The 72,089-nt window shown below is 48.6% G+C and overlaps 1 protein-coding gene across 2 annotated transcripts; it reads left to right on the forward strand.

The window, feature by feature from the left end:
* The first annotated feature begins 8,992 nt into the window (after positions 1 to 8,992).
* LOC144505445 (protein NDNF-like) lies at positions 8,993 to 52,096 on the forward strand. 2 transcript variants are annotated; one of them, XM_078231548.1, is made up of 4 exons: positions 8,993 to 9,092; positions 39,649 to 39,880; positions 43,110 to 43,234; positions 50,227 to 52,096. In XM_078231548.1, exons 2-4 carry the CDS (start codon positions 39,666 to 39,668, stop codon positions 51,588 to 51,590), a joined length of 1,704 nt encoding a protein of 567 aa, XP_078087674.1. In that variant the 5' UTR covers positions 8,993 to 9,092; positions 39,649 to 39,665; the 3' UTR covers positions 51,591 to 52,096. The 2 variants fall into 2 exon arrangements, with proteins under 2 accessions (XP_078087674.1, XP_078087673.1); XM_078231547.1 differs by lacking the exon at positions 8,993 to 9,092 and adding an exon at positions 33,324 to 33,428.
* The last annotated feature ends 19,993 nt before the right edge of the window (positions 52,097 to 72,089 follow it).

Raw genomic sequence — 72,089 nt, forward strand, 5'->3', positions numbered from 1 at the left:
CAGCCGCTGGGGCAGACTGGGCATCTGAAAGACGGCACCTCTGACAGTGCAGCACTCCCTCAGCGCCGTCGACGCTCTTGTGCGAGTCTCCGGAGTGGGATTTGAACCCACAACCTCTGACTCAGTGGCAGCAGAGAGCTGCAGCTGGCAGTTACCAATGTGTTAGGCAGGAGGTTAGAGAAAGGGGGGATGTGGGAACAGCAGAGGCGGGAATGGGGGATAACTGGTCATGTGGAGGGCCATCACCAGCCTGGGCTGGATGGGCTGAATGGCCTCTTGTCATTTTGTAGTTAAACAAATCCAGGCAGCAGCTTTCACACCTGAGAATAATAAACCATAATTTATCATCATAACTGCTAATTTAATTTACATTTGGAGGCCAGTCCCCTGGATTATCTGGTTACCGGGGTAATGCTCAGCTTCCCTGCGATGCCCTGCTCCTCCTGTATCCCACAGTGCCTCACTGGGAGGGAGCTCCTCCTGTATCCCACAGTGCCTCACTGGGAGGGAGCTCCTCCTGTATCCCACAATGCCTCATTGAGAGGGAGCTCCTCTTGTATCCCACAATGCATCATTGGGAGGACTGGGAGGGCGAGCACCTCTATCTTCTTGCTGCCTCTCTGATCTTTGGTGTAGGAGGAGTGCCAGTTCCTCTAGCTGGAGCTGGGACTCCTCCGGCTCCTGTCATAGCCCTCGGCCACCCCTTCCCCATCTCCCCCTCCCCCACAACCCTCCACCTCCCCTCCCCCTCCCCCCCTTCCCCACCCCCGCCTACCCCTCCCCCCTCCTCCTCCCCCACCTCCCCTCCCCCTCTCCCCTCCCCCTCCCCCACCCCCGCCTCCCCCATCCCTCAATTCAGTAAAAGTCTACAGGTGACCATGAAACCATTGTCGATTGTTGGAAAAACCCATCTGGTTCACTAATGTCCTTTAGGGAAGGAAATCTGCCGTCCTTACCCGGTCCGGCCTACATGTGACTCCAGACCCACAGCAAGATGGCTGACTCTCAACTCCCCTCTGAAATGGCCGAGCGAGACACTCAGTTGTAAGAATCGCTACAAAGTCTCAACAAAGGAATGAAAGTGGACGGATCACCCGGCATCGACCTATTCACCGGAAAAGACAACAGCAAAACAAACAGCCTTATCGACCCTGCAAAGTCCTCCATAGTAACAACTGAGGGCTAGTGCCAAAATTGGGAGAGCTGTCTCACAGACTAGTCAGCAACAGCTTGACATAGTCATTCTCATAGAATCATACCTTACTGACATTGCCCCAGACACCACCATCACCATCCCTGGATGTGTCCTGTCCCACTGGCAGGACAGACTCAGCAGAGGTGGCAGCACAGTGGTATACAGTCGGGAGGGAGTTCCCCTGGGGGTCCTCAATATTGACTGGACCCCATGAAGCCTCATGGCTTCAGGTTAAACATGGGCAAGGAAACCTCTTACTGGTTACCACGTACCGTCCTCCTTTGGCTGATGAATCAATAGTCCTCCATATTGAACAACAGTTGGAGGAAGCACCGAAGGTGGCAAGGGTGCAAGATGTACCCTGGATGGGGAATTTCAATGTCCACCACCAAGAGTGGCTCAGCAGCAGCACGACTGATCGAGCTAGTCGTGTCCTAAAGGACATAACTGCTAGACTGGGTCTGCAGCAGGTGGTGAAGGAACCAACAAGAGGGAAAAACATACTTGACCTCATCCTCACCAACCTGCCAGTTGCAGGTGCATCTGTCCATGACAGTATCAGTAAGAGTGACCACCGCACAGTCCTTGTGGAGACAAAGTCCCGCCTTCACATTGAGAATAACCTCCATCGTGTTGTGTGGCACTATCACCGCGCTAAATGGGACAGACTTCGAACCGATCTAGCAACTCAAGACTGGGCATCCATGAGGCGCTGTGGGACCATCAACAGCAGCGGAATTGTACTCCAGCACAATCTGAAACCTCATGGCCCGGTATCCCCCACTCAACCATTACCATCAAGCCAGGGGATCAACCCTGGTTCAATGGAGAGTGCAGGAGGGCATGCCAGGAGCAGCACCAGGCACACCTAAAAATGAGGTGCCAACCTGGTGAAGCTACCAAACAGGGCTACTTGCATGTCAAACGGCAAAAACAGCAAGTGATAGACAGAGTTAAGCGATCCCACAGCCAGATCCTTAGACAGCACCTTCCAAACCCACAACTACGTCCATCTAGAAGGACAAGGGCAGCAGATAAATGGGAACACCACCACCTGCAAGTTCCCCTCCGAGCCATTCACTATCCTGACTTGGAAATATATCGCCGTTCCTTCGCAGTCGCTGGGTCAAAATCCTAGAATTCCCTCCCTAACGGCATTGTGGGTCAGCCCACAGAACGTGGACTGCAGTGATTCAAGAAGGCAGCTCACCGCCACCTTCTCAAGGGCAACTAGGGATGGACAATAAACGCTGGCCGAGCCAGCGACACCCATGTCCCACAAATGAATTTTTAAAAATCCCCCTTACCATCCCCCCCACCCTTCCCCCCCACCCAGCCGAAATAACTCCCATGAGGCCGGTGTCCCTTCACCAAATCCGGATTTATTTACAATAGTTACGAATACTTCCCAGTACAGAGTGTGCACCATGAGTGCCGGTAACCCCGACACTCCACATTATCTACCTCTGCAGGACACCCAGAATGGTCAGCATTGACAGCCTCAATCAGGGATCTCATACTCTAAGAGGGCCACCTCATGGAACTCATTAAAATCATTACACCCTCCCCTCCCCCTCCCTCTTTACCATCACCCTCCCCTGACTCTCTTTGTCACCCTCTCCCCTCTCACTACCCCTTCCCCAGACCGTCCCCACCCCTCCTTTACCCTAACTCCCAACTCCCATTCCACTTCTCCCTTTCAGTAGCCCTCCCCTTCTTACCATCACTCATTCCCTTTGCCCTACCCCTTCCTTTAGGATCACCCACTCCCCTCCCCTTCCCCTCCATTCCCCCTCCCTCACCTCCCGTCCACTCTTCTCTCCCACTCCACTTCCTCTCTCCTTCCCCCTTCCCCCATGCAGGACACACCCTCCTGACAGTTTCCTAAATTCTAGAACATGGCTCTTTAGGACTCATTTTATATCTTGGGCCTTGCTGTGAATTAGACTGTGTGAGGGGGTGGTGTTCAGGTTTGGAAACGGGGATATGTGAGAACACTGTCCCTCAGAATTCCATTGTTAAAATGTAAATATTTGTCCATCTCAGAATATCAATGTTAAAGATAGATAATGGAATTCTGATAGCAGCAAAGCAAATATCAAAACAGAACCTGTTCGCAGAGGGGTGGGTATTAGAGGGTGGGTATTATAACTAGCAGAGGGGTGGGTATTATCGCTGACAGAGAGGTGGGTATTATAGCTGGCAGAGGGGTGGGTATTATCGCTGGCAGAGAGGTGGGTATTATAGCTGGCAGAGGGGTGGGTATTATCGCTGACAGAGAGGTGGGTATTATAGCTGGCAGAGGGGTGGGTATTATCGCTGGCAGAGGGGTGGGTATTATCGCTGACAGAGAGGTGGGTATTATAGCTGGCAGAGGGGTGGGTATTATCGCTGGCAGAGGGGTGGGTATTATAGCTGACAGAGAGGTGGGTATTATAGCTGGCAGAGGGGTGGGTATTATCGCTGGCAGAGGGGTGGGTATTATAGCTGACAGTGGGGTGGGGATTATAGCTGACAGTGGGGTGGGGATTATAGCTGACAGAGTGGTGGATATTATAGCTGACAGTGGGGTGGGGATTATAGCTAGCAGAGGAGTGGGTATTATAGCTGACAGAGGAGTGGGTATTATAGCTGGCAGAGGGGTGGGTATTATCGCTGGCAGAGGAGTGGGTATTATAGCTGGCAGAGGGGTGGGTATTATCGCTGGCAGAGGGGTGGGTATTATCGCTGGCAGAGGAGTGGGTATTATCGCTGGCAGAGGGGTGGGTATTATAGCTGGCAGAGGGGTGGGTATTATAGCTGACAGAGGGGTGGGTATTATAGCTGGCAGAGGGGTGGGTATTATAGCTGACAGTGGGGTGGGTATTATAGCTGGCAGAGGGGTGGGTATTATAGCTGACAGAGGGGTGGGTATTATAGCTGACAGAGGGGTGGGTATTATCGCTGACAGAGGGGTGGGTATTATCGCTGACAGAGGGGTGGGTATTATCGCTGGCAGAGGGGTGGGTATTATCGCTGACAGAGGGGTGGGTATTATCGCTGGCAGAGGGGTGGGTATTATAGCTGACAGAGGGGTGGGTATTATAGCTGACAGAGGGGTGGGTATTATCGCTGACAGAGGGGTGGGTATTATCGCTGGCAGAGGGGTGGGTATTATAGCTGACAGAGGGGTGGGTATTATCGCTGACAGAGGGGTGGGTATTATCGCTGGCAGAGGGGTGGGTATTATAGCTGACAGAGGGGTGGGTATTATAGCTGACAGAGGGGTGGGTATTATCGCTGACAGAGGGGTGGGTATTATCGCTGGCAGAGGGGTGTTGTCATACCTGACTGGGGACAGTTGGCACCTTGTTAATTTTCTAACTCTGAGGCTGTCATGCAGCCTGAATATTTCTGTGTTTATTACTGTTCTGGGTATTTACTCAGTGAGGCCTTTAAACAGCTCCACTTTATTTATCTTTGCAGCTTCCTGGAAGGCCCAGGTTGCTGGGCAATGATCGCAGGGTGATGATCCTGTGTGTTAGCTCCAACTCAGAGCTGAGGGAAATTCGGTGCTTTGACAAGACTGCGCGCTCACTAACTCGGCACCTATGTGAGATATTAAAGAGGGTGCCCTGTACATTAAACCCATCCCCAAAGCAGGAAGGGTCGAGAGCTTCAGGTTTTTAGGTGTCCAGATCACCAACAACCTGTCCTGGTCCCCCCATGCCGACACTATAGTTAAGAAAACCCACCAATGCCCCGACCTTCTCAGAAGACTAAGGAAATTTGACATGTCAGCTACGACTCTCACCAACTTTTACAGATGCACCATAGAAAGCATTCTTTCTGGTTGTATCACAGCTTGGTCTGGCTCCTGCTCTGCCCAAGACCGCAAGGAACTACAAAAGGTCGTGACTGTAGCCCAATCCATCACGCAAACCAGCCTCCCATCCATTGACTCTGTCTACTCTTCCCGCTGTCTCGGCAAAGCAGCCAGCATAATTAAGGACCCCACGCACACTGGACATTCTCTCTTCCACCTTCTTCCGCCGGGAAAAAGATACAAAAGTCTGAGGTCATGTACTAACCAACTCAAGAACAGCTTTTTCCCTGTTGCTGTCAGGCTTTTGAATGGACCTACCTTGCATTAAGTTGATCTTTCTCTACACACTAGCTATGACTGTAACACTACATTCTGCACTCTCTTGTTTCCTTCTCTATGAACGGTATGCTTCGTCTGTATAGCGCGCAAGAAACAATACTTTTCACTGTATGTTAATACATGTGACAGTAATAAATCAAATCAAATTTTATTTATTATCTTACATTAACACTGCAATTAAGTTACTGTGAAAATCCCCTAGTCGCCACGCTCCGGCACCTGTTCGGGTACACTGAGGGAGAATTTAGCATGGCCAATGACCTAACCAGCACGTCTTTCAGAATGTGGGAGGAAACTGGAGCACCCGGAGGAAACCCACACAGGCACAGGGAGAACGTGCAAACTCCACACAGACAGTGACCCAAGTCAGGAATTGAACCCGGGTCCGTGGCACTGTGAGGCAGCAGTGCTACCCACTGTGCCATTGTGCCGCTCCAAAAGCAAAGTGGAGAATGTGGGCATTGATTCCAATGCCGCTCACATGCGAAGCGAGGGCTCGACCATTTGAGCTAATTCCCCATACTTTATATCTATTATATCCTTGTAATAACACTGCCTCGAAGCCGCAGTGTTGGAGAGCATTGAAAAGACAATGTGGTGACTGCTTTGAAGACACAGTATCACCCTAGTGCTCAAACAGCGAGCTGGTGAGCGCACAGATCCTTCAAGGTGAGATCGCAGCACACAGCCTGTAAGTTCGGGTGAATGAGACAGCGTGGTAAGAGGACCAGCACCGTGTTCACTCTGTCGGGAAGGGCAAGTGACCAGGGTGTGGGCCGGATGGATAAGGAGCGAGAGAGAGTCGAAATAAAACCATCATAACGATCGTGCCAGAGAAGGTTACGATTATACCCAGTGGCTCCGGGAGCTGCTGAGCAATAAGTTGAATAAAAGACAACGATGTTATTCTGGGTTGGAATCCAAAATAGGGCGGCATGGTGGCACAGTGGTTGGCACTGCTGCCTCACAGTGCCAGGACCCGGGTTCGATTCCTGACTTGGGTCACTGAGAGTGCGGAGTTTGCACGTTACCCCCTTTGTATCGTCCACCCCTCGCCCGCTACAATTCCTGTGGAATGGGAAAATTTGCCCCTTAGTGTCCAAAGCTATGCGGGTTAGGTTGACCGGCCGTGTTAAATTGCCCCTTCGTGTCAGGATAAATAGATGTTGTTGCAGGGCTAAGGCCTGGGCAGGATTGTTGTCAGTGCAGGGTGGATAGGCCGAATGGCTTCCTTCTGCACTGTAGAGTTTCTATGACTCTATGCAAATGTGTTGGATGTTGCTAAACAGTTTCTACAGGTGGGAGATAGAACCCTGGCTGGTTTACAGAAATGATGTGGAGATGCTGGCGTTGGACTGGGGTAAACACAGTAAGAAGTCTCACAACACCAGGTTAAAGTCCAACAGGTTTATTTGGGAGCAAAAGCCACTAGCTTTCGGAGTGCTGCTCCTTCATCAGGTGAGTGGGAGTTCTGTTCACAAACAGGGCATATAAAGACACAAACTCAATTTACAAAATAATGGTTGGAATGCGAGTCTTTACAGGTAATCAAGTCTTAAAGGTACAGACAATGTGAGTGAAGAGAGCATTAAGCACAGGTTAAAGAGATGTGTATTGTCTCCAGACAGGACAGTTAGTGAGATTTTGCAAGCCCAGGCAAGTCTTAGGGGTTACAGATAGTGTGACATGAACCCAAGATCCCAGTTGAGGCCGTCCTCATGTGTGCGGAACTTGGCTATCAGTTCCTGCTCAGTGACTCTGCGTTGTCATGTGTCGTGAAGGCCGTCTTGGAGGACGCTTACCCAAAGATCAGGGGCCGAATGCCCGTGACCACTGAAGTGTTCCCCAACAGGAAGAGAACACTCTTGCCTGGTGATTGTCGAACGGTGTTCATTCATCTGTTGTCGTAGCATCTGCATGGTCTCCCCAATGTACCATGCCTCGGGACATCTTTTCCTGCAGCGTATCAGGTAGACAATGTTGGCCGAGTTGCAAGAGTATGTACTGTGTACCTGGTGGATGGTGTTCTCACGTGAGATGATGGCATCTGTGTCGATGATCCGGCACATCTTGCAGAGGTTGCTGTGGCAGGGTTGTGTGGTGTTGTGGTCACTGTTCTCCTGAAGGCTGGGTAGTTTGCTGCGGACAATGGTCTGTTTGAGGTTGTGCGGTTGTTTGAAGGCAAGAAGTGGGGGTGTGGGGATGGCCTTGGTGAGATGTTTGTCTTCATCAATGACATGTTGAAGGCTCCAGAGAAGATGTCGTAACTTCTCCGCTCCGGGGAAGTACTGGATGATGAAGGGTACTCTGTCCGCCGTGTCCTGTGTTTGTCTTCTCCAAGGCTTGATCTCATTTGCATCTTAGCCAAAAGGCCGAGATGCTGCTTTAAATAATTGCTTCAAATGAAGCCTCAGTGTAACCTCATGACTTCAAACAAGTGCAGGATGTCAATACTACACTTGATCTTAGCCAAAAGGCCTTCTCTGGTCAGTCTACGGATGGTCAAGGTCACCTCCCTCGTCGAGTCTTTGTTGCTGGTGTGTCTGAGATGCGTACCTTTATCCCCCTCCCTCCCCACCTTTCCAGAAACTTCTCTGGCTTCTGGCCGGTGAGGTCCCGGGAGGGGGTCCCAATACCCAGTGGGTTTCTTGATGTCTGCCTGACAGGACACTGGGACCCTCGGACCCTCCCCCAGGTGTCCATCTCCATGCTGTCGCTTACATATAACCTGTTGTCAGATAAGGTAACTGCAGGAACTTTAGGTGACAGAAAGTCTGGCCTGATCTGGGCTTCTAACAATAGGCCGATGCATTTCAATGGAATGCAATGACCTCCTGCTGGGTCTCAGTAGGCGAGATCTTTGATGGGTGATTGATGGAACAGGCCCAGACATGTTCCTGTGTCTTTGTATATTTGGCCATAGTCAAGTCTGGCCTGCCCAAGGTTTGACTGTGTTTGATTTTAATATGCCCAATTCTTTAATTTAGGATATCCAATTTAATTGGCCTTAAAACTAGTCTCTGATTATATTATCACGATTTTTAACTTTTATGCAAGCTCTTCCAATGTTTGAGGAAAGGGATGTGGAGACATTCTTTATTTCATTTGAAAAGATTCCTAAGCAAATTAAATTATCAAAAGAAATCTGGACATTACTCTTACAGAGTAGGTTGGTAAGTCCCCTAGTCTCTCTCTCTCCCTCTTTCTCTCTCCTCCCCATTCTCTCTCTCTCTCTGTCTCCCACTCTCTCAATCTCTCTGTTCCCCAGTCTCTCTCTCTCTCTGTCCCACATTCTCTCTCTTACTCCCTCTGGTCCCCAGTCTCTTTCTCTCTGTCCCCCACTCTCTCTCTCTCAATCTCTCTGTTCCCCAATCTCACTCTGTCCCACATTCTCTCTCTCACTCCCTCAGTTCCTCAGTCTCTCTCTCTTTGTTTCACATTTATTCTCTCTCTTTTTGCCCCATTCTCTCACTCACTCTCTTTGTTCCCCAGTCTCTCTCTCTCCCTCTCTCTCTCAGAAATGTGGCAGCAATATACACACAGGAAGCTCCCACAATGAGGGAATGAACAGAGAATCTGTTTATTGATGTTAGCTGTGGAATAAACATTGGGCAGGAACCAAGAGGGAATTCCTCTGGATTTCTTCAAAGTCGTGGCCATCGAATCTTTGAGTTCCTCTTGAGAAGGAAGGCGGTGCCTTGGGTTAAGGTCTCCTTTATCAGGCAGCACCTCTGACAGTGTGACACTCTCTCAGTGAGTAGCAGTGTTTATTTACCAATGTCCAACAAGGACTTTCCAACCTCTCTATTAACATCATGGGACTCTTGTCATACGGAGGTCACTCTGAATAGCTGGCTGGTTGGTGTTGACATTCCTTCCTAGGACACTAGGTCTCCGCATGAACAGGTTACTAACAGAAACAGGCACAATTTATCTTGTTGGATTAATGGTCTGTACACAAACTTACACAGTCACGTTCGTTCTGCATGCTATCCAGATTTCAACATCTGTCTGTGTTCTCTGTAAGTATTTCTCTGTTAGGAGCCACTGTGTTTCCTGAAACCAAAAGAGAAAACACTGGAAAATCTCAGCAGGTCTGGCAGCATCTGTAAGGAGAGAAAAGAGCTGATGTTTCAGGTCCAGATGACCCTTTGTCAAAGCTAAAAGGCATAGAAAGTGGGAGATATTTATACTGCAGGGTGAGGGAATGAAAGATGAGTAATAGCCACAGAAACCAGGGGAAAGAGCTGTGTTTCCTGATCTGTTTTCATGGCCGAGACTTGGGTCTACACAGGGTCCAATTCCAAAAACTGTAAATGCCACAGAGTTTGAAAGTGTGACAATGAAGTGCACCACTCAAAATATATGAACCGCTGTAGAGGATACAAATAACATCCCAGAAATAAGTGTCAATCAGGAGATGAAGGAGAGGGAGGAATTTAAAAGAATTACAATCACCAGGGAAAAGGTACAGAGAAAATTATTTGAACTAAAAGCTGACAAGTCCCCAGGTCCAGATAGACTTCATCCCAGAATCTGAAATGAAGTGGCTGCTGAGATTGTGGATCTATCGGTTTTAATTTTCTAAAACTCCCTAGATTTTGGAAACGTCCCGTCAGATTGGAAAACGTAACTCCTCTATTAGATTCATAGAATCATACAGTGCAGAAAGAGGCCACTCAGCTCATCGAGTCCACACCGACTACAATCCCACCCAGGCCCTATCCCACAACCCAATGCATTTACCCTAGCTAGTCCCCCTGACACTAAGGGTCAATTTAGCATGGCCAATCATGAATATAGCTGAGGAGGACACTGGGTTGCAAGGGAGTAGAATAGACAGTATTACAGTTGATAAGGAGGATGTGCAGGATATTCTGGAGGGTCTGAAAATAGATAAATCCCCTGGTCCGGATGGGATTTATCCAAGGATTCTCTGGGAGGCAAGAGAAGTGATTGCAGAGCCTCTGGCTCTGATCTTCAGGTCGTCGTTGGCCTCTGGTATAGTACCAGAAGATTGGAGGTTAGCGAATGTTGTCCCATTGTTTAAGAAGGGGAACAGAGACTTCCCCGGGAATTATAGACCGGTGAGTCTCACTGTCGGCAAGATGTTGGAAAAAATTATAAGGGATAGGATTTATAGTTATTTGGAGAGTAATGAATTGATAGGTGATAGTCAGCATGGTTTTGTGGCAGGTAGGTCGTGCCTTACTAACCTTATTGAGTTTTTTGAGAAAGTGACCAAGGAGGTGGATGGGGGCAAGGCAGTGGACGTGGTATATATGGATTTTAGTAAGGCGTTTGATAAGGTTCACCATGGTAGGCTTCTGCAGAAAATGCAGATGTATGGGATTGGGGGTGATCTAGGAAATTGGATCAGGAATTGGCTAGCGGATAGGAAACAGAGGGTGGTGGTTGATAGTAAATATTCATCATGGAGTGCGGTTACAAGTGGTGTACCTCAGGGATCTGTTTTGGGGCCACTGCTGTTTGTAATATTTATTAATGATCTGGATGAGGGTATAGTTGGGTGGATTAGCAAATTTGCTGATGACACCAAAGTCGGTGGTGTGGTAGACAGTGAGGAAGGGTGTCGTAGTTTGCAGGAAGACTTAGACAGGTTGCAAAGTTGGGCCGAGAGGTGGCGGATGGAGTTTAATGCGGAGAAGTGTGAGGTAATTCACTTTGGTAGGAATAACAGATGTGTTGAGTATAGGGCTAACGGGAGGACTTTGAATAGTGTGGAGGAGCAGAGGGATCTAGGTGTATGTGTGCATAGATCCCTGAAAGTTGGGAATCAAGTGGATAAGGTTGTTAAGAAGGCATATGGTGTCTTGGCGTTTATTGGTAGGGGGATTGAATTTAGGAGTCGTAGCGTTATGTTGCAACTGTACACAACTCTGGTGCGGCCGCACTTGGAGTACTGTGTGCAGTTCTGGTCCCCACATTACAGGAAGGATGTGGAGGCTTTGGAGAGGGTGCAGAGGAGGTTTACCAGGATGTTGCCTGGTATGGAGGGGAGATCCTATGAGGAGAGGCTGAGGGATTTGGGATTGTTTTCGCTGGAAAGGCGGCGGCTAAGAGGGGATCTTATTGAAACATATAAGATGATTAGAGGTTTAGATAGGGTGGATAGTGATAGCCTTTTTCCTCTGATGGAGAAATCCAGCACGAGGGGGCATGGCTTTAAATTGAGGGGGGATAGTTATAGAACCGATGTCAGGGGTAGGTTCTTTACCCAGAGGGTGGTGAGGGATTGGAATGCCCTGCCAGCATCAGTAGTAAATGCGCCTAGTTTGGGGGCGTTTAAGACCATAAGACCATAAGACATAGGAGCGGAAGTAAGGCCATTCGGCCCATCGAGTCCACTCCACCATTCAATCATGGTTGATTTCAACTCCATTTACCCGCTCTCTCCCCATAGCCCTTAATTCCTCGAGAAATCAAGAATTTATCAATTTCTGTCTTGAAGACGCTCAACGTCTCGGCCTCCACAGCCCTCTGTGGCAATGAATTCCACAGACCCACCACTCTCTGGCTGAAGAAATTTCTCCTCATCTCTGTTCTAAAGTGACTCCCTTTTATTCTAAGGCTGTGCCCCCGCGTCCTAGTCTCCCCTGTTAATGGAAACAACTTCCCTACGTCCATCCTATCTAAGCCGTTCATTATCTTGTAAGTTTCTATCAGATCTCCCCTCAACCTCCTAAACTCCAATGAATATAATCCCACGATCCTCAGACGTTCATCGTATGTCAGGCCTACCATTCCTGGGATCATCCGTGTGAATCTCCGCTGGACCCGCTCCAGTGCCAGTATGTCCTTCCTGAGGTGTGGGGCCCAAAATTGCTCACAGTACTCCAAATGGGGCCTAACCAGTGCTTTATAAAGCCTCAGAAGTACATCCCTGCTTTTGTATTCCAAGCCTCTTGAGATAAATGACAACATTACATTTGCTTTCTTAATTACGGACTCAACCTGCAAGTTTACCTTTAGAGAATCCTGGACTAGGACTCCCAAGTCCCTTTGCACTTTAGCATTATGAATTTTGTCACCGTTTAGAAAATAGTCCATGCCTCTATTCTGTAGATAGGTTCATGGACGAAAAGAAATTGGTTTAGGTTGGAGGGTCACAGTTTTTTTTTTAACTGGTCGGTGCAACATCGTGGGCCGAAGGGCCTGTTCTGCGCTGTAATGTTCTATGTTCTATGTTCTAATCCACCTAACCCACACATCTTTGGTCTGTGGGAGGAAACCGGAGCACCCGGAGGAAACCCACGCAGACACGGGGAGAACGTGCAAACTCCACACAGACAGTGACCCAAGCCAGGAACCAAACCTGGGTCTCTGGCGCTGTGAGGCAGCAGTGCTAACCACTGTGCCACCGTGATGCTCCTATTCAGGAAAGGAGAGAGACAGAAAACAGGAAGCTTCTGGCCAGTTAACTCAACATCTGTTGTAGGGAAACCACTGGAATCTTTTTTTTAAGGATGTTGTAGCGGGGCACTTAGAAAATCTGAATTCAGTAAGACAGAGTCATCATGGTTTTGTGAAAGAGAAATTGTGCTTGACTAGCTTATTGGAATTCTTTGTGGAAGTAACAAGGAATGTGGATGAAGGGGAACCTGTGAATGTGCTGCACTTAGATTTCCAGAAGATATTTGATAAAGTGCCATGTCAAATGTAACTTCAAAAATAAGATCTCATGCTGTAGGGAGTGACACATTAGCATGGGTGGAGGATTGGTTAGCTAACAGGAAACAAAGAGTAGGCATAAATGGGTAATTTTTGAGTTGGCAAGATGTACTGAATGGAGTGCCACAGGGCCCTTTGCTGGGTCCCAAACAATTCACAATTTAGATCAATGTCAATGATGTGGACGAAGGGACTGAATGTACAGTCGCTAAATTTGCTGATGACACAAAGATAGGTTGGAAAGTAAGTTGTGAGGAGGACATAAGGAGTCTGCAAAGTATCTCAGTTAGGTGAGTGGGCAGATGATGGAGTATAATGTGGAGAAACTTGTCACCTTGGCAGGAAGAATAAAAAAAACAGCAAATTATTTAAATGGAGGGAGATTGCAGAGCTCTGAGGTACAGAGGGACCTGGGCGTTCTGGTAGATGAATCAGGAAAGGTTAGTATGCAGGTACAGCAAGTGATTAGGAAGGCGAATGGAAGGTTGTAATTTAGTGTGAGGGGGAATGAAATATAGAAGCAGGAACGTTTTGCTGTGGTTGTACAAATGAAGTAAGAAATCTCACAACACCAGGTTAAAGTCCAACAAGTTTATTTGGTAGCACAAGTCACTAGCTTTCGGAGCGCTGCCCCTTCATCAGGTGAGTGGCTCACCTGATGAAGGGGCCCACTCAACTGATGAAGGGGCAATGCTCCAAAAGCGAGTGGCTTGTGCTACCAAATAAACCTGTTGGACTTTAACCTGGTGTTGTGAGACTTCTTACTGTGTTTACCCCAGTCCAACGCCGGCATCTCCACATCATGTACAAATGAAGCCACATCTGGGGGCACCATGTCCAGTTTTGGTTCCCATTTTGAAGAAAGAATGTAACAATGTGTTAGAAAATGTTCAGAGAAGGTTCTCTCACTGATTGCTGAGATGAGGGGGTTATCCAATGAGGAAGGGTTGGACAGGCTGGGTCCAGAAGGAGTTTAGCAGACTGAGAGGTGATCTTATTGAAACATGAGGGGACTTGTCAGGGTGGATGCTGAGAGAACACGAGAGGATTGAACTACAGGGGGCATAGATTTCAAATAAGGGTGTCTCCTATTTGAGGTGGAGATGAGGAGAAATCCCCTCTCTTGGTGGGTCACGAATCTTTGGAATTCTCTCCCGCAGAGAGTGGTGGAGATGGGGGACAACGTATATTTTGAAGGCAGAGGTAGATAGATTTCTGACTAATGAAAGGATATCGGGGTAGGCGCAGTGTGGACTTCAGACCACAAACAGATCAGCCATCATCTTATTGAATGGTGAAGCAGGCTTGAGGGGCTGAATGGCTGATTCCGGCTCCTGATTGGTCTGTTCATATGTATGCTTGTCAAACATTGGTTCAGCCTCTCCTGGTGTATTGAGTCCATCCATTAGGAAGGGCGTGAAAGGTTTGGAGAGGGTGTCAGGGTCTGGACAGTGTGAACAGGGTGATGCACCTCAATGAGCACCCGGAAACAAGGCTTTAGTACTGAAGGCTTTAATACATTAACAATGAAACTACTAACACAAATTCACCCGTTCAGACTGAAGGGGTCCTGCCGGAGCAGGGGGTCTTATACCCTGCCACCGGAGGCGGGACCCCACTGGAGTGTGCCATGATAACACTTAGGACAGGTAAACACCCTATCCCAACAACATAGTACAACCCCCATAACAACAACACCCTAGCCCAACAGTAACACAATAACAACCCCAGTGGTGAACCAACGATGGTTCACCACATTCACCCCTCCTTTAGGAACCAAAGGTGGCGGGGTGGATGAAAACAGACAATGACAAAAAAAAATAACAGGATTCACAAGTCCAGACGGTCTGGAGGACCACACCGACGCTGCGATCTTCTCAACACCGGTTGCGAAACCGGAGCAGGTGCTTGCGGTGGCTCTCTCAAAGCAACATCTGGCTGTCCCCTCAAAGACTCCCGGGCCGGCCGGCCCTGATGAGGCGATGGTGCAGGGGATCCTGGAACGTTTGGTGGTGGTGGTGGTGGTGATGATGGTGGCGCCGATCTCCGAGTCTCAGGCAAGCTGTACATGGGAGTAAAAGTGTTATGCACTGGTCCCGGTGCTGACCGCGCCACGTCTAGGGAAGTAATGAGGAGTAGTGGATCTGTGACTGGGGGAATAGGAGCGACAGGAGTTGCTACGTCCCCTGCGGGCGCCAGGTCTCTAATGGAGACAGTGTCCTCTCGCCCGTCAGGATATGCCACATAGGCATACTGAGGGTTGGCGTGGAGGAGTTGGACCGGTTCGACCAAGGGGTCGGACTTGCGAGCCCTCACATGGCGCCGCAGAAGGACGGGTCCTGGGTACGTCAACCAGGCTGGCAATGAGGTCCCCGAGGACGACTTCCGAGGGAATGAGAACATCCTCTCGTGGGGAGTAGCATTGGTTGCCGTACACAGGAGGGAGCGGATAGAATGGAGCGCATTTGGAAGGACCTCCTGCCACCGGGAGACTGGAAGGCCCTTGGATTTCAGTGCCAGTAGGACAGCCTTCCAGACTGTAGCATTCTCCCTTTCCACCTGTCCGTTACCCCTAGGGTTGTAGCTCGTGGTTCTACTAGAGGCAATCCCGAATGAGAGCAGGAATTGCCTCAAGTCGTTGCTCATGAACGACGAGCCCCTGTCGCTATGAATATAGCAGGGGTACCCGAACAGGGTAAAAAGCTCACTGAATGCCTTGATGACGGTGGCAGTCGACGTGTCCGCACAGGGGAAAACAAACGGAAACCGGGAAAATTCGTCTATTATGTTAAGAAAATAGACATTCCGATCCGTTGAGGGAAGGGGGCCCTTAAAATCTACACTCAGCCTCTCAAAAGGGCGAGTGGCCTTGACCAAATGTGCCCGGTCTGGTCGATAAAAGTGTGGTTTGCATTCTGCGCAAATCCGACAACTTCTAGTAACTGACCTGACCTCCTCCACCGAGTAGGGTAGGTTGCGGGCTTTTATGAAGTGGTAGAGTCTGGTGACTCCAGGATGACACAGATCATTGTGGAGAGCCTTCAAGCGGTCCTCCTGCATGATGGCGCATGTTCCGCGCGAGAGGGCATCCGAGGGCTCATTGAGCTTCCCTGGACGATACATAATATCGTAATTATAGGTGGAGAGCTCAATTCTCCACCGCAAGATCTTATCGTTCTTGATCTTGCCCCTCTGCGTGTTACTAAACATAAACGCCACGGATCGTTGATCCGTGATCAGGGTGAACCGCTTACCTGCCAGGTAATGGCGCCAGTGTCTGACTGCCTCCACAATGGCCTGAGCCTCCTTCTCCACCGCTGAGTGCCGAATTTCGGGGCCTTGAAGGGTGCGGGAAAAAAACGCGACGGGCCTGCCTGCCTGGTTTAGTGTGGCGGCTAGGGCGAAATCAGATGCATCACTCTCCACCTGGAAGGGGATGGATTCATCCACCGCGTGCATCGTGGCTTTCGAAATGTCGCTTTTCAAAACCTTGAAGGCCAATTGGGCCTCCGGCGTAAGTGGGAAGGTCGTGGACTTAATGAGCGGACGAGCTTTGTCCGCATAGTTGGGGACCCACTGTGCATAGTACGAAAAGAACCCGAGGCATCTCCTGAGTGCTTTCGTGCTAGCGGGCAAGGGAAGTTCAGTGAGTGGTCGCATACGGTCAGGATCAGGGCCAATGACCCCGTTTTCCACCACGTATCCGAGGATGGCTAACTTACGCGTACGGAATACGCACTTCTCCCTGTTATAGGTCAGATTCAGGCGAGATGCAGTGCGCAGAAAGTGTTGGAGATTCGTGTCATGGTCCTGCTGGTCATGGCCGCAGATGGTGACGTTATCCAGGTACGGGAAGGTAGCCCGCAACCCGTTCTGGTCCACCATTCGGTCCATAGCACGCTGGAAGACCGAGACCCCATTGGTGACACCAAATGGAACCCTGAGGAATTGGTATAGACGACCATCCGCCTCAAAGGCCGTATATTGTCGGTCCTCTGGGCGGATGGGGAGTTGATGGTAGGCGGACTTAAGGTCTATGGTAGAAAACACTCGGTACTGCGCAATCTGATTGACCATATCAGAAATGCGCGGGAGAGGATACGCATCCAGCTGCGTGTATCTATTAATGGTCTGACTATAGTCGATGACCATCCGAGGTTTGTTCCCGCTTTTGACTACCACGACCTGCGCTCTCCACGGACTAGCACTGGCCTGTATGATCCCTTCCTTGAGGAGCCGCTGAACCTCAGATCTAATAAAGATCCGGTCCTCAGCGCTGTAACGCCTACTTTTAGTAGCGATGGGCTTGCAGCCAGGTACCAGATTTTTAAAAAGGGATGGTATCGTGATCTTCAGGGTGGATAGATTGCACGCGGGGCGTTTTGGGCAATTTGGAGGCTGCGGCTGGTTCCCTACGGCCAGTGAAGGGAGTGGCCCACCGTACTGTAGGATCACACTCTTCATGTGGACCATAAAATTTAGTCCGAGGAGAATTGGCGCGCAAAGGTGAGGTAACACAAGGAGCCTGTATTGCTCGTAGACTGTGCCCTGTACCTCAAGAGTTACCATACATCGTCCTTGGATCGGTACAGACCGGGACTGTGATGCCATGGAAATGGTCTGCTTGGCAGGGAGAACCCGGAGTCCACACCTTTTAGCAGTTTCAGGGTGTATGAAACTTTCGGTGCTCCCACTGTCAAACAGACAATTTACAGTTCTGCCACTAACCTTTACCTCCATCATAGAATGTTCCAGTCTGAAATGCCTGGTCTGATCCAGAGAGATCGACGCCACCGTTGGCCCCTGGGCGTCACTGCATGCTGCCGATGTGGATGCTGAGGACCCCTGCTGGTCGCTCCTAGTCGTCGTGGACCATGATGGCCGCCCCCATGAATCGCACATGGGCGAGGGCGCCAAGCGCAGCGACTCCTGGTGGTCTTCCTCCTCCTCTGTTTGCCACGATGGCGCCGTCCTGAGGTCGCACGTGGTCGGACCTCGTGGGTACTGCAGCGCCGAAGGAGATGGTCTCCGTTCTGGAGGGTTACAAGCTGCACTGCCGTTTTTAGGTTTGGACCTGCAGACTTTGCTGTAGTGGCCTTTTTTACCGCACTGGCTGCAGATTGCCGTTCTTGCCGGACACTGCTGCCGTGGATGCTTAGCCCCACCGCAAAAATAGCATCGCTGGCCCCCTGGAGCTGCCGCCGTCGTCGAATCGATCTGGGAGCGCGGGTTCGCGGGGCGAGGAGGGAGCAGAGCTTGCTCCAACCACGTTGACTGCACGTGGTCCTCGGGGTACAGCGCCAAGCTCTTCGACGCCGCCTCCAACCTCACGGCCATCCCCATTGCCTGGGTCAAGTTGAGTTTCCCCTTTTCTAGTAATTTAAGTCTGATATACGAGGACCCTACCCCTGCTACGAACGCGTCTCGGGCGAGGTCGTGCATGTACTGCTCGGCGGAGACGTCCTTACAGTCACAAGCCCTGGCAAGCTGCAGGAGTTCATTGGCGTAGTCTTCTATGGTCTCGCCCGACTGCCGACGTCGTGTAGCGAGGAGATAACGAGCGTGAATCTCGTTGGGTGGCGTAATGTACCTATTCTTTAGGAGCTCGACGGCACCCTGGTAAGTGGAAGCTGCACGAATGGCTAGGTAAATCGTGTCGCTTACCCTTGCGTGGAGGACCTGGAGTCTATCACTGTCCGTAGTGATAGCTACCGAGGCTGCCAGGTAGTCCTCGAAGCACTTCCACCAATGTTCGAACGTGTTAGCTGCACCGACCGCACGTGGGTCCAGTGTCAGACGATCCGGTTTTAGGATCTGCTCCATATTCTCAGTTAATGTATTAAATTGATGCACCTCAATGAGCACCCGGAAACAAGGCTTTCGTACTGAAGGCTTTAATACATTAACAATGAAACTACTAACACAAATTCACCCGTTCAGACTGAAGGGGTCCTGCCAGAGCAGGGGGTCTTATACCCTGCCACCGGAGGCGGGACCCCACTGGAGTGTGCCATGATAACACTTAGGACAGGTAAACACCCTATCCCAACAACATAGTACAACCCCCATAACAACAACACCCTAGCCCAACAGTAACACAATAACAACCCCAGTGGTGAACCAACGATGGTTCACCACACAGGGAGACACCGTACCCACTGGCAAAGGCATCGAGAAACAGAGAGCACAGATTTAAGGTGATTGGCACTCCCTCAGCATTACCCCTCCATCAATGCAGCACTCCCTCAGTACTGACCCTCTGACAGTGCAGCACTCCCTCAGCACTGACCCTCTGACAGTGCAGCACTCCCTCAGTACTGACCCTCTGACAGTGCAGCACTCCCTCAGCACTGACCCTCTGACAGTGCAGCACTCCCTCAGTACTGACCCTCTGACAGTGCGGCACTCCCTCAGTACTGCCCTCTGACAGTGCAGCACTCCCTCAGTACTGACCCTCTGACAGTGCAGCACTCCCTCAGTACTGACCCTCTGACAGTGCAGCACTCCCTCAGTACTGCCCCTCTGACAGTGCGGCACTCCCTCAGTACTGACCCTCTGACAGTGCAGCACTCCCTCAGTACTGACCCTCTGACAGTGCAGCACTCCCTCAGTACTGACCCTCTGACAGTGCAGCACTCCCTCAGCACTGACCCTCTGACAGTGCAGCACTCCCTCAGTACTGCCCTCTGACAGTGCAGCACTCCCTCAGTACTGACCCTCTGACAGTGCAGCACTCCCTCAGTACTGACCCTCTGACAGTGTAGCACTCCCTCAGTACTGACCCTCTGACAGTGCAGCACTCCTGCAGTACTGACCCTCTGACAGTGCAGCACTCTCTCAGTACTGACCCTCTGACAGTGCGGCACTCCCTCAGCACTGACCCTCTGACAGTGCGGCACTCCCTCAGTACTGACCCTCTGACAGTGCGGCACTCCCTCAGTACTAACCCTCTGACAATGCAGCACTCCCGCAGTACTGACCCTCTGACAGTGCTGCACTCCCTCAGTACTGACCCTCTGACAGTGCAGCACTCCCTCAGTACTGACCCTCTGACAGTGCAGCACTCCCTCAGTACTGACCCTCTGACAGTGCAGCACTCCCTCAGCACTGACCCTCTGACAGTGCAGCACTCCCTCAGTACTGACCCTCTGACAGTGCGGCACTCCCTCAGTACTGCACTTGGGAATGTCTGCTTGGATTTTATTCCCTGCTCTCTTTAGTAGGAGTTGAACGCAGAGCCCCCTGACTCCGGGATGAGGCAGTTTCCCAGGGCCCCGCTGCTGAGGCAGCTCGATGAAGCTTCTGTAAAACTGAGCGGTTTGATCTGTGTGTGGATGAAGGGAGTTTTCTGTGGAACAGAGGGATGTTTATCTCACCTGCACTGCACCGAGCAGCTTGGACACTAGATGGGGCCATCTGCCAACAAACCCTTTTCCCATTCCCAGAACAGGAATTGGATTTTCCACTGTGACCAAAGCCCAGAAGGAAGCGCCTGCCTCTCCACACTCCCCCTCCATCAACCCCTTTTCTCCTTCCTCACATTCCCACTGTCTCATCCTTCTCCTCTCACTGTCTTTCCATCCCTCCTCATTTCTCTGGATCCCTTTTACCATCTTTTCATTTCTAATTTTCACTCTATCTGCTTTTCTTGATATCTCTCTTTTTCAGTCTCTTCTTTTGATGTCTCCCCCTTGCTCTCGCTCTCTCTCTCTCTCTTTCCTCCTCTTTTTCCTTCCCTCTCTCTCCTGCCTGCTCTTTCCCTCTAAGCAGCCTCTCACTTTGTCTAACTCTTTTCTCTCTCTCTATTTTTCTTTCTCTTTCACCCATCCCTCTCCTGTTTTTTCGTCTCTCTATCCAAATCTGTCTCTTTTCGGATAGAACAAAGAAGAAAGAACAAAGAAAATTACAGCACAGGAACAGGCCCTTCGGCCCTCCAAGCCTGCACCGACCATGCTGCCCGACTGAACTAAAACCACCCCCCCTACCCTTCCGGGGACCATATCCCTCTATTCCCATCCCATTCATGTATTTGTCAAGACGCCACTTAAAAGTCATTATTGTATCCGCTTCCACTACCTCCCCCGGCAGCGAGTTCCAGGCACCCACCACCCTCTGTGTAAAAAACCTGCCTCGGACATCTCCTTTAAACCTTCCCCCTCGCATCTTAAACCTATGCCCCCTAGTAAATGTCTCTTCCACCCTGGAAAAAGCTTCAGGCTATCCATTCTGTACATGCCTCTCATAATCTTATAGACATTTTTATAAAGTTTAAACTGACAGACTCACTCATCAAGGGGTGTAGAATTTGTGAGTTTTGTTGATGTCCCAGTAAAAATAATTGGACAGAAACACTGGGGTCTGGAATGGTTAGAACATCATTCGTTTTTCCAAGGGTTGTGAGACTTGCTGGCTAGGTCCTTGAGAAGGGCAATTAAAGATGGGTAATAAGGGCTGGCCTAGCTGCGGGGGGGCGCGGGGAGGGGGGGGAGGGGGGCATTGTGGTCACTGAACTAGTAACCCAGGTACATAAACAGAAAGCACTGGAAAATCTCCGCAGGTCTGACAGCCTCTGTGGAGAGAGAATAGAGCCAACATTTCGAGTCTGGATGACCCCTCGTCGGAGCTATAATCCGGATACGCCCCAGGGTCTGGGGGCCAGTGTTCGAATCCCATCACGGCAGATGATGTAATTTCAATTCAGTAAAAGTCTACTGATGACCATGAAACCATTGTCGATTGTTGGAAAAACGCATCTGGTTCACTAATATCCTTTAGGGAAGGAAATCTGCTGTACTTACCCGGTCTGGCCTACATGTGACTCCAGAGCCACAGCAATGTGGTTGACACATAACTGCCTCCACAAGGGCAATTAAGGATGAGCAATAAATGCTGCCAAGCCGGCGATGCCCACATAGAATCATAGAATCCTACAGTGCAGAAGGAGGCCATTCGGCCTATCGAGTCTGCTCCAACCACAACCCCACCCAGATCTTATTCCCGTAACCCCACATATTTACCCTGCTAATCCCCTAACACTAGGGTCAATTTAGCATGACTAATCAAACTAACACACACATCTTTGGACTGTGGTAGGAAACCAGAGCACCCGGAGGAAACCCATGCAGACATGGGGAGAATGTGCAAACTCCACACAGACAGCGATCCAAGGCCGTTACTGAACCAGGGTCCCTGGCACTGTGAGGCAGCAGTGCTAACCGCTGTGCCACCGTGCTGTCCATACCTTGAGCAAATCAAAAAAAATGTGGTGGTGAGCTGCCTTCTTGAACCACTGCAGTCCATTCTTGGTAGGTACACCCACAGTGCTGTTAGGGTGGGAGTTCCAGGATTTCGACCCAATGGCAGCGAAGGAACAGCGATATATTTTCAAGTCAGGATGGTGAGTGACTTGGAGGGGAACTTGCTGGTGGTGGTGTTCCCATGTATCTGCTGCCCTTGTCCTTCTATATGGAAGTGGTCGTGGATTTGGAAGGTGCTGCCTAAGGAACCTTGGTGAGTTCCTGCAATGCAGCTTGTAGATAGTACACACTGCTGCTACTGAGCATTGGTGGTGGAAGGAGTGAATGTTTGTCAAAAGATCAAGCGGACTGTCTTGTCCTGGATGGTGTCAAGCTCCTTGAGGGTTGTTCTTGAGATATTTTATATCCATCTGGCAGGATTGATATGATTCCAGTTTGACGTCTCGCCTGGAGAATGGTACCTCTGACAGTGCAGCACTCCCCTCTCTCGGTTTCTGTCACCTTCAAAGAACAAAGAACAGTATAGCACAGGAACAGGCCCTTTGGCCCTCCAAGCCAATCATGATGCCCTAACTAAACTAAAACTGTATGCACTTACAGCGTCCGTATCCTTCCATTCCCATCCTATTCATGTATTTGTCTAGTTGCCCCTTAAATGCCGCTATCGTACCTGCTCCCACCACCTCCCCGGGCAGCACGTTCCAGACATTCACCACCCTCTGTGTAAAAAACTTGCCTCACGCATCTCCTCTAAACTTTTCCCCACGCACCTTAAACCTATGTCCCCTAATACTTGACTTTTCTACCCTAGGAAAGAGCATCTGACTATCCACTCTGTCCATGCCACTCGTAATCTTGTAAACCTCTATCAGGTCACCCCTCAACCTCCATCATTCCAGTGAGAACAAATTGAATTTATCCATCCTTTCCTCGTAGCTAATACCCTCCAGACCAGGCAACATCCTGGTAAACCTCTTCTGGATCCTCTCCAGAACATCCACATCCTTCTGGTAGTGTGGCGACCAGAATTGTACACAATATTCCAAATGTGGCCTAACTAAGGTTCTGTACAGCTGCAGCATGACCTGCCAATTTTTATACTCAATGCCCCGGCCAATGAAGGCAAGCATGCCGTATGCCTTCTTGACTACATTCTCCACCTGCGTTGCCACTTTGTCTGTATCTCTCTCTCTCCTCACTCACCTTTCTCTGTATGTCTAGATTTGCTATGCTGAGATTGTGGGTTTATGGCATTGATTTCTTCAAGAATTACATAAAGGAGGCAACACCAGAAAATGGTCAACTGCGAGACACACCCCATGCTGTCCCATCCAGCCTGGGTCTACGTGCGCCTCCAGTCCCATGCTGGACTTACTGAGAGTGGACACTTCATACAGAACTGAAAAGGTCACCAACATCCCAAATACCAGCTTAAAAAATACACTCGCAAAATCCCGCAGCAGCAGCGAATGTGAAATGAGAGCAGAATGGACTAGAATTGTCCAGCTCCGATCAGGGAATGTCTGTGAAGAGAAACTCCCCAAGATAGAAATACTGAGTGGAAAAGTGAAAACCAGGCGGCAGTGAAGAAGGAGAGACAAGTCCTGGCAAGGTTTCCTTTTGTTTATTCTTCTCTCTCTCTCTCTCTCTCACACACACTCACTCTTTCTCCCTCTTTTCTGTCCCTCTCTTTCCCTCCCTGTCTCTCTCTCTTCCTCCGTCTTTGCGTCTCTTGCTAATGACATGTTAATTAAATTGTTAAGATTTGCAGCTGAGGGCATTGGGTTAAATAAGTACCTCGAACACTTATAAAGAGAGACTCAACCAAGTGGGGGGAGGGGGGAGGGAGGAGGGAGGAGGGAGGAGGGGGGAGGGGGGAGGAGGGAGGAGGGGGGAGGAGGGAGGAGGGGGAAGGAGGGAGGAGGGGGGAGGAGGGAGGAGGGGGGAGGAGGGAGGAGGGAGGAAGGGGGAAGTGAGGAGGGGGCAGGGAAGAGGAGGGAGGGAGGAGGAAGGAGGGAGGATGGAAGAGGGCCTGGTTGAGGTGGCCATTAACAGCTCCAGACAATGGGCAGTCGAGGGGTCTGTCAGGCCTGTCTGTCTGCCCCGCTACCATGGCTACATTTGAGGCCAGGTGGCTCTGGAGAGGGAGCAGTCTGAGGTCACGTACCAACCGACTCAAGAACAGCTCCTTACCTGCTGCCATCAGATTTTGAATGGACCTACCTCGTACTAAGTTGATCTTTCTCTGCATCCTAGCTATGACTGTAACGCTACATTCTGCACCCTCTCCCTTCCTTCTCTATGAACGGTATGCTTTGTCTGTATAGCGTGCAAGAAACAATACTTTTCACTGTCTATGCTATACACTATTTCACTATTCACTGTATAGTGGTTGCCACACTACCGGGAGGATGTTGATGCATTGGAAAGGGTGCAGAAGAGATTTCTCAGGATGTTGCCTGGTTTGGAGGATTATGGACTATGAAGAAAGGTTGAACAAACTTGGACTGTTTTCATTGGAGTGTTGGAGGATGAGGGGGGACCTGATAGAGGTTTACAAGATTATGACAGGCTTGAATAGAGTGGATAGTCAGTCTTTTTCCCAGGGTCAGAGGGTCAATTACTTGGGGGCGTAGGTTGACAGTGAGAAGGGGAAGGTTTAAAAGAGGTGTAAGGTGGAAGTTTTTCACACAGAGGGTGGTGAATGCCTGGAATGAGCTGCCGGAGGAGGTGGTGGAAGCAGATTCTATAACAATGTTCAAGAGGCATCTGGTTAGATACATGAATAGGCAGAGAATAGAGGTATATGGACCATGTGCTACTAAATAAACCTGTTGGACTTTAACCTGGTGTTGTGGGACTTCTTACTGAGTTGGCCATCAACAGGTCCAGATAACAGCGGTCAAGCGAGGTCATCTGGCCCAACTGTCAGCCTCTCTTCCTGGATATGTTTGTGGTTGGGTGTCCCAGGAGAGGAAGCACGCAGTGTCCACTGGCAGTGTCCACTGGAGTTGTCCACTGGTAGTGTCCACTGGAGTTGTCCACTTGCAGTGTCCACTGGAGGTGTCCACTGGCAGTTCCTACTGGAAATCTCTTCACAGTGTCCAATGGAGGTGTCCACTGGCAGTGTCCACTGGAGTTGTCCACTGGCAGTGCCCACTGGAGGTGTCCACTGGCAGTGTCCACTGGCACACTCCAGGCCTTACACAGCCAATGCTTCATCAGTCACAGAATGATATCCTGATTTAATTTGGTGATGGTTCCTTTAATATTTGTCCTCTGTCACCGTGCCCCTGGGGGCTGTCACTTGCTTTATTGACTAAATTGTCTTTTTATAAAGGAGTTATTTGGTTGATGGTCCACTTGAGGCCTCCAGGTGAGCAGTGGGCACCGCAGAGGGTGCTGCCATGCATTATCAATCCCCACAATGATATTGGGGAGAATTTTCCCGTTCCACCCGCCATGGGAATCGGAGCGGGCGGGACAGAAAACCTGGTGGACCACGCAGAGATCCGATGAGCTTGGGCGGGAATTTCCTGTCTCGGGCAGGGTGCGGCTGGAAAATCCCACCTTTAGTTGCATTACCCCTTGTCACATGAATTAGTTTCTAATTATTTTAGTTTCTTTAACCAGTGCTCCAAAATAATAGAGAGAGGGACTGCCGGGATATTGGGCTCATAGGCAGAAGTCAGACATACGTAATTCTGTAAATGTAAATGAAGGAACTGTCAGGGTAAGCAATTGTCTCCAGTTCCATAATTTACCTTTCGGCTTGGGATCCATGTGTCATCTCTCAATCCTTCTTTCCATTCCTGACTCTCACTCTCTCTCTTTCTCTCTGTCTGTCTGTCTCTCACTCTCCCACCAGTGGGCAGCACGGTGGCACAATGGTTAGCACTGCTGCCTCACAGCGCCAAGGACCTGGGTTCGGTTCCCGACTTGGATCATTGTCTGTGTGGAGACTGCACATTCTCCCCATGTCTGCGTGGGTTTCCTCCAGGTGCTCTGATTTCCTCCCATGTTCTGAAAGACGTGCTGGTTAGGGTGCATTAACCTGAACAGGCACCGGACAGTGGCGACTAGGGGAATTTCAGAGTAACTTCATTGCAGTGTTAATGTAAGCCTTACTTGTGACTGATAAATAAACTTTACTTCTCTCTGTTCCTCTCTCTCTCTCGCATGCCTCTGTTCTTGAGACTTATTTTTGATTTATTATTGTCACATGTATTAGTATACAGTGAAAAGTATTGTTTCTTGCGCGCTATACAGACAATAAGGTACTTAGAGAAGGAAATGAGAGAGTGTAGAATGCAGTGTTACAGTCATAGCTAGGGTGTAGAGAAAGATCAACTTAACGCGAGGTAGGTCCATTCAAAATTCTGACAGCAGCAGGGAAGAAGCTGTTCTTGAATTGGTTGGTACATGACCTCAGAGTTTTGTATATATTTCCCGACAGAAGAAGGTGGAATGTCCAGGGTGCGTGGGGTCCTTAATTATGCTGGCTGCTTTGCCGAGGCAGCAGGAAGTGTAGACAGAGTCAATGGATGGGAGGCTGGTTTGCGTGATGGATTGGGCTACATTCATGACCTTTTGTAGTTTCTTGTGGTCTTGGGCAGAGCAGGAGCCATACCAAGCTGTGATACAAACAGAAAGAATGCTTTCTATGGTGCATCTGTAAAAGTTGGTGAGAGTCGTAGCTGACATGCCAAATTTCCTTCGTCTTCTGAGAAAGTAGCCTCTCTCTCTTTGCCTCTGTCTCTCTCATGTCTCAAACTCTCTCTTTGTCTCTGTGTCTGTCACTATGTCGCTCTGTATCTCTCTTCTCCTTTGTCTATACCTCTCTCTCTGTCCTCCTCACACACCCCCCTTCCCCCACCCCCAGGTTTTGCCTCCATTCACCCTCAGAGCCATTACAGACAGGCAGGGAGCAGTGACTGAGATCTGCTGACAGGACAGGTTAAGGAGCAGTGTGCTGCCCGTTTGTAGTCGCAGGAGTAGCGGGGGTGGGGGAGGGGCTCCCTGGATTATTGCCCCCCCTCCCACCCACACCTCTCAGCTATCCCAAGGGTACTGAGTGCAATGAAACACACCGTACTGCAGACACTGAGCATGAGGCTTCACGTTGTGTGTGACCCACTCAGACAGAACCGTTGAGGGAAGATCTCCAAGATTCCAGGATTATCCCAACCTCCGACTGAACTCCCAGGGTTTTCCTGTTTTAAAAGGAGCTTTGCTGCTGATTTTATTTGTGAACAGTTCTCTCCTCTGTTCCGCGTTGTCTCTCACTCTCCCTGCGGCTGTTTTTGGGCAGTTTGGGATTTCTCTCTGTTTTTAATATATTGGGGAAATCAAACCAGAACTAACACTTTCTAAACAATCTGTGTCTTCAATTACCGATGGGTTTGCTCCAAGTGCTTTCCATTATTACAGCTGTCTGGCCATGTAATCACCTTTTACGCTTTCAGTTCTGAACTGTTAACCAGCCCCCTCCAACCCTGTCTCAAAACCTCCCGCATCTCCACACTCCTCCAGTTCAGCTCTCTCAAGCATCCTCAGTTTCCATCGCTCCCCCATTGGTGGCTGTACCTACAGAACCATTGTATCACAGCTTGGTATGGCTCCTGCTCTGCCCAAGACCGCAAGGAACTACAAAAGGTCGTGAATGTAGCCCAATCCATCACGCAAACCAGACTCCCATCCATTGACTCTGTCTACACTTCCTGCTGCCTCGGAAAAGTAGCCAGCATAATTAAGGACACCACGCACCCCGCACATTCTCTCTTCCATGTTTTTCTGTCTGGAAAAAGATACAAAATTCTGAGGTCGCGCACAACCGACTCAAGAACAGCTTCTTCCCTGCTGCCGTCAGACTTTTGAATGGACCTACCTTGCATTAAGTTGATCTTTCTCTACACCTTAGCTATGACTGTAACACTGCATTCTGCACTCTCTCATTTCCTTCTCTATGAACGGTATGCCTTGTCTGTATAGCACACAAGAAACAAAACTTTTCACTGTATGTTAATACATGTGACAATAATAAATCAAATCAAATACAATGCAGAAGGAGGCCATTTGGTCCATTGAGTCCGCATTGACTCTCCAGCAGAGCATCTTACGCAGACCTACTCCCCCCTTCCCTCCCCCCGCTGCCCCCCTCCCCCCGCCCCCCCCCCCCCCCCCCCCCCCCCCCCCCACCTCCGCCCTATCGCAGGACCCTGCACATTTAGCATGGCCAATCAACGTAACCTGCACATCTTTGGAGTATGGGAGGAAACCGGAGGAAACCCATGCAGACACGGGGAGAATGTACAAACTCCACACAGACAGTGACCCAAGCCGGGAATCGAACCCGGGTCCCTGGTGCTGTGAGGCCTGCAAAAGCATATTACCATCTTGGAAGAAAGTGTAGTCATTGTCATAGTATATTTCTGAAAAGAGACACATGTTGCTGAAGCTTTCATCTCGCACTCATCAGGACAAACAGAAGAATGCCAAATTTTAAATTATCACAGCAATTTATACTACAAGTGAATAGGTTGATTGGTTGACAAGTTGACTCTGATTGGCCGAAGCGTTGCCATGAAGAAAGTAATGCGGAACTATAGGCTCTCTAAGCTCCCAGGTAATTCAAATAGAAGCACCAAGCTTGACCATGTTCCTCTTGTTGCAGAGAATGGGTGAAAGTGTTGCTTCTAACAAATGGAAATAAGCCACTTAACAAACTCCACCAATTATCCTAAATTGACTGTCGGTGTAGCCGTTAACACACTCAGGATTGTTTAGCAAGTGCTGCCCAGTCACAGAATCGTATCTAACAGTGTTGCCCTGGAGGAAATGCAGCAGCCAATTCACACACAGCAAGCTCAGAACAAAATACAAAACGGTAACAGCCAGATAAGCTGTTTTAGTGAACTTGTCTGAGGGAGGCAGGGGAGAGAATATTGATGAGCATTTGTTTTTCTCAGACAGAATTACACGCTGGTGTTCCGCAGGGGTCAGTTGAGGGCAAGTTCCCTTTCAATAAATATTAATGACCCGGATTTGGGTTTACTGGACAGAGTTTCAAAGTTTGCAGATAAATGGAATCTCTGAACTGTATTAAACAATGAGGAGGATAGGAACAAACTTCTGGAGAACAAAACAGATTTTTGAAAGCGTGGGTGTTGCTGGCTAGGTCAGAATTTGTTGTCCATACTTAATTGCCCCTTGAGAAGATTGCAGTGAACGGCCTTTCTGAACAGGATAGTCAGTGATTTGGAGGGTAACTTGCAGGTGGTGGTGTTCTCATGAGTCTGCTGCCTTTGTCCTTCTAGGTGGAAGGTGCTGTCTGAGGAAGCTTGGTGAGTTGCTGCAGTGCATCTTGTAGATGGTACACATGGCTGCCCTTGTGTGTTGGTGGTACAGGGAGTCAATGTTAGTGGAAGGGGTACCAATTAAACTGACCTTTCTCTTCACCCTACCTGTAACTGCACCCTTTCCTTCTCCCCATGTACTCCATAAGCTGTATGTTTTGTCTGTTTAACACACAAGAAACAATACTTTTCACTGTATCGCAATCCATGTGACAATAATAAATCAACTCAAATCAAATCAAATCGTGGAAGCAGATACGATAGTGACTTTTAGGGCGTCTTGACAAATACATGAATAGGATGTGAATAGAATGGTCCCTGGTTGAGGACTCTGAGTGTGTACTCATTGCAGTTTAGAAGGATGAGGGGGATCTTATTGAAACTTACAGAATACTGCGAGGCCCGGATAGAGTGGACGTGGAAAGAATGTTTCCACTAGAACAAAGAACAAAGAACAATACAGCACAGGAACAGGCCCTTCGGCCCTCCAAGCCCGCGCCGCTCCCCGGTCCAGGATTGAATCCTGAATCCAGGATCCCCGCCCAATTTTCCAGCCTATCTACATACCAATATCCTATCCACCGAGCTGTCCCTCACAGCTACGATGCTTTGTTCATCACAACCTATTAACTCACCCCCACCCCCCCATTCCAGACCATGTGATCTCCAGGGAGAGGCGAAAACCCAGAGTGAAAACCCCAGGGCCAATATGGGGAAAAAAAATCTGGGAAATTCCTCTCCGATCCCCTGAGGCGATCGAAACGAGTCCAGGAGATCACAATGGCCCTGATCGGAAAATGCTTCCCAACCCTAGTCATTTCCACTTCCACGAACACCATATGAATTCCCTGCCCCCGAGACAGGTTCCCAACTATCCGCAGTCTCGCTCTGTACTGGCACCAGCAAGATGATCATAGAATGAAGCCTTGAAACGAGAAACAAGGAACAATTAGCCCGCGCCGCTCCCTGGTCCAAACTAGACCACTCTTTTGTATCCCTCCATTCCCACTCCGTTCATATAGCTATCTAGATAAGTCTTAAACGTTCCCAGTGTGTCCGCCTCCACCACCTTGCCCGGCAACACATTCCAGGCCCCCACGATCCTCTGTGTGAAATATGTCCTTCTGATATCTGTGTTAAACCTCCCCCCCTTCACCTTGAACCTATGACCCCTCGTGAACGTCACCACCGACCCGGGGAAAAGCTTCCCACCGTTCACCCTATTCACCGTTCACTAGTAGGAAAAACTAGAACCTGAGGGCACAAACTCAGGCTAAAGGGACGACCCTTTAAAACAGAGATGAGGAGGAATTTCTTCAGCCAGAGAGTGGTGAATCTGTGGAACTCTTTGCCGCAGAAGGCTGTGGAGGCCAGGTCATTGAGTGTCTTTAAGACAGAGATAGATAGGTTCTTGATTAATAAGGGGACCAGGAGCTATGGGGAAAAGGCAGGAGAATGGGGATGAGAAAAATATCAGCCATGATTGAATGGCGGAGCAGATTCGATGAGCCAAGTGGCCTAATTCCGCTCCTATGTCTTCTGGTCTTCTGGAAGGATAGGGGGTTTTAGATCAGATGGGCAGCATGGTCAGTGCAGGCTTGGAGGGCCGAAGGGCCTGCTCCTGTGCTGTAATATTCTTTGTTCTTTGAAAATCAAATGGGCTGCTTTGTCCTGGATGATGTCAAGCTTCTTGAGTGCTGCTGGGTAATGGGGCAGACAGATGGCCAATGAGATTTAAGGCGGAGAAGTGGTTTGATCAAATCAAATCAAATGAGATGTTAAGAGGAACAGGGAGACATGATAACAAGTATATTACACAAATTGAAACAGCTGAGGGAATGGTGAGGTGTTGTGGTGAATGTACACAAATCTTTGACACCAGCAGGGTAAGTTGAAACGATCCTTTGATTTATGAATAGTCACTGGGTGGAATTTAATCCAGGCGATGGGGGTTACGTTTTCCTCCTATGAGGAAGATTCGCCGGTCTTGTGATGAAATGGCCAGAGACGGCTCTTCCAATCCCACCACCTCCGGGATCTCTGCATTCCTCTAATTCTCATCTCTGGGATTTCCTCACTGTTCACCACAGTGCGAACCAGAGTGGTTGCTGCAATTGGGCAGCACGGTGGCACAGTGGTTAGCACTGCTGCCTCACAGCGCCAGGGACCCAGGTTCAATTCCGGCCTTGGGTCACTGTCTGTGTGGAGTTTGCAAGTTCTCCCTGTGTCTGCGTGGGTTTCCTCCGGGTGCTCCGGTTTCCTCCCACAGTCCAAAGATGTGCAACCTTTATAGAACATAGAACATAGAACATTACAGCGCAGTACAGGCCCTTCGGCCCTCGATGTTGCGCCGACCAGTGGTACCAATCTAAAGCCCCTCTAATCGACACTATTCCAATATCATCCATATGTTTATCCAATAACCACTTGAACGCTCTCAACGTTGACGAGTCCACCACTGCTGCAGGCAGGGCATTTCACGCCCTTACTACTCTCTGAGTAAAGAACCTACCTGTGACAAGAATCTACCTCTAACATCTACCTTTAGTGGATTGGCCATGGTAACTTGCCCCTTAATATCCAAAGGATCTGCAGGTTAGGTGGATTAACAGGATAAATGTGTGGAATTACAAAGTTAAAAGTTTATTTATAAGAGTCACAAGTAGGCTTTCACTAACACTGCAATGAAGTTACTGTGAAATTCCCCTAGTTGCCACACTCCGGCGCCTGAGGGAGAATTTAGCATGGCTAATCCACCGAACCAGCAAGTCTTTCCGACTATGGGAGGAAACCGCAGCACCCGGAGGAAACCCACACAGACACGGGGAGAACGTGCAGACTCCACACAGACAGTGACCCAAGCCGGGAATCAAACCCGGGTCCCTGGCGCTGTGAGGCAACAGTGCTAACCACTGTGCCACCGTGCCATCCACTACAGGGATAGGGCCTGGGTAAGATGCTCTGTCGGAAGGGCTGAATGGCCTCCTTCTGCGCTGTAGGGATTGTCTGATCTATAACTGCGCCGATCATATTGCAGTTTGTGGGGGCTTTCTGTGCACAAACCTTGCTGCTGTGCTTTCCCATCTTACTGCACCTCAATAGCACCACGGTGTCTGCGGAGGGTGTTGGGATATCCTGAGATAAGTACAGGGATAAAAGTTTGTTCTTCCTGAGTTGGACAGTCTGAGCCAAGCTGACCCTGCAGAATTCTTCCTGAACAAGGCTTTACTGTGCTGACATTCAGCCTTGCAATTGAAAGAAAGAAAGAACTTCATTTGGTTTAACCCTCAAAATTGCTGGGTAAAGCCTGATGGTGGCAAGAGGTGTTCCCCTCTCTGATAGAGCAGGTGGCTCCATTCTCTCTCTGCATTCAGCACCATTTGGGATATAAGTATAGATATATTTCTGTTCCTTTGCCTTGTTTTAATCGCTGGGAAGTTCCGCAGCCCAGTTTGCAAAGTGAGTGAAAAGCTCGGGGCAGAGTCAGTTTGTAATCACTGCCTGGTGTGCGTAATGCAAATCTACCCTGTTCACCAACACACTGACAGGAGCAAGGGATCGCAACCACACATTCTGGTCCAGCTCAGCTTTTGGAGTAGATCTCTCCGCCCCGGAACGCCGAGTGATTCTGCGGAAGGTTCCGGAGGGGTGGGGGGGAACGTTTGCTTATTTTCAATTCACCGCAACTCAATTCAGTCTGGGAAACGCGCCTGGGATTATAACTAGGGCTCTGAAATTCTCGATCAACTCGATTCAGACAACGCTGTGAAGCTGAAGCAACAGAGGTAAGAGCCCCTTTTTTTAAGTTTCGACAACTTGCAAAGCTTGTCAGGGCGGTTTTAACCCTTTCTCTGGCTGAACGCAAAGGCTGTCTTGATGGCTTAAACAGATGTGTCGTACGTTGCAGACCTGCCGCAGGTTTACAACCTCACCTGCCCGGGTGACATCTCAAAGTGAGTCACAAAAGAAAGGAAATTGCTGAACCAGGGAATGTCGCATCTGAATAAGCAGATAGCGGACTGATCAGCAGACAGCCTGAACTGTCTGAGCAGCAAGAACGTTACTGAGAGTGCAGACTGGGCTGTGTCGAGGTTAGATTAAAACACGCTCTGCCTTAAAGCTTCACATTCAGTTTATCCAGGTGGGGAGAGATGCTGTGACAATGGGTAAAATCCTGGCCAGACTCCCTCTAACACAGCGTTTGCCGAAGGTGATTTTTATTTGTGGAATGGCTGAGCTTGAAATGGTGACATTTTAAATCCAAACCCGCAACAGAAAGCTCAAATACAGGAGGCAGGGCGAGGTGTTCTCCCAGACCAGTGAATTACACCTCACCCACTGAATAAAGTAACAAAATGTAACGGACCAGGATCGGGATCAGACAGACTGGATCCTGGACTGGGATCAGGATCAGACAGACTGGATCCTGGACTGGGATCAGGGTCAGACAGAGTGGATCCCAGACTGGGATCTGGATTAGACTGAGTTTAACAGTTATCGAGAATTAGAGAAACAGAGAGTTGTTGCTATCAGTATTGGAATAAGAACATAAGAAACCGTCCATTCAGCCCCTCGGTCTTGTCTTGAGCTTGTACTGTACCGTTTACACCCTCGGCCTTGTCAGCTAGTCCCATCCAACTGACCTGTATCTCATTACCCAACATCAATCTCATTCCAGCTGCACCGAGCAGCCACATCCTTTTGCTTTCAGCAATTCCCTCACTCGTTAAACACTGGGAACTAAAGGAGATGCTACTTCTGCAGATGATTCTGAGAAATCATTTCAAGATGGCAACAATTGGTCAGCACAGCATCGTGAAACTAGTTCATCTTCATTTTGAACCATGTGAGAAATTGGACTGGCTGGAACCCATTTCTCACTCGTGGCATAATTACATGCCAACATTCAACCCCCTTGTTGAAATTAGTGTTGTTTTGCCCTTGTTTCACATCTAGAAACTTGAGATTGTTGTTGATGCTTCACTATCTCTGAAGTTTCTGGAGGTTATAACAAATCAAAAGTAATTCTCAACTTTCTCTTGAAGAGTAGTTACGCAGATGAACTTTGGATAGCCGCATTAGCAGTGTTTCCATAAGGAGCCAAAAAGCTGTCCATACAACATGATAACGAACCTTGTTTTTTGAAATTTCTAAAGAACACTTGAAGGATTGTACAAATCTTTCAGCTAATCCATTGGTTGACTGGTGATAAGGTGTAGATTTTACATGCTGAATACCATTCACTTTGAGATATTCCTCAAACTCTTGTGAAATAAGCTGTGAACCATTATCATTAACAATCTGTTCCGGTTTATTAAATCTTTCAAAGATTTCATCAAGTTTTTCAATGCTTTGTTCAGATGCAGTAGATCTCATGACAACAACTTTTGGCCACTTTGAGAGTGCATCAATTATGACGAAGTACATGTAACCCTCAAACAGACCAGCAAAATCTGTATGCGATAATTACTATAGCATTTTAGAACCACTCCCAAGGAAGTATTTCTTACTTATGCACAGGACTGACACTGTCCCACTTCTTCTTCAATAAAAGCATCCAGATCTGGCCACCAAAAATAACATGCTAATTCCTTCATCTGGACTAGACCAGGATATCCTTTATGTAGTTGTTCAAGAACTCTTCAATGCAGACAAGGGGAATGAATATTTAGATTCCCACAATAGACACCCACCTTTCATCAGCAACTCAGACTTTCTTGACACACAAATGATTTCAAATCAGGATGGGTACGATACATTCCAGCTATCATTCCTTTCAATACCACATCCATCACTTTCCCCATCATGGGATCATTTCTGGTATGTCCGAACTTAAGAAGCTCTCACAGGCAAATGATCTACTAGCGAAAAATAAAGAATATTAGCAAAGTCAGTTGGTGGTATCTGCTCAATAGGGTAAAGGTAAGCATGATAAAGTAAGGTAAAGTCTATTTATTAGTCACAAGTAAGGCTTACATTAACACTGCAATGAAGTTACTGTGAAATTCCCCTAGTCGCCACAGTCTGGTGCCTGTTTGGGTCAATGCACCTAACCAGCACAACTTTAAGAGTGTGGGAAGAAACCGGAGCACCCGGAGGAAACCCACGCAGACACGGGGAGAACGTGCAGACTCTGCACAGACAGTGACCCAAGCCGGGAATTGAACCCGGGTCCCTGGCACTGTGAGGCAGCAGTGCTAACCACTGTGCCACCCCCAATGCATGAGTATGGCACTCTGATTGACGATATTTTATACCATCAGAGTGTGCAGATAAGATCAGTGACCATCTTTGCACTCGGCAAGCAGCTAATGACAGTATGGCTTCATACAGCTCAAAGATAGTAATTAAATGTCGATGATCAGTCAATAATGTGAAATGACAACCATATAAATAATGATGAAACCTTCACGTGCCAAAAATTATATTCAATGCTGCTTTTTCTAGCTGAGCACAGTTAGATTCAGCACGAGTCAGAGTACACGAAGCAAAAGCTATTGGCCATTCTTCTCCCAAAGGCAGAACATGTGAAACTACTGCCCCTACTCCACAAGGTGAAGCTTCACAAGCAAACAGTAATGGTAGCCTTGGATTAAAATGAAACAATACTTCAGACATCTGCAGAGCATCTTTGACATCCTTGTATGCTTTTTCACATTCTGTTGTTCAGTCCCATGACTGTTTCACACACAGTAAGTTATGCAATGGCTTCAATAATGTAAGGAACACATTTGCCATAATAATTTACTAATCTGAGAAAGGACCTTAATTGTGTCACATTCATCAGAAGTGGTGCTTTTTAAGATAGTGTCCATCTTTTTAGTTGTTTGGTGTAGGCCTTTGCTATCAATAATGTGACCCAAATATTGGACTGAAGCCTGAAAAAAGTCACACTTTCCTTTCTTAATACGCAGACCACGTGCTTGAAGATGTTCCAATTTTGCTTCTAAATTATTCATATGCTCCTGTTTACTGGACCCTGTAATTAGAATATCATCCAGGTGACATTGTACACCACAGAGATCACTAAAAATTGATCTTTGGAATAAGGCTGACTGCAGATGTTATTCCAAAAGGCAATCTTTTATAATGAAAAATACTTTTATGAGTAATGATGGTAAACAACAGATGAGATTCAGCAGTTATACTCATCTGTAAATATACTTGTGAAAGATCAATCTTGCTGAATCTCTGCCCACCTGATAACCCAGCTAACAAATCTTCAATTAAAGAGATATTGATTAGCACCACACTGGATTTATGATTGTTTTAAAATCACCACAAATAAGAACTGAACCATCTGGTTTCATGACAGGTACGATGGTGGTAGCCCAGTCACTCATTGTAACTGGCTCTAACACACCAGTGTTACCGAGTTGTATTAATTCTTCTTCGACCTTGGGGCAAATTGCATATGGCACTGCTCTTGCTTTGAACCTTTTTGAGGACATCAGGAATGGTGACCATGACAACCATTATTAATTTTTGGAAAAACCTATCTGGTTCACTAATGTCCTTTAGGGAAGGAAATCTGCCGTCCTTATCCGGTCTGGCCTACATGTGACTCCAGAGCCACAGCAATGTGGTTGATTCTCAACTGCCCTCGGGTGGATGGAGCTATTACAAGGGGGCATAACTATAGGGTTCGTGGTGGGAGATACAGGACGGATATCAGAGGTAGGTTCTTTACGCAGAGAGTGGTTGGGGTGTGGAATGGACTGCCTGCAGTGATAGTGGAGTCAGACACTTTAGAAACATTTAAGCGGTTATTGGATAGGCACATGGAGCACACCAGGATGATAGGGAGTGGGATAGCTTGATCTTGGTTTCAGATAAAGCTCGGCACAACATCGTGGGCCGAAGGGCCTGTTCTGTGCTGTACTGTTCTATGTACTGTTCTATGAAATGGCCCAACAAGACACTCAGTTCAAGGGCAATTAGGGATGGGCAACAAATGCTGGCCTGGGCAGTGATGCCCACATCCCATGAGTCAGATGGCTTCATGTTTTCTTGACAAAAATAGGAACATGGGTGGGCACAGGAAAATAGGCAAGTTGGAGCTCAGGAATATAGGCCTAGGTATGGGCCATTCAACCCCCTTGTTCTAACATTCACCTGGACAGACCTGAAACATTGCCCAGTTGGGTTGTGATACTGACAATGGGACCATATACAGGCCCCGTGGTGTGCTGCTCAGCCACTGGCTTTTAAGGGATGTGATTAATTAAGAGGCCATCTCGGTGTCCACTGTTGGTGGGTGGAAGGCCCAATCAGAGGGCCTTCAGCCCCAAAAGGAAAGGTGGGCGCTGCTGAGGCAGAAAGGAGAATATGAGGACATCTCAGCCAGAGACCTGTGAATTATTAATCCCTCTAATGATTCTATGATTCTATGATTCATACCTCACTGTGTTAATACGTTGCCATACCAGGGCCTTGGAAACAAAATCAAGTCTGAGTTTGATCCCTGAGTTCACTCCATCAAGGGGTAAGAATGCAGTGTCATGATCTTAAAGATCATTTTGGTTTGGATGCGGGGAACATCATCTCAAATTTTCTTGATGATACAAGTGTGGAGATCTTGCCAGGCAGGGAACGTCTTCAAACACGACCGTTTTAGTAGAATGTATGAATGGAAGAGCAGACACGCTACATGTGGTTGATTGTTGATAGTTGTAAGGAGAAAAAAATAAGGAATGGGAATGTACACTGTGGTGTTTTATGCCTCGGAGATATGCAGAGATGACACACCATTGTTTCTGTGTATAACAAGAGTTCTGTTCAATGCTTTGAGAGGTCCACTGTAATGTCCCAACTACATTAGAAGTTGTAGGCTTTAAAAAAGAAAAAGAAAAACCTGTGGTTTGCACACGTGGATTCACTGTAACAACAAGGTTTATTGAGAAGCTGCTCTCCACATTGCATAGAATACAAAACTGAAAATAAAAGCAGCAGCCTCTGTGCAAACCCTATGACATCGCCATCAAATCATGCGATCAGCTCTTAAAGCAATCTGCAACCCTTTTAAATATATAACATCAGCTCTCTCGTATTTACAGCAGCTTGCCTCAATCTAGTTTCATTTTTCGCAATGACCAAACCCAGGCGTAACAAATCATATATAGCGAGCAGTCAACAGATACACATAATCAAATACCGAACAATTCAACATTACATATACTTAATGGGAGGGTTTTGAAGGATGATGAAAATAAAGTGCATCTTTTCCTGACAGATTGTATGTAAGTAAATAAATGCCTCAAAATATTTTAGAGTTTGATAAATAGGGGCATTGAGTATTCAAATAATGATAAAACGTTTGCACAAGATATCGAAGGTTTGGTCAAAGAGAAAGAGATAAGGATGTTTAGGGAGGGATTTCCAGAACTTAGGGGCCTGGCTGCCAATGACAGAGTGTTTAAAACACCTTCCAAACCCGTGATCTCTACTATTTATCAGGACAGGGGCAGCAGATATCTGGGAACACCGTCACCTGCAAGTTCCCCTCAAGTCACCATCCTGACTTTGAATCCCTAGAGTGCAGAAGGAGGCCATTTGGCCCATCAAGCCTGCACTGACAACAATCCCACCCAGGCGCTGTCCACGTAACCACACATATTTACCCTGAAAGTCCCCCTGACACTATGAGGAAATCTAACATGGCCAATCCACCTAACCCGCACATCTTTGGGAGAAAACCAGAGCACCCGGAGGAAACCCACGCAGACACGGGGGAGAACGTGCAGACTCCACACAGACAGTGGCCCAAGCAGGAATTGAACCCAGGTCCCTGGCGCTGTGAAGCAGCAGTGCTAACCGCTGTGCTACCGTGTTGCCCCTAGAGGGGGAGGTGAGGTCAGGGAGGGATTTGAACAGGAGGGTGATTTTAAATTCAGAGGTACCTCAGCAAGACAGAACTCTGGAGGAAAATCACCGATAAAATGTCTGTGTATATTTTCTGGGTGAAAGAAAGTGGCTGTGGTGACTGGTTTACCTATTTTGTTCCAGTTAAAGAACGTCCAACTATGATGAGGAGTGTGTGGAACGTGCTGTTTGGAACCTGCCGGAACGTCCTCTGTCTACGACTTATCCTTGGCCTTGCTTGCTCAGCACAGAAGCTGCCAGGAAGAGATCTGAACCTTGTGCAAGCTCTTTACAATCAGCTGACACCCCAGGACCTGACAGCCATGCCAGATGGAACTGAAATCACTGGGTTTCTCATGAAGGATACACCAAGGAGGTACCTAAAGGGGTGGGACTGTCGTTCTTCCAGACTAATCGCCGGGATGGTGGGATTTTCCTATGAGGAGATCTTGAGGAGGCTGGGACAGAATTCTCTAGAGCTTAGAAGAATGAGAGGGCGGCACGGTAGCACAGTGGTTAGCACTGCCGCCTCACGGTGCCAGGGACCTGGGTTCGATTCTGGCCTTGGGTGGAGTCTACACGTTCTCCCTGTGTCTACGTGGGTTTCCTCCGGGTGCTCCGGTTTCCTTCCACAGTCCAAAGATGTGCAGGCGGCTGGATATAGCACTTGGGGCGAATGGGATCAAAGGTTATGGGGAGAAAGCAGGATTAGGCTATTGAGTTGGATGATCAGCCATGATTGTGATGAGTGGCGGAGCAGGCTCGAAGGGCCTCCTCCTGCTTCTATGTTTCGATGTTTCTGGGTTAGGTGGATTGGCCATGCTAAATTCTCCCTCAGTGTCCAAAGATGTGTCGGTTAGGAGGATTAGTGGGGTTATGGTGACAAGGCCTGGGTGGGATACTCTGTTGGAGAGTTGGTGCAGAGTCGATGGGCTGAATGGCCTCCTTCTCCACTGTAGGAATTCTATGATTCTATGAAAGGTCATCTCATTCAAACATACAGAATTCTGACAGGGTTTGGCAGGGTGGGTGCAGGAAGGATGTTTCTCCCTGGCTGGGGGGTCTAGACTCAGGGGGCACAGTTTCAGAATTAAGACTGAGGTGAGGAGGAATTTCTTGACTGGGAGGGTGGTGAATCTTTGGAATTCTCTACCAGAGGCTGTGGAGGCTCCGTCAATGAATATGTTCAAGACAGAGTTCGATAGATTTCTAGATCTCCAGGGATATGGGGATAGTGCGGGAAAATGGTGCTGAAGTTAAATATCAGACATGATCTAATTGAATGGCGGAGGAGGGGCTGAATGGCCTACTCCTCCTCCTATCCCCTATCCTTTGTGTCCATTGGGGATTGGTGGGCTGGTCTATGCACAGTCTGAGACTGGAAGCCATCTGAATCAGGGTAAATCAAATTGCATGGCACAGAGGGAGGCCATTCTGTCCAATGTGCTCTGTGCTGGCTCTTTCGAAGAACTATCCAGCCAGGTCTAATCCCATCAGCTCTCTCCCCAGAGCCTTGCAAATTGTTTTTACTTTGACATTATTTATCCAATTCTCTTTTGAAAGTCATTATTGAATCAGCTGCCAGTGCCCATTGGCAATACATTCCAGATTGTGACGATCGGCTGTGTAAAAACAATTCTCCTCAGTTCCTTTTCTGAGTTCTTTAGACCGTTGGTTTAAATCTGGCTCCCTCTGGTTACTGACCCTCCAGCCATTGGAAACAGTTTCTCTTCATTTACTCCATCAAAACCCCTCATGATGGTGAAAGCCTCGATTCAATCTCCCCCTTAACCATCGACTCAATCTCCCCCTTAACCATCTCTGCTCGAAGGAGAGCGGTCCCAGCCTCTCCCAGTCTCTGCACATTAACAAAGCTCCGACCACCTTTCTCATAAATCGGTGTAGCAAATAGGTCAAAATGTATTTTTTTGTCAGGTCCAACAGTGAGCTCGAGGGGGTGGGAGTGTGTATTGGGGAGGGGGCTGGTGGCGGCCAATGGGGAGGGGACGGGGGATGGAGGAAGGGGAGAAGGCAACGGGCTAGGCCTTGAAAAAAATGTGAAATCAACAGGAATAATCGAACAGCTCGAGGAACAATCTCTCACTATCCAATCGAATATAGTGACCAGTTTCTCCAGAGACACTGTTCGAATAATAGAAATAAAGGGCCGGGGAACACCTTACACACAATACGTGCCAATGTACCTCTCAACGGTTTGGAATTTGGAATTCTCACATTAGTTTATCAGATACCACCTGCACTCTCCACTCTGACTCATTTACCGTGTCTCCCCTCAGACTCACACCATTCTCCATCCATATACCCCCAACTCCCCTTCCCATGTCTCCATCCATATACCCCCAACTCCCCTTCCCATGTCTCCATCCATATACCCCCCAACTCCCCTTCCCATGTCTCGATCCATATCCCCCCCACCTCCCTCTCCCATGTCTCCATCCATATACCCCCCACCTCCCCCTCCCATGTCTCCATGCTGACCTGGCCACCTCCCTCTTACTTCAGAAGCCCTACATTCTCCATTCTGAGTCCTGTCCTGACTCTTCTCCCACACCCTCCTTCACTCAAGTTGGGCCGAAGGGCCTGTTTCCATGCTGTATACCTCTATGACTCTATATAACAAGACCCTCTTGGGGCAGCACGGTGGCACAGTGGTTAGCACCACTGCCTTGCAGCGTCAGAGACCCGAGTTCGATTCCCGGCTTAAGTCACTGTATGTTCTGAGTCTGCACGGTTTCCCCGTGTCTGCGTGGGTTTCCTCCGGGTACTCCGGTTTCCTCCCACAGTCTGAAAGACGTGCTGGTTAGGGTGCATTGACCTGAACAGGTGCCAGAATGTGGCGACTCGGGGAATTTCACAGTAACTTCATTTCAGTGTTAATGTCAGCCTTACTTGTGACCAATAAATAAACTTTAATAAAAAAACTCCCTCACTCTCTCAGTCCCTCCCTCACTCTCTCAGCCCCTCTCTCACTCTCTCAACCCCTCTCTCACTCCCTTTCTCACTCTCTCAGTCCCTCTCTCAGTCCCTCCCTCACTCTCTCAGTCCCTCTCTCAGTCCCTCCCTCACTCTCTCAGTCCCTCTCTCACTCTCTCAGTTCCTCTCTCACTCTCTCAGACCCTCCCTCACTCTCTCAGTCCCTCCCTCACTCTCTCAGTCCCTCTCTCACTCTCTCAGTTCCTCTCTCACTCTCTCAGTCCCTTTCTCACTCTCTCAGTCCCTTTCTCACTCTCTCAGCCCCTCTCTCAGACCCTCCCTCACTCTCTCAGTCCCTCCCTCACTCTCTCAGTCCCTCTCTCACTCTCTCAGTTCCTCTCTCACTCTCTCAGTCCCTCCCTCATTCTCTCAGTCCCTTTCTCACTCTCTCAGCCCCTCTCTCAGTCCCTCCCTCACTCTCTCAGATCCTCTCCCCTCCACTCACCATGTAGAGATTTTTGTGAGATTTAATCGGTTTTAACTATAAGTCAGTGATTGCCATCTTGGGTGGACCCACATGGTTATCCAGGTCCAGTGGGATTTCTGAGTCAGCATCTGGAGAAGATCATTCCTACATCCTTTCCTATTTAATGTGGTTTTCTTCCTTGAAGATACTATTTTGTTGTGGAGGAGGAAAACACTCCAGTCACAGTGAGGATTACTCCATGTGAAGCACCTCTACAGTGGATCCTCACTCTTCAGGAACTTGACGACATGTCCAGTGGTGACGGATCAGGTGAGGAAAAGACCGATGGCAGCTGAATTTTTATCTCCCAATCTCTGTAATCTCTTCTAGCACTAAACATCAGTGCTGTTCCCACAGTGCCGCTGTCCCAGTGCTGTTCCCCAGTGCTGCCCCTCCAGTGCTGTTCCCCCAGTGCTGCTCCCTCAGTGCTGCTCCCCTAGTGCTGTTCCCCCAGTGCTGTTCCCCAGTGCTGTTCCCCAGTGCTGTTCCCCCAGTGCTGCTCCCCCAGTGCTGCCCCTCCAGTGCTGCTCCCCCAGTGCTGTTTCCCAGTGCTGCTCCCTCAGTGCTGCTCCCCTAGTGCTGCTCCCCTAGTGCTGTTCCCCAGTTCTATTCCCCCAGTGCTGTTCCCCAGTGCTGCTCTGCAGTGCTGCTCCCCGAGTGCTGCTCCCCCAGTGCTGCCCCTTCAGTGCTGCCCCTCCAGTGCTGCTCCCCCAGTGCTGTTCCCCAGTGCTGTTCCCCAGTGCTGTTCCCCCAATGCTGCCCCTCCAGTGCAGTCCCCCAGTGCTGCTCCCCCAGTGGTGCTCCCCCAGTGCTGTTCCCCCAGTGCTGCCCCTCCAGTGCTGTTCCCCCAGTGCTGCTCCCCCAGTGCTGCTCCCACTGTGCTGCTCTCCCAGTGCTATTCCCCCAGTGCCACTGTTCCAGTGCTGTTCCTCCAATGCTGCCCCTCCAGCGCTGTACGTCCAGTGCTGTTCCCCCAGTGCTGTTCTCCCAGTGCTGCCCCTCCAGTGCTGCTCCACCAGTGCTGCTTCCCCAGTGCTGCTCCTCCAGTGTGTTCCCCCCGTGCTGTTCCCCCAGTGCTGCTACCCTAGTGCTGCTCCCCCAGTGTGTTCCCCCAGTGCTGTTCCCCCAGTGCTGCTCCCCCAGTGCTGCTCCCCCAGTGCTGTTCCCCTAGTGCTGCTCCCCCAGTGCTGCTCCCCCAGTGCTGTTCCCCCAGTGCTGCTTCCCCAGTGCTGCCCCTCCAGTGCAGTCCCTCCACTGCTGTCCCCCCAATGCAGTGGGACTGAGTGACACTGGGACTGAGTGACACTGGGAGTGAGTGACACTGGGGTGAATGACACTGAGAGTGAGTGACACTGGGAATGAGTGACACTGGGAGTGAGTGACACTGGGAGTGAGTGACACTGGGACTGGGTGACACTGGGGGTGAATGACACTGGGCTTGAGTGACACAGGGTTGAATGACACTGGGAATGAGGGACACTTGGGGTGAGTGACACTGGGACTGAGTGACACTGGGAGTGAGCGACACTGGGAGTGAGTGACACTGGGGGTGAATGACACTGGGAGTGAGCGACACTGGGACTGAAGTGACACTGGGAGTGAGAGACACTGGGAGTGAATGACACTGGGATTGAGTGACACTGGGGCTGAGTGACACTGGGAATGAGCGACACTGGGAGTGAGTGACACTGGGAGCGAGCAACACCTGGATTGGGTGACACTGGGGCTGAGTGACACTGGGATTGAGTAACACAGGGGATGAGTGACACTGGAGCTGAGTGACACTGGGATTGAGCGACACTGGGAGTGAGTGATACTGGGAATGAGTGACACTGGAGCTGAGTGACACTGGGAGTGAGCGACACTGGGAGTGAGTGACACTGGGAGTGAGTGACACTGTGAGTGAGTGACACTGGGAGTGAGTGACACTGGGGCTGTGTGTCACTGGGATTGAGCGACACTGGGAGTGAGTGACACTGGGAGTGAGTGACACTGGGAGTGAGTGACACTGGGAGTGAGTGACACTGGGGCTGAGTAACACTGGGACTGAGTGACACTGGGGCTGTGTGACACTGGGATTGAGCGACACTGGGAATGAGTGACACTGGGAGTGAGTGACACTGGGGCTGAGTGACACTGATGGTGAGTGACATTGAGGGTGAGTGACACTGGGATTGAGTAACACTGGGACTGAGTGACACTGGGACTGAGTGACACTAGGACTGAGTGACGCTGGGAGTGAGTGACACTGGGGCTGAGTGACACTGAGGGTGAATGACATTGAGGGTGAGTGACACTGGGATTGAGTAACACTGGGACTGAGTGACACTGGGACTGAGTGACACTGGGACTGAGTGACACTGGGAGTGAGTGACACTGGGGCTGAGTGACACTGAGGGTGAGTGGCACTGGGATTGAGTAACACTGGGACTGAGTGACACTGGGAGTGAGTGACACTGGGAGTGAGTGACACTGGGACTGAGTGACACTGGGACTGAGTGACACTGGGAATGACAGGCACTGGGATTGTTCGGGCAATCAGACAGAATGAAACACTCAGTAGAGCAGAGGGTTCAGGATGACAGCTGGAAAGCTGAAGAAACACAGATGTCCATGTTCGGTTTATACCAATTCTACAGAAACGTGTCGTTTATGATGTTTATCTAACAACTTTTTGAAAGTCTGGTTTCTTTTGGAACTGTTCTGAATCTGGAACATTGCCACATGCCCAATCTGACATCAACACCATGCATTGCTGGAGTTTACAATCTGCAAATCCGTTAGAATTGCAAAAACAAGGATTGAAATCATTACCTTGTGCCCACATCAAAGCAGAAAGAGTGAGATTCCCAAACTGACTTCAAGAGTAGAAAGCAAAAGGCAAATGTAAAAACCTCCTGCTCTAAAACAAACATATATTTCCAAGCTGATCTGGGGATTAAACTGATTGTGAATGATTGCTTGATGAGTCTTTAATCTTTTACATTCTATTTATCCTCAAACTGAAGTCTCTCAGTGAGGGTGAAGGTGTGGGTGCGGCAGCTGTAGGATAATATCACAATTTTTCCAATTTGTTTTTGCAGCAAACCACTTTTACCAAATGGGAATCCCCCACAATATACGTCACGTGGGACGTGTAATGAAATATGATCTTTCCACTCTGTACTAACATTATACAGTGTATTAAACACCAGGGGTCTGTTCCAGATCCATTTTCCTATTCATTCAGGCCATTTCCCTGCACGCAGGAAGTTGGTGTCGGTATTTTGCAAACTCCTCTCGTCAGCCCATACATTCAAAATAAATGTCCAAAATCAGACAATTTTGCTGTGGGTTGACCATGGCCGAGTGGTATTATCATTAACGTAGCTCATGTTCTGGGGACCCGGGTTCGAATCCCGCCACAGCAGATGGTGAAATTTGCATTCAGTAAAAAAATATCTTGAATTACTGATGACCATGAAACCATTGTTGTAAAAACCCATCCGGTTCACTAATGTCCCTTTAGGGAAGGAAACCTGCCGTCCTTACCCGGTCTGGCCTACGTGTGACTCCAGAGCCACAGCAATGTGGTTGACTCTCAGCTGCAACTAGGGATGGACGATAAGTACTGGCCAGACAGAGACGTCCATGTCCCACGAATTAATAAAATAAAATCCACAGAAAATTGGTTGCCATTTATTTTAAGATGCACCTTTGGAATGTGGAGCTCACCAGATCACCATGCTGCTTTTAGGCTGAACCTTAATAGGGCAGTCACCAATTATCACTGTCACCATCTCATCAATAAACCTCCCTGGGATATAAATTCATAAGATATAGGAGCAGCATCGAGTCCGCTCCGCCATTCGATCATAGCTGAGATGCTCCTCATCCCCATTTTCCTGCCTTCCCCCGCATAACCCTTCAACCCATTACCAATTAAAAATCTGTCCGACTCCTCCTTAAATTTACTCACTGTCTCAGCACTTTGGGGGAGCGAATTCCACAGATTCACAACCCTTTGGGAGAAGTCGTTTCTCCTCAACTCTGTTTTAAATTTGCTGCCTCTTATCCTAAGACTATGACATCTTGTCCTAGAATGTCCTATATGTCACACCACTACACTGCACCCAGTGAAGTCTGTGGTTAATGTGTCGATTATCCTTCCTCACGTACAGCCGTAACTTTAAAAAAGTTAAAAGTCTCAATGGTTTTCCTGTTTTTCATCCCATTTTGAAATTGGCATGGTAAGAAGTCTCACAACACCAGATTAAAGTCCTACAGGTTTATTTGGTAGCGCGAGCTTTCGGAGCACTGCTCCTACATCAGGTGAATCAGGTGAAAGCTCGTGCTGCCAACTAAACCTGTTGGACTTTAACCTGGTGTTGGGCCTACCTCAGTCCAACGCCGGCATCTCCACATTTTGAAATTGAGTCAACAGCAAAGTATTTTGATGCACACTGGTGAAAATTATTGAGTTAGATTGTGAGATAATGATGATAATTATCAAACTCCGAAGTTACAGCCTGCCTTCACGGCGGGATATTCGAGACTCGAGCAGAATCCAGGGACCAGCCAATCTGCAGTAGCTGCTGCTACAGTCACAATCAACACGGGATTTACTGTGCATCTAAACACACACCTCTCTCATCATTCTTATCATTTCCTTTCATAAAGTGCACACAAGTCTTCATCAGAAATCTTTATGCTTGTGATGTCTGAGGGGTTCTCATTGTCATACTGCCTTTTACAAAATGTGCACTATAAACCGAACATCCCACATTTTTTTACAGGATCACAGAAATTCCTACTTTTTTAGCAGGATCACAGAACATCCCACATTTGTTTAGACCATAAGACCATAAGACATAGGAGCAGAATTAGGCCACTCGGCCCATCGAGTCTGCTCCGCCATTCAATCATGGCTGATATTTTTCTCATCCACATTCTCCTGCCTTTTCCCCATAACCCCTGATCCCCTTATCAATCAAGAACCTATCTATCTCTGTCTTAAAGACACTCAATGACCCGGCCTCCACAGCCTTCTGCGGCAAAGAGTTCCACAGATTCACCACTCTCTGGCTGAAGAAATTCCTCCTCATCTCTGTTTTAAAGGATCATCCCTTTAGCCTGAGGTTGTGCCCTCTGGTTCTAGTTTTTCCTACGAGTGGAAACCTTCGCTCCACGTCACTCTATCCAGGCCTCACAGTATCCTGTAAGTTTCAATAAGATCCTCCCTCATCCTTCTAAACTCCAACGAGTACAGACCCAGAGTCCTCAACCGTTCCTCATACAACAACAGGATTACAGGAATTCCCACTTTTTTTAACAGGACCACAGAAAATCCCACATTTTTTTCTAACAAGATCACAGAACATGCCGGGTTTTTTTGAACAGGACCAGTTTAAGGGACAGCGGGAATTTACCTAGCAATCCATTTTCTAAACCTTGCCATCCACCTGCGGGTCGTGACCCCCAAGTTTGAAAAAAGCCTCCCATAATCCACCTATCACTTGCAATGTCAAAAGGATGCTGCAGCAAGCAGGTGACAGGAACACACCTATCAAGCGCTATTTTTTGTCCAGTAAAACCTCTTTTTGTCATCTTTGGCTGAATTTCAACAGAGGCATCAAGTTGCATTAATGCACAAAAAGATATTATCATTCTTGCTCCCACAAAGACTGTGCATCTGCTGAAATTGTTGATTGGTGCAGGTAGTCTTTGTCCTGTGAAGTGTCTGTGTTATTCATTTAATTTAGAGCCATAGAGTCATAGAGGTTTACAGCATGGAAACAGGCCCTTCGGCCCAACTTGTCCATGCCGCCCTTTTTTTTTAAAAACCCCTAAACTAATCCCAATTGCCCGCTTTTGGCCCATATCCCTCTATACCCATCGTACCCATGTAACTGCCTAAATGCTTTTTAAAAGATAAAATTGTACCCGCCTCTACTGCTACCTCTGGCAGCTTGTTCCAGACACTCACCACCCTCTGTGTGAAAAAATTGCCCCTCTGGACACTTTTGTATCTCTCCCCTCTCACCTTAAACCTATGCCCTCTAGTTTTAGACTCCCCTACCTTTGGGAAAAGATATTGACTATCTGGCTGATCTATGCCCCTCATTATTTTATAGACCTCTATAAGATCACCCCTCAGCCTCCTACGCTCCAGAGAAAAAAGTCCCAGTCTATCCAGCCTCTCCTTATAACTCAATCCATCAAGTCCCGGTAGCATCTTAGTAAATCTTTTCTGCACACTTTCTAGTTTAATAATATCCTTTCTATAATAGGGTGACCAGAATTGCACACAGTATTCCAAGTGTGGCCTTACCAATGTCTTGTACAACTTTAACAAGACGTCCCAACGATCTGAGTCATCACTAGGCAGTCTAATGAAGGGAGTGGTGTGAGCGACCTGCAGTGGCTTCAGACTTGCTGGTTTGCTTCATGCCTTGGTGAGTAGCAAGCACTCTGTGAGTCAGAAACTCATGGGTTCAAGGCCCATGGAATTACATGGCATCCCTTGGGCGATGTCAAGATACTTCAGGCTTCGATAGGAAGAAAAGGACAAACACATCTTCTAGCTCTGACTCCAGTTTCTTCACTGCTTGCTGTTGAACATTGTACTGTTCCTTATTGGCCCGAATAGATTTCAAGGACAAGGTACAACACAGGAGCAGGCCCTTCGGCCCTCGAAGCCTGTGCCGATCATGATGCCCTAACTAAACTAAAAAAGAAACCCCTTGCCCTTACTCGGTCCGTATCCCTCTATTCCCTCCCTATTCATGCACCCATCCAGATGCCTCTTAAATGTTGCTAATGTGCCTGCTTCCACCACCTCCTCTGGCAGCGCGTTCCAGGCACACAAAACTTTGCATGAAAACCTTACCCCGCACATCTCTCTTAAGCTTTCCCCCTCTCACCTTGAACCTGTGCCACCTTGTAATCGACACTTCCACCCTGGGAAAAAAACCTCTGACTATCCACCCTCTCATAATTTTATAGACCGCTATCAAGTTTCCCCTCAGCCTCCGTCTTTCCAGTGAAAACAATCCTAATTTCCTAGATACTTACACCTTTTCCCCAGTGCTTGTTTATTTTGTTTTTTTCCCCCAGTTTTGATACAACTGGGCCACTTATCCTTTAGATTAGGGTCACAAACCTTTATCTCATTGTTGATGGGTTGGTCTTAAACCTACAATCTTCTTAGTCAGAGGCAAGAGCCCCACAACTGATCCACAGTTGACATGTTTGTTTAGCCTCATTATTTTTTCTTTTAACAGGCGAACGAGAGCCTTTCAATCTACAGAAGGACCCCAAGGCCACTCTTCATGGGCAGAGTGGGGAGCTGTTTCGTTATCAAGGTAATGATGTTGAATCTTACAGCATTGCTGATAGTCCTGCCGGCATCTACAGACTGGAACTTGTGTCCATTGAGAAGGACTCCATTTTTAACGCCTACGCCACAACTACCCCTGAGTCTGACCAACCGTACCCCAAACTGCCCAGTGATTCACGGTTGGGCCTGACATTCGTGGGACGCACGAGTGTTTCTCTGGTGTGGAAGCCAAGCCCAGCTATCTCTCAGTTCAAGCAGCCCACGGCCTACTGCGTGGTCATTAATAAGGAGCATAACTTCAAAAGCCTGTGCGCCGTCGAGGCTAAACTTAACGAGGCCGAACTTTTCAAAAAGGTACAGTGGTCAGAGCTGGATAGGGGACGGTCAAAGCCTCTGGGCCATGACCATGTGGTCAGTCGCCCAATGGTCGGACGTCAATTGACGAAACCTTCAGCTGGACATCTGGCAGGCATTCAGAAAACCTGCACCGGAGGCAAAAACATCTTCACTGTTTCTCGGCTAAAGCCCGGCACCCAGTATTACTTTGACGTTTTCATTTTGAATCTCCTAACCAACGTGAGCTCAGCATATATCGGGACATTTGTGAAGACCAGGGAGGAGGTGAAGCAGAAAGTCCAGGAGCTGGAAGGCGGGAAGGTGACGGAGATTTTTCTCAAGCGCGGAGGTTCCAAGTACCTGCAGTTCAAGCCAGTTTCCTCTCATCGATCGGTGATGGTCTCCCTCCAGTCCTGCTACCGTACGGCCCACGTCCAGGTGAGGCAGAACAGAAAGATCGTGGCGACCCAGATTGTGGAGGGGGTTAAACATCTCCAACTCATGGGCAAGCCTAAAGCCAGGTACCTACTCCGCCTGAAGGCTGGTAAAGGAGGGAAGGCCTTGTTGAGAGTTCACGTCACCACTCACCCCAACAAGCAGCCATTCCCAACTCTCCCCCGTGACGCCAGACTCAAAGTGTTTGACCGACTGCGGGCCTGCTCTTCCCTGACTGTGGCCTGGCTCGCCACACAGCAGATGAACAAATATTGTGTGTACAGGAAGCCGGTGCTGGGCCAGGAGAGGCCCGGGGAGCTGCAAAACCACTGCCTCGACCCAATGACAAGGAGCAAGTCCGAGAAGGTGAGCTGCCAATATTTCCGTAGCTCAGACCCGCGGAAGGCAGTGATGACAGAACGTGTGGAGGGCCTGGAGCCTGGGCAAAGCTACCAACTCGACGTCTATGTGATAGGCCGGGGCAGACACTCAGTGAAGTACCAGAGCAAGGTAGTTAGAACGAGGAAGACGTGTTGAAGTGTGAGGAAGACTTCACCCTATGCACCTTCTTCACTCTTCCCGTCATGTGGAGATACCGGCGTTGGACTGGCGTGGGCACAGTAAGAAGTCTCACAACACCAGGTTAAAGTCCAACAGGTTTATTTGGAATCACGAGCTTTTGGAGCGCTGCTCCTTCCTCCAAGCTTTGGAGGACCGCTGGGCAGGGTGGGGTGGGGACCTGGCCTCCTGCTTACCTTGTCTTCCCTCCCGCTCATCAATGTTCGGGTGGTGACCTTTCACTTTCGGTTACGTCCCCTGAGGATCCTCTGGTTGGGAAAAGAGAGACGGATATTATGAGCAAACGTGTGGAGTTGGCTCTGAAGGCGACTGACCATCCCTCTCACTCACACAAACTGGAGAAACCTCAACAAGCACAGTGTTTCCCAGGAGGTGTGTTTAACAGTCACCCAGTTCACTTTGTAAAGAGTTTACAGAAAATAAATATACAATTAATTTAAAAAGGGCCAGATTTTGGAGCTGTGTACAATGTGAGCTGACATTTTATTGTGAACCTTACTTTTTTTTTGCTTACCTTTGGATCTGGTTTATTCTCTCCAGCACAGCGCTAACATAATAAATCAACTGCGTTTTTATTTGGACTGAGATGTGGGGTTATCCTTCACTTCTTGTCGGAACTGACAGAATTGTCAGAACTGAGGGCTTATACTTATGGGGTGACACAGTGGTTAGCATTTCTGCCTCACAGTGCCGGGACCCGGGTTCGATTCCCGGCTTGGGTCACTGTCTGTGTGGAGTTTGCACATTCTCCTCGTGCCTGCGTGGGTTTCCTCCGGGTGCTCCGGTTTCTCCCACAGTTTGAAAAACGTGTTGGTTGGGTGGATTGGCAATGCTAAATTCTCCCGCAGTGTACCCGAACAAGCGCCGGAGTGTGGCGACTAGGGGATTTTCACAGTAACTTCATTGCAGTGTTAATGTAAACCTACTTCTGACGAATAAATAAACCTAACTTATCAGGAAAGATTACACAGACTGGGGCTCATTTCTCTCGAAAATAAGAAGATTGAGGGGGTGATCTCGTAAAGGTCTCTAAATAAAGGAATTTGATAATTGGGCAGAGAACATTTTCACTTCTGGAGGGCATCAATATAAGAGAGTCACTAATAAATCCCATCGACAACTCAGAGGGAATGTCTTTACCCAGAGAATGGGTGACATAGTGACACACTGGTCAGTACTGCTGCCTCACAGCGCCAGGTGACTGGGTTCGATTCCCGGCTTGGGTCACTGTCTGTGTGGAGTCGGCACATTCTCCCCGTGTCTGCGTGGGTTTCCTCCAGGTGCTCCGGTTTCCTCCCACAGTCCGAAAGACGTGTTGTTTAGGTGCATCGGGCATGCTAAATCCTCCCCCAGTTGTACCCGAACAGGCGCCGGAGTGTGGCGACTAGGGGATTTTCACAGTAACTTCATTGCAGTGTTAATGTAAGCCGACTTGATTTGATTTGATTTATTATTGTCACATGTATTAATATACAATGAAAAGTATTGTTTCTTACGCGCTATACAGGCAAAGCGGAGGAAAGGATATCACAGAATCACAGAAGCCCTACAGTGCAGAAAGAGGCCACTTGGCCCATCGAGTCTGCACCGACCACAATCCAACCCCGGCCCTACCCCCTTATCCCTACATATTTACCCGCTAATCCCTCTAACCTACGCATCTCAGGAGACTAAGGGGCAATTTTAGCATGGCCAATCAACCTAACCCGCACATCTTTGGACTGTGGGAGGAAACCGGAGCACCCAGAGGAAACCCACACAGACACGAGGAGAATGTGCAAACTCCACACAGACAGTGACCCAAGCCGGGAATCAAACCCAGGTCCCTGGAGCTGTGAAGCAGCAGTGCTAACCACTGTGCTACCGATATGTCAGGAGATTCTGGATAGGTGCAGGAAAAAATAGGGTTGTTGTAGTGGGAGACTTTAATTTCCCTGGTATAGATTGGAAAGTGCTTAGAGCTGGGGTTCTGGACGGGGAGGAATTTGTAAAATGCATACTGGAAGGTTCTTTGGAACAGTATGTAGATAGCCCGACTAGAGAGGGGGCTATACTGGACTTAGTTCTGGGAAATGAGCCCGGTCAGGTCGTCAAAGTTTCGATAGGGGAACATGTGGCAAATAGTGACCACAACTCTGTTAACTTTAAGATAGTAATGGACAAGGATGAGTGCTGTCCTACGGGGAGGGTGCTAAATTGGGGGAAGGCTAACTATAGCCGGATTAGGCAGGAATTGGTGGATGTTGATTGGGAGAGGTTGTTCGAGGGTAAGTCCATGTCTGGCATGTGGGAGTCTTTTAAGGAACAATTGATGAGGCTGCAGGATAGGCATGTGCCTGTAAAAAGGAAAGATAGGAAAGGTAGGATTCGAGAGTCGTGGATAACCAGGGAAATTGAGGATCTGATTAAAATGAAAAGGGAGGCGTACGTTAAGTCCAGGCAACAGAAAACAGATGGAGCTCTGGAGGAATACAGAGAGAGTAGGAAAGAACTCAAACAGGAAGTTAGAAGGGCAAAAAGAGGTCACGAGGCAGGCAGGATTAAGGAGAATCCTAAGGCATTCTATTCATACGATAGGAACTAAAGAGTTGTCAGGGAGAAAATCGGACCTCTCAGGGACAAAGGAGGGGAATTAAGCTTAGAACACAAGGGAATAGGGGAGATAGAACATAGAACATAGAACATAGAACATTACAGCACAGAACAGGCCCCTCGGCCCACGATGTTGTGCCGACCTTCATCTGAAACCAAGATCAAGCTATCCCACTCCCTACCATCCTGGTGTGCTCCATGTGCCTATCCAATAACCGCTTAAATGTTCCTAAAGTGTCTGACTCCACTATCACTGCAGGCAGTCCATTCCACACCCCAACCACTCTCTGCGTGAAGAACCTACCTCTGATATCCTTCCTATATCTCCCACCATGAACCCTATAGTTATGCCCCCTTGTAATAGCTCCATCCACCCGAGGAAATAGTCTTTGAACGTTCACTCGATCTATCCCCTTCATCATTTTATAAACCTCTATTAAGTCTCCCCTCAATCTCCTCCACTCCAGAGAGAACAGCCCCAGCTCCCTCAACCTTTCCTCATAAGACCGACACTCCAAACCAGGCAGCATCCTGGTAAATCTCCTCTGCACTCTTTCCAGCGCTTCCACATCCTTCTTATAGTGAGGTGACCAGAACTGCACGCAATATTCCAAATGCGGTCTCACCAAGGTCCTGTACAGTTGCAGCATAACCCCACGGCTCTTAAACTCCAACCCCCTGTTAATAAAAGCTAACACACTATATGCCTTCTTCACAGCTCTATCCACTTGAGTGGCAACCTTTAGAGATCTGTGGATATGGACCCCAAGATCTCTCTGTTCCTCCACAGTCTTCAGAACCCTACCTTTGACCCTGTAATCCACATTTAAATTAGTCCTACCAAAATGAATCACCTCACATTTATCAGGGTTAAACTCCATTTGCCATTTTTCAGCCCAGCTTTGCATCCTATCTATGTCTCTTTGCAGCCTACAACAGCCCTCCACCTCATCCACTACTCCACCAATCTTGGTGTCATCAGCAAATTTACTGATCCACCCTTCAGCCCCCTCCTCTAAGTCATTAATAAAAATCACAAAGAGCAGAGGACCAAGCACCGATCCCTGCGGCACTCCGCTAGCAACCTGCCTCCAGTCCGAAAATTTTCCATCCACCACCACCCTCTGTCTTCGATCAGATAGCCAGTTACCTATCCAATCGGCCAACTTTCCCTCTATCCCACACCTCCTTACTTTCATCATAAGCCGACCATGGGGGACCTTATCAAACGCCTTACTAAAATCCATGTATATGACATCAACCGCCCTACCTTCATCAACACACCTAGTTACCTCCTCAAAAAATTATATCAAATTTGTGAGGCACGATTTGCCCTTCACAAATCCGTGCTGACTATCCCGGATTAATCCGCATCTTTCTAAATGGTCGTAAATCCCATCCCTAAGGACCTTTTCCATCAATTTACCAACCACCGAAGTCAGACTAACCGGTCTATAATTACCAGGGTCATTTCTATTCCCTTTCTTAAACAGAGGAACAACATTCGCCACTCTCCAGTCCTCTGGCACCATCCCCGTGGACAGCGAGGACCCAAAGATCAAAGCCAAAGGCTCTGCAATCTCATCCCTCGCCTCCCAAAGAATCCTAGGATACATTTCATCAGGCCCAGGGGACTTATCGACCTTCAGTTTATTCAAAACTGCCAATACATCCTCCCTCCGAACATCTATTTCCTCCAGCCTATTAGCCTGTAACACCTTCTCTTCCTGAAAAACATGGCCCCTCTCCTTGGTGAACACTGAAGAAAAGTATTCATTCATCACCTCGCCTATCTCTACTGATTCCATACACAAGTTCCCACCACTGTCCTTGACCGGCCCTAACCTCACCCTGGTCATTCTTTTATTCCTCACATAAGAGTAAAAAGCCTTGGGGTTTTCCTTGATCCGACCCGCCAAGGACTTCTCATGTCCCCTCCTAGCTCTCCTCAGCCCCTTTTTCAGCTCATTCCTTGCTAACTTGTAACCCTCAATCGAGCCATCTGAACCTTGTTTCCTCATCCCTACATAAGCTTCCCTCTTCCTTTTCACAAGACATTCCACCTCTTTTGTGAACCACGGTTCCCTCACTCGGCCATTTCCTCCCTGCCTGACAGGGACATACCTATCAAGGACACCCAGTATTTGTTCCTTGAAAAAGTTCCACTTTTCATCAGTGCCTTTCCCTGACAGTTTCTGTTCCCATCTTATGCCCCCTAATTCTTGCCTAATCGCATCATAATTACCTCTCCCCCAATTGTAAGCCTTGCCCTGCCGTCCGGCCCTATCCCTCTCCATTGCAATAACAAAAGACACCGAATTGTGGTCACTATCTCCAAAGTTCTCTCCCACAACCAAATCTAACACTTGGCCCGGTTCATTTCCCAGTACCAAATCCAATGTGGCCTCACCCCTTGTCGGCCTATCCACATATTGTGTCAGGAAACCCTCCTGCACACACTGCACAAAAAGTGCCCCATCCAAACTATTTGACCTACAAAGGTTCCAATCAATATTTGGAAAGTTAAAGTCCCCCATGACAACTACCCTGTGACCCCCACACGTATCCATAATCTGCTTAGCAATTTCTTCCTCCACATCTCTATTACTATTTGGGGGCCTATAGTAAACTCCTAGCAACGTGACCGCTCCTTTCCTGTTTCTAACTGCAGCCCATATTACCTCAGTGTGCATATCCCCCTCAAAGTGCTTTTCCGCAGCCGTTAAACTATCCTTGATTAACAATGCTACTCCTCCACCTCTTTTACCAGCTTCCCTACACTTACTGAAACATCTATACCCCGGAACGTCCAACAACCATTCCTGTCCTTGTTCTACCCACGTCTCCGTAATGGCCACAACATCGTAGTCCCAAGTAGCAATCCACGCCCCAAGTTCATCCACCTTGTTCCGGATGCTCCTTGCATTGAAGTAGACACACTTCAACCCATCTTCCTGTCTACCGGTACCCACCCTTGACCTTGATACCTTCCCCAATATCTCACCACCCTCAACACTGACTTCCGGACTACAACTCCTTTTCCCACTCCCCTGACAAATTAGTTTAAATCCCCCTGAAGAGCCGTAGCAAATTTCCCTCCGAGGATATTGGTGCCCCTCTGGTTCAGGTGCACCCCGTCCTGTTTGTAGAGGTCCCACCTTCCCCAGAACGTGTTCCAATTATCCACGTATCTGAAACCCTCCCTCCTGCACCATCCCTGCAACCACATGTTTAAGTGCACTCTCTCCCTGTTCCTCAACTCGCTATCACGTGGCACCGGTAGCGTACCAGAGATGACCACATGTTTTGTCTTTGCTCTCAGCTTCCAGCCCAGCTCCCGAAATTCCTGTTTTAAATCCCCGTCCCTTCTCTTACCTATGTCGTTGGTACCAATGTGTACCACGACTTGTGACTGTTTCCCCTCCCCCTTAAGAATCCGGAAAACACGGTCCGAGACGTCACGGACCCTGGCATCCGCTAGGCAACAAACCATCCTCGAGTCTCTTTTGCTGCCACAGAACCTCCTATCTATCCCTCTAACTAACGAGTCCCCAATAACTATTGCCCTCCCGCTCTCCTCCTTACCCTCCTGAGCCACAGGGACGGACTCAGTGCCGGAGATCCTCTCACTGCGGCTCACCACTGGTATGTCGTCCCCCTCAACCGTATCCAAAGCGGAATACTTATTGCTAAGGGGAACGACCACAGGGGATCCCTGCACCGACTGCTTCTTCCCAGCCCCTCTCACCGTCACCCATCTATTTTCATTCCTCGGAGTAACTGTATCCCTGAAGCTTCTGTCTATGGCCATCTCTGCATCCCTAATGATCCTAAGTTCCTCCAACTCCAGCTCCAGTTCCCTTACACGGTTTTGGAGGAGCTGCAGATGGATGCACTTCTCACAGGTATAATCAGCAGGGACACTGTCGTCGTCCCTCACCTCGAACATAGTGCAAGAGGAACATTGCACTGCCTTCACACCCATCCTCTCTAGATACCCTGCCAGTACCAGGTAGAAACAGCAAAAAATGAATTAACTCACCCCTGCTCGCCCTTTCTGCCCAAGCCCTGTGAGCCAAAGCCCTACTGCTTTCACTCTGCCTCCTGCTCACTCTGCTGCCCGCTAACGACGCTGCCCGCTCAAAAGTGCGGCCTACTTTTAAACCCTCCAAAAACCTTCCCAGACTCCTGCTGGGCCCACTTCCTGTTTTAAAAAAAACCTCCGATTTTTTACACAAATTTAACTTAAAATAAATAAATAAATGTAGTGAACAAACCAACTGCCTTCTCCTCAGCCTGGTCCTGTGGAACAATGATCCTAAATGAATACTTTGCATCGGTATTCACGAAGGAGAGAGACATGTTAACCGGGAGTGTCTTGGAGGGAGGTTTTGACCCGTTAGAGAAAATCTCCATTACAAGGGAGGAAGTGTTCGGTTTTTTAGGGAACATTAAAACTGACAAAGCCCCAGAGCCTGATGGCATCTATCCTAGACTGCTCAGGGAGATGAGAGATGAAATTGCTGGGCCTCTGATGGAAATCCTTGTCGCTTCTTTGGACACAGGTGAGGTCCCTGAGGATTGGAGGATAGCGAATGTGGTCCCGTTGTTTAAGAAGGGTAGCAGGGATAACCCAGGAAATTATAGGCCGGTGAGCTTGACGTCCGTGGTAGGGAAGTTGTTGGAGAGGATTCTTAGAGACAGGATGTATGTGCATTTAGAACGGAACAATCTCATTAGTGACAGACAGCATGGTTTTGTAAGAGGGAGGTCGTGCCTTACAAATTTGGTGGAGTTTTTTGAGGAAGTGACAAAAACGGTTGACGAAGGAAGGGCCGTGGATGTTGTCTATATGGATTTCAGTAAGGCATTTGACAAAGTCCCACATGGCAGATTGGTTAAGAAGGTTAAGGCTCATGGGATACAAGGAGAAGTGGCTAGATGAGTGGAGAACTGGCTTACTGGCTTGGCCATAGGAGACAGAGGGTAGCGGACGAAGGGTCTTTTTCCGGCTGGAGGTCTGTGACCAGTGGTGTTCCGCAGGGCTCTGTACTGGGACCTCTGCTATTTGTGATATATATAAGTGATTTGGAAGAAGGTGTACCTGGTGTTATCAGCAAGTTTGCGGATGACACGAAGGTGGCTGGACTTGCGGATAGCGCTGAGCATTGTCGGGCAATACAGCAGGATATAGATAGGCTGGGAAATTGGGCTGAGAGGTGGCAGATGGAGTTTAATCCAGATAAATGCGAAGTGATGCATTTTGGAAGAAATAATGTAGGGAGGACTTATACAATAAATGGCAGAGTCATCAAGAGTATAGAAACACAGAGGGACCTAGGTGTGCAAGTCCACAAATCCTTGAAGGTGGCAACACAGGTGGAGAAGGTGGTGAAGAAGGCATATGGTATGCTTGCCTTTATAGGACGGAGTATAGAGTATAAAAGCTGGAGTCTGATGATGCAGCTGTATAGAACGCTGGTTAGGCCACATTTGGAGTACTGCATCCAGTTCTGGTCGCCGCACTACCAGAAGGACGTGGAGGCGTTAGAGAGAGTGCAGAGAAGGTTTACCAGGATGTTGCCTCGTATGGAGGGTCTTAGCTATGAGGAGAGATTGGGTAAACTGGGGTTGTTCTCCCGGGAAGGACGGAGAATGAGGGGAGATCTAATAGAGGTGTACAAGATTATGAAGGGGATAGATCGGGTGAACGGTGGGAAGCTTTTTCCCAGATCAGAAGTGACGATCACGAGGGGTCACGGGCTCAAGGTGAGAGGGGCGAAGTATAACTCAGATATTAGAGGGATGTTTTTTACACAGAGGGTGGTGGGGGTCTGGAATGCGCTGCCAAGTAGGGTGGTGGAGGCAGACCCGCTGACATCGTTTAAGACCTACCTGGATAGTCACATGAGCAGCCTGGGAATGGAGGGATACAAACGATTGGTCTAGTTGGACCAAGGAGCGGCACAGGCTTGGAGGGCTGAAGGACCTGTTTCCTGTGCTGTACTGTTCTTTGTTCTTTTGTTCATAGAGAACGAAAGGAGAGGGTTCAGAAGGTAGTGTTACAGTCATAGCTAGGGTGTAGAGAAAGATTAACTTGTGACACTAATAAATAAACTTAAACTTATAAAACTTATGCAGGAATGCTTGAGGTGAATAGTGTGGATGTCTCTAACAGGAAGCTGGACAAACACATAAGGAAGAAAGGAACAGAAGGTGATGCTGTTCGGGTGGAATGAAGCAGGATGGGTGGAGATTCATGTAAAACATAAACTTTGCCATCGACCAGTCGAGTTGAAAGGCCTGTTTCTGTTCTGGACATTCACTGTCATGGAACCCACAAATTCCCCCCAAACCCGTCTTTTAATTGTCAAATGTCTGTTTTCTGAAGAGAAAAAGAAAATGGGGGCAAGTCTGGTGAGTGGGTCCAGTTGAGTTGAGAGAAGAGAGCTAGTACAAACACAATGGGCTGAATGGCCTCCTTCATTGCTGCAAGCGTTCTACGATTCTATAAAAGCCGACACTTTTGGAAAGGCATGCTCCAGTCTAATAGTCCCATTTGATCATAGAACCCTGAAGTGCAGAAAGAGGCCACTCGGCCCATCGAGTCTGCACCAACCACAATCCCACCTAGGCCCTACCCCCTTATCCCTACATATTTTACCCGCTAATCCCTCTAACCTACGCATCTCCGGATACTAAGGGGCAATTTTAGCATGGCCCATCAACCTAACTCGCACATCTTTGGACTGTGGGAGGAAACCGGAGCACCCGGAGGAAACCCACGCAGACACGAGGAGAATGTGCAAATTCCACACAGACAGTGACCCGAGCCAGGAATCGAACCCAGGTCCCTGGAGCTGTGAAGAAGCAGTGCTAACCACTGTGCTACCGTGCCGCCCTGGTGCCACACTGCACCTGTGAGCCTCAGGCAAAGGCAAGCTATTCGACTACACAAAGCATCAGAGCCTGATCTTGCCCTTGCCCGATGCCCGAGGGCAGGGGGCTGTATGAAGAGAGTCACAATAGCAATCAGGAATAGCAACCAGGACTGATTGCCTTCTCTTCCTGGCTGATGGACGGAGGGCAATCTTGGCCAAATTTAGCTGAGACCAGTGACTCACTAAAGTTAATCTCCTGCACAGATCAACCTGGGAGAACGATTATACAGCCATGAAATAATAGTGTTCCTTTGTAAAAGATTTTCTTTGAACACTTTTATTTGATAATCAGAAAATTATTGTAACATGGGACCAAGAGGAGGTTATTCAGTCTCTTGAACCTCCTCCATCGTTCAGTTACCTCAAGGCTGATCTCTATCTCAACTCCATTTACTAGCTTTGGCACCATCGCTTCATAACTTTAGTCAATAAGAATCTATCACTCTGAGTCCTGGAAACTCCATCTGACCCCCCCAATATCAGGAAGGCACAGTGGCACAGTGGTTAGCACTGCTGCCTCACAGCGCCAGAAACCTGGGCTTGATTCCCGGCTTGGGTCACAGTCTGTGTGGAGTCTGCACATTCTCCCCGTGTCTGCGTGGGTTTCCTCTGGGTGCTCCGGTTTCCTCCCACAGTCCAAAGATGTGCAGATGAAGTGAATTGGTCTTGCTAAATTGTCCCTTAGTGCCCCAAGATGTGTAGGGGATTAGTGGGGTAAATATGTTGGGTTCTTGGGATAGGGCCTGGAAAAGATGCTCTGTCGGAGAGTCAGTGCAGACTCGATGGGCTGAATGGCCTCTTTCGGCAATGTAGGGATTCTATGGTTCTATTCTATGATTTACTGGGGAGGAGGTTCCAGATTTCCTTTGTATTAAAAAGTGCTTCCCATTACAGGTGCTGCACCCTAACTAGAGGCGATATTTCCACTCCATGCACTCTCTCATATCCTTTAATCATCTTAAACACCTCAGTTAGATCACCCCTAAATCTCCCCTCAGGGTGTACAGGCTTGTGCTGAGAATTAAACCCATTATCATTCTGGTGAACCGACGCTGTACCCTCTCCAATACATCCTTCCTCAGATGCAGTGCCCAGAGTGGGACGCAGTTACCCCACATGCAGGGGTCTGACCAAGGCTAACACCTCTTCCTCAATTCTGTAGATATGTTGTTGACTGATGGTCTATTTAAATAAAACTATTTTGCTGTACCATGCGCTGTGTGGATGATTGTGTCTCCGGTAATAACCTGGGATGATCAGATTAAGGATTAAGTTGGTGCCACACTAAACACGCGCCTGTTTGAGACTCTTGGGATGAGCTATGCTGCCAGCATTGCATTCCTGTCTGGTCAGGAGTCATTGCCAACTCTGTTCACTAGTGTGGGCTCACCGGTCTAAAGAACAGAACGAGTTTGCATATCCATCGCAGGACTTCCTTAAACCAATGAAAGCAGTGCATTGCAGTTTAGTCATTGCTGTAATGTAGAAAGGGCAGCGACCAATTTGCACGCAGCAAGATCCCAAAATCAGCAATGTTATCATGGTCAGTTAGTCTGTTTTGGTGATGTAGATTGAGGGATAAATATAGGTCAGAATACTGAGGAGCTATCCCTACTCTTCTTCCATTGAGAGGGCAGATGATGTAATGTCTTGTCTAAATAGAACATAGAACATTACAGCGCAGTACAGGCCCTTCAGCCCTCGATGTTGCGCCGACCAGTGAAACCAATCTAAAGCCCCTCGAATCTACACTATTCCAATATTATCCATATGTTTATCCAATAAACATGACACCCCTGATAGGGCAGCAATTCCCTCAAATCCTGAACCCACAACCTTCTCACTCAGGGATGAGACAGTCCAATGCATGCTATTCCCTCCCCCCCCCTCCCCCCCACCACCCCCCTACCCTCCTACTGCAAAAAAATAGCTCTTTTCTCTCCTTACAGATGCTGCCAGACCTGCTGAGATTTTCCAGCATTTTCTCTTTTGGTTTCAGATTCCAGCATCCGCAATAATTTGCTTTTATCCAGTGTTTAACTCACTGCCACTTCTCTTCCAGGAATGCCTACCCTGAAGAAGTACTGCTCTTCTCTCTGACAGGATTTCTGTATGTCTCTCCCCATCTATCCACCTCCACTGCTTTACATTTCTCTATGGCTATGACTCATCCTTCATTCCCTCCCCCTGCAGTATAAATATCTCCCACTCTCCATGCCTTTTAGCTTTGACAAAGGAGTCATCTGGACTCGAAACGTCAGCTCTTTTCTCTCCTTACAGATGCTGCCAGACCCGCTGAGATTTTCCAGCGTTTTCTCCTTTGGCTCCCATTGCAAACTCCTGCTCCATAAGGGGATGAGATGGATGAAGGGAGGAAATGTATGAGGGAAATCGAGATATATCTTTATTCTGTTGGGACATGGAGAGAGGCAAATAGAGAATGGAAAATTATAGCCTCGTAGAGATTTACAACATGGGAACAGGCCCTTCGGCCCAACTTGCCCAAGACACCCAGACTCCATGCAGTATTTTCCCATGGGTGCACTCTGCTGGTTGTCCGCAGAGGGCCCTGTTACCCAGTGGTCCGAGACGCCACTTATGGATAGGTCAATGATGTAATGGTTAAGAAAATCAGTTGGGGGAGCTGGGCGGGGGGAGAGGACCTTTCTGTTAAAGTAAAGTTAATTTATTAGTCACAAGTAGGTTTACATTAACACTGCAATGAAGTTACTGTGAAAATCCCCTAGTCGCCATACTCCAGTCCCTATTCGGGTACACTGAGGTAGAATTTAGCACGGCCAATCCACCTAACCAGCTTATCTTTCGGACTGTGGGAGGAAACCGGAGCATCCGGAGGAAACCCATGCAGACACGGGAAGAACGTGCAAACTCCGCACAGACAGTGACCCATGCCGGGAATCGAACCCGGGTCCCTGGCGCTGTGAGACAGCAGTGCTAACCCACTGTGCCACCATGCCACCCAATCAGGCACAGTTGCCCTGCCATTGTTCAGTGTATAGCACAGATGCATTTACATCTGCCTGAGAGACCAGGCAGCAGCACGGGTTAATGTGTTATCTGCACCCCTGCAACAATGCAGCACCCACTCAGTAACCCCACTGGGGCGCGTCCGCCGGGATCATGTACTCAGACTTCTGGAGTGGGACTTTAACCCGCATCCTTTCAACTCAGAGACACGTCTGCAATACACTGAATCACAACCGACACATCTGAAAGTGACATCTCTCTGATTTTGGAAGGTACAGTGAAGGCAAGACTCAGTTTCAGATTCCCAGCGCCTTTCATCCCGATGCATCCTCCAAATGTTCAGTTACTCAGCTTTGCACAGTGCCTGCCTGCTCCCCTGAACCACTGCCAAAGGGCCCGGCATCAATTAGGAGCCACTGACCCCTTCCTGAGGACAGATTTATTACAACAGGACCAAAGACAGTTTGTCTTTCATGTGATTTCTCATCCTCCACTTCAAACATGTGCGGTAGGTATCGATTACCTCCAGTAATGCTTTAAAACTCAAGTAATTAGTCGCAGAGATCCTAATGGACAAGTTAATCATTTTGTGTTGGCATGCGCCAAATAAAGGCCGTGACGCGGCTATACTAGGTGACTGGGAGTGGAAACAGGAACAGAAGGAGGCAGTTCAGCCCCTCTAGTTTGTCCTACCATTCATCTGCCTTGGATCTTGTTCTTTTATACCCCTATCCACCTCAGATTTAAAAATGTTAATTAAGCTGCTTCTCGCGGGAGAGAGTTCTATACACCCATTCTATATAGGTGACACGAAGGCACAGTGGTTAGCATCGCTGCCTCACAGCGCCAGGGAGCCAGGGTCGATTCCCAGCTTAGGTCACTGTCTGTGTGGAGTTTGCACGTTCTCCCCATGTCTGCGTGGGTTTCCTCCGGGTGCTCCAGTTTCCTCCCACAGTCCAAAGATGTGCAGGTTAGGTGCATTGACCATGCTAAATTGCCCCTTAGTGTCCCGTAAATTAGAGGGATTAGTGGGGTAAATATGTAGGGTTACGGGGATAGGGCCTGGGTGGGATTGTTGTTGGTGCAGACTCGATGGGCCGAATGGCCTCCTTCTGCACTGTAGGGATTTTATGGTTTCAACTTCCACCACTCATTGTGTGATGAAGTATTTCCCAAATGCTCTCCTGAATCGGCTGGCTCTGATGTGAAAGTCACTGTCCTCTTTGTCTTTGACACCTGGACAACAGGAGAAAGTTACTCTCCATCTACCTCATCAATGCTTTTCAAAACCTAAAAACCACATTGTACTCACAGCACGGGAACAGGCCATTCAGCCCAGCTGGTCTATGCACTTGTCCTTGCTACACAGGGGCCTCTTCCCATCCTAGTTCCCATATCATCCTCCTCCCATCCTATATTCTATAGATATAGCACTTTGGGCGAATGGGATCATCGGAAGAATGGGGAGAAAGCAGGATTAGGCTATTGAGTTGGATGATCAGCCATGATCATGATAAATGGCGGAGCAGGTTCGAAGAGCCAAATGGCCTCCTCCTGCTCCTATCTTCTATGTTTCTATGTCTATGTTTCCAGTTCATCTCACCCTATCAGTTTATCCTTCCATTCCTTCCCCCTCCCCGCCCCGTGTGTTTATCCAGCTTCACTTGAAATGCATCTACACTATCCACCTCAAGCACTCCCTGTGACAGTGAGCTCCAAATTCTCGCAACACCCTCCATAAACAAGTTTCTTCCAGTTCAGCAAACAGTAAAAACTGGGAAATAAGAGTCCTGGCCCAAACTGTTTTCCGACTAGAATTCCCTATTTGATTGATGTCTGACTTTCTTATCTTGGCGGTTCCTCACCCTGAGGTTGTCTATATGTCGACCCTGTCAAACACCTGCATAATTGTAAAGACCTCTATCAGGTTACCCCTTAACCTTCCAGCATGTTCCAGTTTTCTGGTTGTATCACAGCTTGGTATGGCACCGACTCTGCCCAAGACCGCAAGGAACTACAAAGGGTTGGTGAACATAGTCCAGTCCGTCAGGCAAACCAGCCTCCCATCCATTGACTCTGTCTACACTTCCCGCTGCCTCGGAAAAGCAGCCAGCATAATCAAGGACCCCATGTACCCCGGACATTCTCTCTTCCACCTTCTTCCGTCGGGAAAAAGACACAAAAGTCTGAGATATCGTAGCGACCAACTAAAAAGTCCTGCTGCCTCTCTTCCACCTTCTTCCGTCGGGAAAAAGACACAAAAGTCTGAGATCACGTAGCAACCAACTTAACAACCCTGCTGCCATGAGAATTTTGAATGGACTTACCATATATTAAGCTGACCTTTCTCTACACCCTAGCTATGACTGTAACACTACATTTTGCACCCTCTCCTTTCCTTCTCCTCTATGTACTCTATGAACAGTATGCTGTGTCTGTATAGCATGCAAGAAGCAATACTTTCCACTGTATACTAATACATGTGACAATAAATCAAATCAAATCAGATATAACTTCTTGGTTCTGGTTTCATTTTAGATTTTCTTTTGTATCTTCTCCAGTGCCCCTATTTTCTTATAAAATGGAATCCAGAACCATTCGCGCTATTCCAGGGTGACAGTGGTGTAGTGGTATTGTCACAGATGCTAGTAATCCAGAGGCCCAGGCTAATGCTCTGGGGCCACTGGTTCAAATCCCACCACGGGCAGCTATGCGATGCCTTGGAGACAAGGGTGCACTGAGCCTCGATTGTCTGCAGGTTCACTGGGACCTCCTCCCCACCCCACCACCAAAGCAGGATGGGAAAAAGACATCCGCAAATGAGAAGCAAAGCCGCCATCTCAGCTTTTCTCCCCTCAATAATACGCCAGCAATCCAACTGCTCTCTCTCCTGCCTTTCCCAAGTAGCTTGGAGATTTATGAAGTGATTATAACAGGAGAGAATTAATGTGGGCTGCGGCTGAGATTTCTCCTTTAAAGTCGGGCTCCTATAATTTTGGAACATTTTTAAGCAGGCCTTTGTCAAAACACCTCGGCCTGTCACAGTAAAAGCAGGATTGTTTTATTTGGAAAGAGACAAGGGAGGCCTTGTTCGACGGGAGACGTGACGATGACTCATACAGGGCGCTCTGGCCAATTTCTCCCATCAGTACCTTTTGATTTCGGAGCACCATCCAGCAAGTGACATTTTGATGCTTTTAGGTTAAAAAAAACCTCCTTTTTCATCTCTCTGCGTTCCATCTGTTTCAGCTCTGGGCTGTTTCACACTGGGGGTCTGTTTCACAGGAACATTACATCGAATGCTTCTCTCTCAGATCTTAAGACGTTTCTTAAAGTCTGCAGTCGGAATGTTACAGCCGTTCGCGCCGGCGGGATTTTCCCATCCCGCTGCAGTGAACGGGGATTCAGCTGGGTGCCAAACTCTCTGGATTCGCTACAACGGGAGCGCGGCGTGAACGGCCGGTAAGATTGTGTTCTACATCTTTGACCAAACCTTTGACCATCTGGTTTGGTGTCATAAAATCATAGAATCCCTACAGTGCAGAAGGAGGCCATTCAGCCCATCGAATCTGCACCGACCACAATCCCACCCAGGCCCTATCGCTGTAACCCCATAGCTAGTCCCCCTGACATTAAGGGGTAATGTAGCACGGCCAATGCACCCAACTAGCACGTCTTTCGGACTGTGGGAGGAAACTGGAGCACCCAGAGGAAACCCACGCAGACATGGGGAGAATGTGCAGACTCCGCACAGACAGCCACCCAAGTCGGAATTGAACCCGGGTTCCTGGCGCTGCGAGGCAGCAGTGCTAACCACTGTGCCACTCTATATATGACTCAGGGCCAAATTTTACTTGAAAACCTTCTTGTGAGACACATTGGGTCTCGCCCCCCATGGCATATTTCGTGGCGGCAGAGGTGGGCCGCCATTGGGCGATGGGCAAGATTGTTTGATCCTGCTGCTGTCAACGGAGTTTCCCATTCTATACCCGCCCCCCCCCCCCCCGCCCCCCGCCACCCCCTGCACCCCCGCCACCACCACTTCCGGGAAATAAGGCCCTTGTGATGGTTTCACCACGTAAAGGCGCTATATAAATGCAGGTTTTCCAATATGGGAGATACGGTGCTTTTTTCCCCCCTCAGAGATACTGAAACTTCCTGCTGGGTGGACAGTCTCACACCTCCAGATGCTCAGTAATACCTCAGCGATGAGGCAATGGATACTCTTTGTTCGGGATGGTGTTTAAAATTCCTTTCATGGAATGTGGATTTCCTTTTCTGAAGGTTGTTAGTGGACCTGATGGGTTTTTATAACTGGTAGCACAATCACCATTACCGAGGCAACCCTTTTGATTCATGAATTGAATTTTTTTTAAAGCATTTGAATTTATTCTTTATGTTCCACTAGCAGACACAACGGGATTCGAACATGTGTCTGCAGAGTATTAGCCCCGTCCTCTGGATTACCACGATGCCACCTTCTCCCTAGGTAGGATAGCTGATCTGTGTGAGTCTAGATCAATGATGGGCAACCTCGGCTAGAGAATGGGCCGCATGAGTGGCACGGTGGCACAGTGGTTAGCACTGCTGCCTCACAGCGCCGGGACCCGGGTTCGATTCCCGGCCTCGGGTCACTGTCTGTGTGGAGTTTGCACATTCTCCCCGTGTCTGCATGGGTTCCGTCCGGGTGCTCTGGTTTCCTCCCACAGTCCAAAGATGTGCGGGTTAGGTGGATTGGTCATGCTAAATTGCCCCTTAGTGTCGGGGGGCTAGCTGGGGCAAATGCACGAGGTTATGGGGATAGGGCCTGGGTGGGATTGTGTTCGGTGCAGATACGATGGGCCGAATGGCCTCCTTCTGCACTGTAGGATTCTACGATTCTATGAGTGGCCCTCCTTAATCTCAGTGGGCCACAAGATTGAAATGGGGCTTGTTCACTAACCGTGACCAAATGAATAAGATTCAATACATTTAATACACGCCAAATATTCATAATGAGGTCTAAAAAATGCTGAATCATTTATACATTAATGGAACTGTCCTCAACTTCAAATGGTAAAAACACAAGAAATATTGACACTTTGGTCACAGAGGGAGCGCAGGGCTCTCACAGTCAATGTTGTGAGCAATCAGCATGCACCTCACTTCATTTGCCCTTGCTCTACGTGCGAATCAGTTCAGTCACATCGGGAGGAAAAAAACGACACGGACGGAAATCAGTGGAATGTGGCAATCCTGCGCCTGGGTAACGGACAACAAAATGTCTTGTGGGGCCGCACTCAGAGCCCTGATGGGTCACATGTGGCCCCCGAGTCACAGGTTGCCCATCGCTGACCCAGATGGTGCATGTATCAGTGTGATGACTTCAGTCAGGCTAATGAGCTTGGCCTGCTAGAGTATAAACTCCTTGATGAGTCCTAATTGATGGTCCAATCAGGGAGCCTCATGTTCCCTATTTAAAGCAGGTGTGTCAGTCTCTCTGCCTGCTGAAGCAGGAAGCAACAGAGAGCGAGGGGGAGCTCTGTTGTATAGTATTCTCTCTTGTAAATAAAGAAACCTTGGTGGCGGGAATTAGACGATTATTTTTTCATGGGTTTTTCGCGCTGTTGGCTGGGCCAATGTTTATCACCCATCCCCCTTGAACTGAGGGCATTTTAATAGGCAACCGCATTGCTGTGGCTCTGGAGTCACAATCCCACCAGACCGGGTAAGGACAGCAGATTTCCTTCCCTGAAGGACATAAGTGAACCAGATGGGTTTTTTACAGCAATCAACAATGGTCACCATTAAACATTCTGCCATGGTGGGATTCGAACCCAGGCCCCCAGAGAATTCTCCTGGGTTTCTGGATTATAAATCCACTGCAGGAAGTCTCACAACACCAGGTTAAAGTCCAACAGATTTATTTGGTAGCACAAGCCACTAGCTTTCGGAGCACTGCTCCTTCATCAGGTGAGTGGGAGTTCTGTTCACAAACACAGAACTCCCACTCCCCTGATGAAGGAGCAGCGCTCCGAAAGCTAGTGGCTTTTGCTACCAAATAAATCTGTTGGACTTTAACCTGGTGTTGTGAGACTTCTTACTATGTTTATCCCAGTCCAAAGCCGGCATCTCCACATTATAAATCCACCGACAGCGGTGTGGCACAGTGGTGCGCCAGTTTCCTCCCACACTCCAAAGATGTGTAGGTTAGGTGGATTAGCCATGCTAATTGGGCGGCATGGTGGCACAGTGGTTCGCACTGCTGCCTCACAATGCTAGGGACCTGGGTTCGATTCCCAGCTTGGGTCACTATCTGTGTGGAGTTTGGACATTCTCCCCGTGTCTGCATGGGATTTCCTCCGGTTTCCTCCCACACTCCAAAGCTGTGCGGGTTAGGTTGATTGGCCGTGCTAAATTGCCCCTTGGTGTTGGGGAATTAGCAGGGTAAATACGTAAGGTTATGGGGATAGGGCCTGGGTGGGATTGTGGTCGGTATCGACCTGATGGGCTGAATGGCCTCCTTTTGTACCGTACGGATTTTTATGATTCTATAACAGTTCCATTACGCCACTGCCTCCTTGTAATAAATGCTCAAAATCAGAGAACATTAGGAAAGAGCAGGGGGGTTAAATGGATTGCACATTGGAAGGGCTAGCACCAGTACAAAGGATCAATTGGCCTCCTTCTGTTCTGCATCATTTGCTGATTCTATTGGAACACCAACACTGCGTACTGCTGGGCTACAGCAAGGCGGGGGAAGCACTGGTAAACTTTTGACTCCACAGTCTACAGAGTCACCCCGCAAAGAACGAATTATTCATCAGCTTCCTCAGCACAGACGTCAAAACAAAGTTTGAAAAGTTGAGATCAAAGGCACAGAGATGGAGCCATGGAAAATCTCTGCTTTCATTTCCTCTTCACACTTAGTTACTCGGAAAAGCGTGAAACAAGGTGCACAAGTTCCTCCTCCACGACCCCTGAGCTCCAGCAATTGATTTGCACGCCCCAGCGAGCTGGTCTCTTTGCTGTTTCCATGTCACAGATTCAAAGTGCGTCTCTCAGAAGTGCCCGGAGGCAGACTGGTGGAGAGAACGATGCAGCAAGACAGGTCACGGACTCTGGCTGCGGAACCCGCCGATCGCTGAGATAGAGAACTCCTGGGATCCGTTCCAGAACCGGCAGCAACGACGAAAACTTGAATCATTCCATTAAAAACCTTTCGCAGATTTGATTTCACCTCCCTGCGTCCCGCACCCTCCCCTTCACGGCTTTCTGCCACCACCCCCCCTCCAGCACCAACCACCCTCCCAACAGGTGGGCACAGTGGCACAATAGTTCGCACTGCTGCCTCACAGCACCAGGGACCCGGGTCCGATTCCCAGCTTGGGTCACTATCTGTGTGGAGTTTGCGCATTCTCCCCGTGTCTGCATGGGTTTCCTCCGGGTGCTCCAGTTTCCTCCCACTGTCTGAAAGGCGTGCTGGTTAGGGGCATTGGCCGTGCTAAATTCTCCCTCAGTGTAACCGAACAGGCGCTGGAGTGTGGCGACTCGGGGCTTTTCACAGTAACTTCATTGCAGTGTCAATGTAAGCCTACTTGTGACACTAATAAATAAACTTTAAACCTTGCCCCTATCCTACACTCACCAACCATCTACATGGAAATAAGCAAGCTCGAAGGGTTGAATGGACTACTACTGCTTCTATTTTCTGTGTATGTTTCTCTGGGTGATGGTTACAAGGACTTGGGAGGCTGGGGGAAGGTGGGCAAGATAACAACAATTTAAATTGATATAGCACCTTTTAAAGTAGTGAGACTTATGCCTCAAGATGCTTCACAGAAGCAACAATCAAACAGTCGGAACAAGAATACAAGAAATAGGAGCAGGATTTGACCATTCAGCCCTCGAGCCTGCTGCACTATTCAAGATGATCATGGCTAATTTTCTGCCTTAG

The sequence above is a fragment of the Mustelus asterias genome, chromosome 16 (genome assembly GCF_964213995.1).
Source record: "Mustelus asterias chromosome 16, sMusAst1.hap1.1, whole genome shotgun sequence".
Lineage (NCBI taxonomy): Eukaryota > Metazoa > Chordata > Chondrichthyes > Carcharhiniformes > Triakidae > Mustelus > Mustelus asterias.

Bases quoted from the DNA above. Each gene is read 5' to 3' on its own strand.
- LOC144505445 (XM_078231548.1), top strand. From the start codon at position 39,666: ATGATGAGGAGTGTGTGGAACGTGCTGTTTGGAACCTGCCGGAACGTC. The intron at 39,881-43,109 runs GTACCTAAAGGG...TCTTCCTTGAAG, and splicing joins ATGAAGGATACACCAAGGAG to ATACTATTTTGTTGTGGAGG. The intron at 43,235-50,226 runs GTGAGGAAAAGA...TTCTTTTAACAG, and splicing joins GTCCAGTGGTGACGGATCAG to GCGAACGAGAGCCTTTCAAT.